This window comes from Lithobates pipiens, unplaced genomic scaffold (assembly GCF_037356315.1).
Source record: "Lithobates pipiens isolate NorthernLeopardFrog02 unplaced genomic scaffold, aLitPip1_a1.2 Scaffold_1, whole genome shotgun sequence".
Taxonomy (NCBI): Eukaryota; Metazoa; Chordata; class Amphibia; order Anura; family Ranidae; genus Lithobates; species Lithobates pipiens.
In genome coordinates, this window is record NW_027507685.1 from 153,473,507 (window position 1) to 153,545,595 (window position 72,089).

At 43.9% G+C, this 72,089-nt stretch overlaps 1 protein-coding gene across 1 annotated transcript; it reads left to right on the top strand.

The window, feature by feature from the left end:
* The first annotated feature begins 6,413 nt into the window (after window positions 1-6,413).
* On the top strand, window positions 6,414-51,017 carry ST6GALNAC4 (ST6 N-acetylgalactosaminide alpha-2,6-sialyltransferase 4). The gene is made up of 6 exons (XM_077478704.1): window positions 6,414-6,624; window positions 10,248-10,282; window positions 11,950-12,099; window positions 13,492-13,901; window positions 16,052-16,159; window positions 42,886-51,017. The coding sequence occupies exons 2-6, from the start codon at window positions 10,271-10,273 to the stop codon at window positions 43,070-43,072; spliced, it is 867 nt and encodes a 288-aa protein (XP_077334830.1). The 5' UTR covers window positions 6,414-6,624; window positions 10,248-10,270; the 3' UTR covers window positions 43,073-51,017.
* Window positions 51,018-72,089: the final 21,072 nt, after the last annotated feature.

The following is a 72,089-nucleotide window of genomic DNA, read 5'->3' on the forward strand; positions in this document are numbered from 1 at the left end:
CTCCCGCTCCTCCGGCATAACAGCCGAGCGGCTTTTAGCTGCTTCGGTTGTTATGGCTGGATAGCCAATCGCCCGCTGGAAAAAACGGTACCGGGAGGATGCCTGCAGGTGCGGGCATCATCCCGGTATACCCCCCGGAAGCCGAGTACGCAGATCTGCGTACGCTCGGCGGGAAGGGGTTAAAATTGTTTTGTATGCTAGAATGTACCAGTGATTAGGATGTAAGTATATGTATTGTACTATCAAATGGCATTACAACAATCTTAGTTGTGATTTTTTTGGCTGATTTCCTTATCTAAATCTTTTAGATATGGTGTTACCCAAAAAAAAAATAATTCTGATGAAGGAGAATACGACTCATCTCTGAAACGTTGTTGGGTTTGGGTTACTCCATTACACATATCCATGATTTTTTGTGTATTGTTATGCATCCTTGATTATTTATATGTTTCTGTGATATTGTAATTATGTATTATTTTGTATAATAAAACATTTTATATATATATATATATATATATATATATATATATATATATATTTTTTTTTTTTTATTTATTTATTTTTTTTTTTTTCTACGTATGTGAATATGGTAGTACCTATAAAGTCCCACTTCTAGGGGGTTTCTCAATTTTTCTATCCTTCTGGGGATGTGGTACACCTTTTATAGCAGATTTATTTCAGATAGCTCTGTTTCATTCGTGTTAATAGCTATGGACACAACAACAGATGGGGAAATACAAAAAGGAGGCAAAAAAAGGGGGATAAAAGAGAGAGGAGGGAAAAGTTGAAAGGTAAAGAGAAATTAAGGGAGGGGAGGGAAGAGAGGAGGGGAGTAAAAAGGAAAGGAGGGGAAGAGAAAGGGGAGGGACTAAGGGAAGAGAGAGGACAGAAAAGATGGAGAAGGAACAAAGAGAGGGAAAAGGTGAAGAGTAGGAGAGAGGGGGGAAGGAGGACATGATGGGGGGGGAGAGGGGGAGGGGGAGAGGGAGAGGAGGGAAAGAAAAGGGAAGGAAAGGAGGGGGAAGGGGAAAAGGGGAAACTAGGGGATGGAGAAGAGGGAAACAGGAGGGGAATGAGGCTATAGCTATAACAAACATGTCCAGTTCATTAAACACTGACCCACCTGTCAATCACGCATTTTCTATGTAGGTACCGGGGGCAATATTTAGGCAGGGAAGGGTGGTACATCCTAAGGATGGAAAATCAGGCTGTGGCAACAGAGCAACAATAGGACTGGAAGTACTCCAGGTAAGGCAGTCGCAGTTAACAATAGTCTGCTGTAACATAGGGATAAAAGGTACATAAGGATTTAGAACATGACAGCCAGGCAAAATAGGTCAAAAGCAGACAGGCTGACAAGAGGATGCAGATACCCATATGCGCAGCATCCAGCCACCACGATGGTGGGGGATGCCGCTAGCAAATGTCACAACTTGAGCACGTTTGGTAGCAGACTTACCACAGCCAGCCACTGTGCCAAAAATTGCCCCCAGTCTCAGCCTTCTGCCTGAGGGCCGCTCTGTGTGCCCTATAAATGTCTCCAACCCGGCCCACGCCAATGACGCCGGCGTCTGGCGTAACCAGGTCCGTCTATCCACAATGCGCATTCGCAGCCAATGCCGCTCACACGTGTGAACAAAAGAGGAGGCAGCAGTAAGCCGTCCCTCAAGGTAGGATGGGAGAGCCTCCCACAGTCTAAGCTGTGGGCATTGCCCCTTCCTGGATAGATGCATGTCCGCCAAGGGGGAAAAAAGAAACCTCACACTGCGTGTTCATCCAGGGATTGTGCAAAGGCAAGGAAAATAGACAATATACTTAGGAGTTACAACGAGGGTTTGGATGTCGAGAGGTAACTGCAAGGCGAATGGAGGAGATGCTTGCACTGGATAATGATACTGTAAGAGTCCAGGGCTTACTACGCATGCATAATGAGGCGTTGCCACAAGAGGAAATCTGTGCCAACTGAGCATGTGCCAAAGACACCTCACTGTGCCAACCCGCACCTGCGCAGAAGACCTGATGGAGAAAGGCAGGAAAGAGGTGGGAAAATGCACAGGAGGCGCACAGGAAGTGACCTCAAACTTCCCTATATAAGCCCAGCCCAAACACTGCCAAATTGCTGGCTTATCTTCAGCCCCCCCTTTTTCTTGTGCTAGTGTGCGATCTGTCTGAAATTGTTGTGACCTGGAAATCTATTTGACTACTCTTGATTGCTGCTTGTCACTGACCTTGGATTTGTACCTAGACCATTCTACTTCTTTGCCCCTTTTGTACTCAGAAGCCAGACTGGAACTGACCCGGCTTGGATCTCGACCAGTCTTCTTCTGATTAACCCTTTTATACTTCGTTGCCAAACTGGACTGGACCTTTGCTTGGATCTCGGAGTAAGACTTGCACGGTGCTCCGCACCCCTGGCACCCATGCCACTTAGTGTCCACCAAGTCTCTGTCTCCAGCTCCAGAGGCTTCAAGGACACGAGGTGCAAGGGAGGCCTCCCCTCTACTTCGGTCTCACCTCAAGCACGTGGCCCTCGTGACACATACCTTTGAGAAGTTCAAATGGTGGGTGTGGCTTGACTTCTATACCTCTACTGCACTTAAAGACATGTTATAATTAATCTATTAGAATACATTCCTAAAAGAAAAAAAAATTCTCTACCTTGTCATTGTCTGACCATGTGGGAGCACAAATCCCTTCTTTTCTACTTTTTGTTCCCTTTTTTAGGCCTCTCTAGGCCTTTATCCATTTCTTTCTCTTCCTAGACCTAGACTATACCTTCCTCGCTCTCCTCTTCCATTATCCATACATGATCTTATACCTTGTCTGATTTATAATTTTATTGCGTAATGCTAATATCAGTGACATGGCTGCTTTTTCTCCCTACAAGTTAACTCTGCAATGTATTTACTTGCTTACATGATACCCACTCTCCTTGTTCACTCAAACAGTGTTATTTGGGTATAACCCATTGTTGTATTGCCTTATGTGATGTAAACGAATAAAAAAAAAAATATTTACCTCTAACAATCAGGGGGAACATAGCCTGTTGTAGCATGTGAGAGGAAAAAAACACGGGGTAGCCAGTAGCTCACTGGGATGTATGGGCTGGGAAGGCTCTGCATGAGAACAAACACAGCATCCATCAAATAGCTGACTCAATTTAATAAGGTATGATCCTGGTAATCAGCCAAGCATACAAAAGGAAAAGGTGAAAAGAGAGCCTCACCTGCAGTAATTACTAAGGACCATGCAGCTTATAGATAAAGGAACTTTATTACTCAAAAAAATCAAATGGTAATACAAAAAACACCAGATACAAATCCCATCACCAGCACCTCAGTAAAAAATTAATAGACAACGTTGTCTGATCAAGATGCAGCTGCATCATAAAAATCCACACACATACATACGTCATCATACCATCCCCGGGGTAATAAAGAACCTGACACGATGGTGAAGTGAAATCACTGTTAGATAAGGAATATTGCCACAGTGTGTATGGTTGAGCAAAAATGGGGGCTCTGGGAGTGCAGCAAGGGGGGGGGGGGGAGAGCAAATTTTTCTCATGGCCACCATGGATATCAACTCCAGACACTTATGTGCCGTATGTAGTGCAAGTATGTACCCCCAAGTCCAACGTTTTCCACAGGAGGGTGAAGCTGATGCAGTAAGGTCATTTATATTTAACACTGTTATGCCGCGTACACGCAATTCGATTTTCCGACAACAAATGTTGGCGGAAAGTCCGACCGTGTGTATGCTGCATTGAACATTTGTTGTCGGAGTTTCCACCAACAAATGTTGGCTAGTAGGTTCTCAAATTTTCCACCAACAAATTTTTGTTTTCGGACTTTCCGATCGTGTGTACACAAGTCCGTCGCACAAAAGTCCACGCATGCTCCGTATCAATGCTCACCAAACACAACATTAGCAGAAGGGGCCCAAAGGGTGGTGCATGACTACAGAACTTCCTTTTTATCGGCTCGCCGTACGTCTTATACGTCACTACATTCGTAATTGTTGGCCAACATTTGTGTGACCGTGTGTATGCAAGACAAGTTGGAGCCAACATCCTTTAAACAAAATTCCATGGTTTTGTTGTCAGAAAGTCCGATTGTGTGTTCGGGGCATTACGGTTTTTATCAGTCCAGCGTATAGCATGGGATATTGTTCTCAGTGTGACCAGTGTTCACTGCAGTACAAAAAGACACAGCCTAGGAGTATAGTGCATGGACCAACAGGTCCGCTCACCCAGCCTGGAAGCATTGTGGACTTGTGTGGATACTGGCTGTAGTTTTCTTGCCTGCACATCCGTTGGATTTGGATCAGGGATGTGGCCATGTTGCCATTCAGGCACTAGGTCAGCGGCGGGTACAGTTTGATGTGATCCTGTCCCGTAACAGTCTAAGTGTCCCTTAGTTAAAATGAATGCTGTGGTACTTGCAGATTCCCGTGAGCGTGTGCGGGCTAGCAATCTGACATTGATGGTGACGTCAGTGCGTCATTCACGTGCTGTCATGACAACCATGTGTGTGTGGATTTTTATGACGCAGCTGCATCTTGATCAGACAGATTGTTTATTTTTTACTGAAGTGCTGGTGATGGGATTTTTATCCGGTGTTTTTTGTATTACCATTTGATATTTTTGTGTAATAAAGTTCCCTTATCTATAAGCTGCATGGTTCCTAGTAATTACTGCAGGTGAGGCTCTCTTTTCACCTTTTCCTTTTGTAAGCATGTGAAGCAACTCCTTCTCCCAGCCTGTTTAATAGATCATATCAGGACCTACAGACTCCAGAAGACTACGCATCTCCTGGTTGGTTCCAGTGCTGCTTGGAGTCTTTGAAGTTCCAACAAAGGCAAGAGGAAATGGTGGCTCTAAGGAATTTGTGAGTAAAACAAGCAAAGCCTCTCACCCAGCGGAGAAGGAACCTGCTCAAGATATATAATGTGAAAGATTTTTGCATTCTGAAAAGAAACCAGAGTATCAAATTAAATTGTATTAGACTCAGAAAATGTCAAGTTCTCACACACCACTATCCTCGGAGGACAACAATAAGGGAGCATCCAGATGCTGTCCCTCCCCCATGTGAATAAGTAAGAAGTACATAGTACCCTATTAATTTTTTTAAATATGTATATATCGTGGAATTATTTATAATAAAGTCATTATTATTTTTCCTAAAAAAACTGTTTTTGTTCCCCTTTGAAGAATCCTTTCTGGGCTGTCGGCCCACTCTTTTTCTCCAAAATATGTTTTTTCTATATACCCTATTAATTTACAAAAAATGTACAAAGGAAAAAAAAGAGACTAACAGTTCTTTACCGGTAGGTGTGTTCAGTGAATTACACCTGTCCATGTGCGCTACTTTACGCAAATAGCTGCATACTGCTACCTTTACCCATTCATGTCTTTGGCTGGCTGTGTGCAGCTCTGGGACATCTGGCACCCAAAAAATATGCAGTGCCTTTATGCTATATGAGCAAAGTAGCCTTAATATAAAAACAAAAAATCCCCACTATGTAACCATTATCAGTCATATGGTACAGCAATGTAGATCCACATCAATCATGATGCCCAATGCACACTGAAAGAAAAAAAAAAAAACGCTGCCTGCCAATACACGTCTGGTCCCGTTACTTCACTCCCGCTGAATAAGAGGTCTTGTGGATGACAGCTAATATATACAAATGGGCTGTGTATCCTGGATGACTTAATTGATCATATAAGGTGGTTATGCTTTTTTGTATGTGGGTGTATTTTACCAACAAAATACAGGAGTCAGATGGGCACTAAGTTTGCCCCAAGTACAACAAATTTTTTCATGACCAAATGGGAGCAGGGTGCTTTTTTAGCAGAGCTTATACTGTTTAAGAAATATATAGATGATATTCTGATGTGTGGAAGGATATTTTTAGCTAAAACATTTTATCATCTGGATTTCAATGTGGAATTTAGTATTAGTTATTTTATTCACCTTTAAAAAGATATGATTTGTTTCTTTGCTATATTTTATTATATGCATTTTTATTATATTATACAACATATTATATGGACAGCTTCATACAAAAATATATATATATATTTTATATTATATATATATATATATATATATATATATATATATATATACATACAATTTTTTTGTGCTAGTAGCACTTATTGTTAAATTGTATTTGACGTATCTATTAAGGGTTAAATTTCCACTAATCTATGGACTGATGTCTGAAGTAAGGGCAGAAGTCCATGCACACCATCATAAATGAGGGCAGAAGTCCATACCCACCATTTGAAATATGGGCAGAAGTCCACGAACACCATTTTAAATGAGGGCAGAGATCCATGCATACCATTAAAATGAGGATTGAGGTCCATGCACATCATTTTAGTTTAAGGAACAGTTATCAGGGTAATGGTACACTAGAACACTGATTAAATAGCAGTATCCGTTAGGTGATCTCTATGCCTTTGATGGCATTGTTTGTAACGTAACACAGAGATGGCTTAGACTGGAAGTGATGTCAATAGCTGGGAGGAGGTGGGAGTAGTCAGCTGGACCTAGTCTCACCAGGGATGTGGTGGTGTTGAATATCTCACGCTGTCTTCCTTTGTGCACTAGACTTGTAAGTGTTTTTTACTTTGTTTTATGAAATCTCCACTACTGCATCACACTATGCTGCTGTTTTTGTCCCTTTTTCCTTCGAGCACTATGACGATGCAAAGAAATTAAAAGGTTTTCATTCAGGCACTTGTCGCATCCCCTGGAAGGGGACCCCACAAATATATGTTCCTTAAGATCCTTCTCCAAAGGTGAGAGTCAGTCTTTCTTCAGGCACCAGATTTAAGAATTGGCACTCTACGTGGAAAGGTGATATACAATGACAACATACGAATAGTAACGTTTCGTGATGGTAGTTTGACCCACTGGAAGAGTGGAGCCCACTGCACTTTTTTCATGAACCGAATTACATTCATTTATAGGATGCATTGCGGAGTTATGTTATTTGGGAGCGATACTGGATGTTTGTGCACATTATATCACAGATAGTTAACAATACTGCTTTTTTATGCACTAGAGGTTGGAATTGGCTTCAGTTATAGGTGGAATTTCTGATTATTGAATCGTAGTTTGTTTTCAGATTCACATACAAACATTGTGGTTGCTAGTCTATATTTCTATATATTCATTTTTTTATTTTGATGCACTTTAGTTCATCTTCAATTGTGGGTAAAGTATACTTTTTTTTTTCAGTGCTGCACTGATTGCACCATGTTTTATTTCTTATTTATCGTATTGCATGTTGGCTGTTTTTTTTTGGGGTGGGGTGGCACAAAAGGATCCCTGAATATCGTAGAACGTCATATATCCTTGGGATCACAGAATTTCTTTATTGGTCACAATTAAAAGGTTGTATGAGAGGCCTCAACAATTACACGTTTCACTCCAAAATGGGCCTTAATCATAGAAGGATCTCTATTTTTATTATATAATGAGAAATCCTTGCGTGTATAGGAGGATGGAGATTCTCAAAAAGTTGCAATATCTATGGTCAGTACAAGCTAACCTATAGCCCTAGGCTGCTTTAAATTCTTTCACTATATCTTTCTTTTATTCCGGAGATCACAGCCACACACCAGTGCAGAGGATTCACAATCTGTGTAGCGAGTTTATATTTTATCTCCAGCAGAAAAACAGTTTGGTCCAAAATAAGAGATTCTGGTATGACATGCAGACTATACAGATGCAGCGATAGCATAGTCCGAGTATAGCCACGTTGCTCCACATTCTAAAACCCCCGGCAGTGCTGATGGTTATTAGGCAGCTGTGCACATACTGTGTATAATGTGCAGAGGGGGGCAGGAAAAGTGTTTCCTGATTCAGGATTAGGATTCCTCCCAACCCTATCAGCACAGTCTGGGGAGGTTTGTGCCAGGGAGGTGTACTGATCTGAATGCTGGGAGATCAGAGTGATGGGGACATGCCCTGTTAACAGAACCAAGCACTGGAGGCAATGTTTGCTATACATCATACCAGGGGTACCTGCAGCTGGGCACAGGGAGGGCAATGTCTATTACAGATCGTGCCAGGAGTGCCCTGATTTGGGATCCAGGCGATGGGAGGGCAGTGTCTTCTATATGATACTAGGCATAACCTTTATCGGGAGCAGGGCATGGAAACATCAATGCCTGGTATAGGTAATGCCAGGGGTGCCCTGATCTGGAAGCCGGGCATGGAAACAATGCCTGCTATGGGTATTGCCAGGGATACAGCAATACCTAGTATAGGTAATGCCTGATCTAGGAGTCGGGCATGGAAACGGCAATGGGGATGCCCTGATCTGGATGCTAGGCATGTAAACAGCAATGCCTAGTACAAGTAATGCCCTGATCTTGGAGCCCAGCATGGAAACAGCAATGCCTGGTATAGGTAATGCCAGGTGTGCCCTGATCTGGGAGCTGGGCATGGAAACAGCAATGCCTGATAGGGGTATTGCCAGGGATATTCCGATCTGGGAATCGGGCCTAGAAACAGCATTGCCTGCTATAGCTCACTCCCCTGTGACTTTCAGAAAGGTTTTCAAATTTGTTTGCATAGTGTACCATGATACTCCATCCTGAAAATCAGGAGTTTTGACCCCCAGAATTTCCACCGATGTATGGTGCTGAACATAGATCTGTTTATTTGCTCTTTAAACTATTACATTTTATTTATTTTTAAGCTTAAAGCTGGCCAACAGATGGATTCAAATTTGGCCGATTCAGCAGGAACCAGACTAATTTTTAATATGTGACAGCATACTCTCGACAGATTGACTTCTGCCAAATGGGACTGTCAGGGGGCACCCATGCGGGCCTGCTCCTGAGTCGCGCTGCTGCATCCATTGAGAGACAGCGGGACTCTGCCCCTGTGTCAAAGCTTTTGATTTACAGCTGCTATGAATCTGTCCAAGTGGTTTTAACCATTCCATTCTCCATCTAATAAGAGGGAGAGGACTTGGAACTTTTAGTCTGGGAAGAAAACACAACCAGCTAGTTCTTTCACAAAGCCCTGCCTACATGCAGGCCTCACCACTGTGCAAACATTTCAAAGCAATTGAAATTAGGCGGCATGGAATAGGTACTACAGTTTACAGAGTGAGATAGATTAGGGAATGTACAGCACAGCATATGGAACAAGGTGGTATGCAATGGGGAATATACAGCATAGTGTATAGAAAGAGGCGTTGTGGAATGGGGAATATACAGCATAGTGTGAAGAATGAGGGGGTGTGGAATGGGGCATATACAGCATAGTGTATAGAATGAGGGAGTGTGGCATGGAGCATATACAGCATAGTGTATAGAATGAGGGGGTGTGGCATGGAGCATATACAGCATAGTGTATAGAGTGGGCCGGTACAGAATAGGGACTGTACAAAGCAATGTACAGAATGTGGCAGTGTGGAATAGTGCGGAACAGGAATTTTGCACAGTGCAGTGTACACAATGAGCTTGGTATGGAAGAGGAAATATACAGGAAAGCATACAGAATGAAACACTCTGGAATCGGAACTATACAGGAAAGCATACAGAATGAAGTGGTATGGAGTAGGGACTGTACAGCACAGTGTACAGACTAAGGCGGTACAACAATTGGGACTGCACAGTGTAGAATACGCAACGAGGTGATATGGAATATGGACTATACAGTGCTGAGTACAGAATGAGGTGGTGTGGAATAGGGAGTGTGCACCACAGTGAACAAACTGAGATGGTAGGAGAATAGGGATTGCACAGAGCAGTGTACTGTGTACACTGCTCTGTGCAATCCGTATTCTTGTACCATCTCAGTTTACTCACATGACGGAATGACGCAAGACATGATGTCAGCAAGAGCAATTTGGCCACAACTACAGTTCGCTGTGGCACGCTATGCACACCACATTACTACTCTCCTTGGGGCACTGAAAGTGTTCAGATTTGGCTTGAAAAAAAGGTGGCAACCCTATAAGACCTCCATGTGAACTTGATTCCTAAAACACATGCAAGCCAAAATATCAATGGACTAAAATAGAAAACAGAAACAGAGGGGAGATGGCACAAAAATGCTAATCATCTTTGAGTTTGTTTTTCTTGGAGTTTGTTCTTTGTTTTTATTTTGCTTTATTTATTTATTTTTTTACAATGCATGGAAATTACCCAAATGATAATTATAAATGCATGTGGAACAATGTAAACTGACCAGTATTTATTTCTACTTTTTCAGGCCCTGGGAATCTAACATGAAACATGAAGATCTTAGTAAGTGTTTTAATATATATATATGTGGCCACCATAGTAAAAACAAAAAAGCCAGAGCTTTCAATCTGAACTCCACTCCGCAGCCATCCCGGAGCTGTGTGAACTGGCTCCATTGGGAGTCGGTCACACTCTCCTGACATGCGAATTGGCTGCGGGGAAACCCACAGCAGATCTGCAATAGTGTGAACCCAGTCTGGGAGTAGTTTATGAAACACAGCTGCTAATTGGCTGTTGCTTGACCACTCCTTTTTGCCATATTGATTAAAGCCAAACTACCGGTATAGTCAAATAGCTAAATACATATATAAGATCTAATATGCAGAAGGAGAGAACAGAATTGGGACTTTAAATGAAGCACGCATCAGTAAGAGAATAAGTCAAGTGACTAAAATATTAATTTTGTATAGTCCATATGTTATACACACATTTTGGGCATCAACCTCTACAATGCTCTGGGCATACAGCCTCCACACAATAAATCATGGACTAATATTTCATAATAGTTTACAATCCAAACATTCACATAAAGCACAAAAAACAGTAAATGCATGTATATACGTTTCTTGCTGTGGTTGAACCCCAAATGGCCAAGATAACCATGGTAACTAAATAATAAATAAATAAATAGATTAAAAATTGCCTAAATAAATTACGAATTGGAGAGGATCATATGAATCTTGAATCTTGATATTCCATGATTGAGATAAATGATAATGGCTAAAGGCTCCGCTCATCAAGAGCATACATCATGGAATAATTCTAAAAAATGTATAAAAAGAAAAAGGATTTAAATTATTAGATAAAAATTGGCAGAGTAGTTTGATTAATATAGTTGATTTGAAGACTAGGCGTTCAACTCACATCTGCATCAGCGGGCCAGTAAAACAGCATCAGGGTTCGCAAAAAGAGCTGTAGTGCATAGCCACCAGGCACCGAGGTGGCCTGCGAGAAAGGTAGCCACCACCATAGGCAGATCTGTTTTACTTACAAATGTGTTTGCATTTCTGCCCACCTACTCATGAGATAGACACAGACCTACTAGATAACACAGCCCATAGAAGGGGACATTTTCAAGATACTGATTAAACCGGCCATAAACCCTTCCAATTCAAACCATGTATGGGCAGGCTGAACGTAGCCAAGTTGATTGATCGGTCAACTTGGGTAGAACCAGACTGCCGGATTTATATCCGCTAGCAATATTCACTGTATTCTCCCTGCAGGAACAGCTTCCATCGCCCTCCTTGAGGGGAGAACACAATGGCTCTGCAGGAGGGATTCGAGCAATCTCCCTTATTGCAACCTATGGTTGTAGAAAAGAAAACTGCTCTGTCCATGGCCGGCCTTAGACACAATTAACATTCTAGATGTTCCCTATAACACAGCAAATATTCACTTTAACCCATTAACACAAATGCTGAAAATGGATTCCTAGCTTAGGTTGGATGCTTCGAAGCTGGTAATGAATGAGAAATTTGAGTTAAATGCCTCAGTACTCTTAGTGAAGGGTTTTCTTTAATGGTAAACTTCATTCAATGTAGTGATAGCACAGAGTAGGTTCAGGAGACTGCTAACGCAGGATGTTGGAGCAGGAGATGCTCGTGTTTGTATGCCCTTGTTCTCAAATAAAGTCTACTTCTTTCTCTGTGATGTCATCTATCCTATAGGCTCGGGTCTGTGCTGCAAGTCTGCTGCTCTGTGCCATCCTTTGGCTGTGCTGGATGAGAGCTAACGTCAAGGAACAAGACGAGAGCCAGCCATCTTATCTACCTCATACATTGCAGCTCTGGGGATACAGCCGACTCCCAGATGGGGAGGTGAGTAAAAAAATGATACGGTTGTTCTCATTTTACCTATGAAAGCCTTGTCTTTACAGCCTTGTCTTTATAGCCTTAGGGCCTGTGTCAATGCCATCAGTTTGAGACACTTTTGAGATCATTCAGAATTAAGTGACAGGTACATTTGGTTCCTGTCCACCTTAAAGTTACTGCTCCTAGAACAGGGGTGCCTCCTCCTTTTTGCATCTTCCATAATATGAGATGTATTAAAAAGCCAGCGCAGAGAGTGGAGACCCGCTGCAGACCAGGGATTATATCCATCGGTGCTAAGAACCTCAAACGTGATTTAAAAAGGATCGATCATTTAAAAAATAAATAAAAATAAAATTCAGCAGCTACAAATACCGTAACTACTGACTTTTAAAAAAAGGACACTTAAAGCGGTTCTTCACCCTAAAGGGGAAGTTCCGCTAATCTGATCCCTCCCCCCCTCCGGTGCCACAATCTGCACCTTTCAGGGGGGAGGGGGGTGCAGTTACCTGGATAATCCAGGTAACTGCACCCACTTGCGGCCAGACCGCCGCAGACCCCCGCAGACGCTCCGCCCCCCCCGTTGTGTTCTGGGAAACACACAGTTCCCAGAGACACAGCGGGGGGCCATAAGAGACGCGCAGCGCGACTCGCGCATGCGCAGTAGGGAACCGGGCAGTGAAGCCGTCATGCTTCACTTCCCGATTCCCTGACAGAGGATGGCGGCGGTGGCAGCAGCGACACGAGCGATCGCTCGTCTTCTGCTGCCGACATCGCTGGAACCTGGGACAGGTAAGTGTGATTTTATTAAAAGTCAGCAGCTGCAATATTAGTAGCTGCTGGCTTTTAATATTTTTTTTTTAGGTGCAACTCCTCTTTAAGTTCCTTTTTTAAAAGTCAACGTCGTCCTCACTCGAGCTATTAGAAGGGGAAGGAATAGAAACAGCGGAACTTCTGTTTTTAATTCAAGTTCTGCTTTAAGGCTGAGTTCAAAGTAAACAACTAAATACATAGATGGAATACATATTTAGGCACCGTTTCATATGCCAAATGATATGTAGATTAGACCACCCTTCTCTAAAAAGCCCTGTTAAACAGCACAGTCAAGTCAGTGACTCACTTTTCTCCAGTGTGGTTAAGCAATACAGATAAGACACCAACCTACCCCTAGCGTGTGAAAAAGAGAACAAGCCCACTGTTCTCTCCTCCTGTCAGCATGTTCAGGGCCAGCACATGTGGATTGCAGCACACTTGATTGGCTGTCACCACTGCCCCCCCTCTCCCAGTATGTGTTTGACCTAACAGAGGATTACAATAGGCTGATACCAAGTCAACATCAGCTACTTACACTGGCTGCATTTAATGATATTGTTAATGAAGCATGCATTTTATTCTCCACAGCCACTGGTCAGGAACCCATGCAAGACATGCGCAGTGGTGTCCAGTTCTGGCCAGATGCTCAGCTCTGGCCTGGGGCCGCAGATAGACCAGGCTGAATGTGTCCTGCGAATGAACACGGCTCCCACTGTTGGGTACGAATCAGACGTGGGCAGCCGAAGCACACTAAGAGTTGTGTCCCACACCAGCGTTCCGCTCCTCCTTCGCAACCAGACCTACTTTTTCCAGCAAGCTCATGAGACCATGTACGTCATCTGGGGTCCTCCTAGGCAGATGGATATTGACCAAGGGATTACCTATCGAGCCTTATTGCAGGCAAAAGGCAGATATCCCGGAGTAAATATCTACATACTTACCCAGAATATGATGATGCACTGTGACCAGATATTTCAGAACGAGACGGGCAAGAACAGGCAAGTGTACACGTTCCCCTTCATCCCCATGAATCCATTTCATCTAGTGCATATTCATTAATTGAAATAGTTTCTTTTGTTTTTTAACTCTATGTAACCAAGCAGCCCTGAAAGCTCTTACATGTGCCATAACGTAGCTAATCACTTCAGAAAGCTGTTTTCTGTTTTTTAGTGGATGTAAACCCAATTCATGAAATTTGAGCCGTGCACATATATCTGCAGTGTTTTCTTATCTCTCTTCAAAGCACTAAGTCCCATAGCTTTCGCCTGCTCGGTTCTTCTGTTATCAGCATGATAACTTCTGACAAGTCCTCCCTCAACTAAGATAAGACCAGGCTGAATTCTGTGTCCGGAGGTTGCTATAAATAGATTAGCAGACAACTAAACTATTCACAGAACAGCTCTGAGAGTCTCTGCCTATGTGGAGTGGGAGCCTGTGTCTTTCCTCCAATCAGCTGTATTGGCTGTATGCCCAGACTTTACACTTAGTGCTGAACAGGAAGAGCAAATCTAACAGGATCTAAACTTTCTAAACAATATATAAAACTGAAGACAGCAGATATACATGCCATGAAAAACTTTTGTAGGGAGATTTGTTTCATCCCTGTTTATCATCTAAGGCTGTTCACTTCACTGGGTATATGTGAGGGTTTACATCCACTTTAAAGCAGAGTACCTCTCCTGTATTATCCTTTCTCCATGAAGCAGCTGCACATGCTCATATTGACTAGGATTCACTGCAAAGCAGGGGGAGCAGCTTTGTTTCATGTAGGATGCAGTCCAGCACAATCTATGCCTGCCAAGCTAGCTATTTAAATAGGAACAGTTTCACATCTAGTTGAAGAGGTAAGAAATGGCAGCTGATGTAATTTTCTCATGATGGGTTTTGTTTAAAACTTTCCAGCAACTTAAAGCAGAACTTTACCCATAGCAACTTGATAGATAATAATGTTCTTTAGCAAGAAACATTCATTCCACATTGATAATTATGTTACCAAAATGAGTGTGTGTCGTAAGTTGCCTCCAGCATTGCTCCTGTTTCTTCTTGCTGGAGGCTGCCATTTTGCTGAAGCCCAGAACCCCTGAACAGCAGTAAATCATAAAGCAAAACAAAACCTATAGATTTAACGGTTTCTAAAAAAAAGTTACATTCCTGAGATGCTGGGATTGCTAACTGTCATGTTTGCTTGTGTCCTCAACCAAACTGTCAAAACATCAAATTGCTGGCTCCATAACTGATCACATGAGCAGCACCATGGCAGTTGCAGATCAGACAGAAGCAGCTTCCTTGTCTGTAAAGGATAGGAGGGTTTAATTCCACTTTAAAGTGGTTGTAAACCTCCACGGGAAACTTGTACCTATAGGTAAGCCTAGAATCTGTGGGAAAAGCATGCAGAAAAACTGGCAGCCGACCGACTCCCGATTAGAGCTCTTAGCCAATGACGAAGAGCGCTAAATGCAGTGTGTTCTGGCTGGGGGGGCCGTCTCCCTGTCAGAACACAACAGCTCAGTGGGGGAGATTGTTGTAGTAATGTCAGTTTGTTAGCACAGCAGCTCCGACTGGAGCTGCTAGGTTTATTCCATTCAATCCAGTGGGTTGAACGAAAAAAATGAATAAATGATAGCATGTAATAGGCTTTAGTTGTACTTAAAGCAGAGTTCCACCCAAAAATGGAACTTCTGCTTTAAGAGAAGGTGAACCCCTGACAAGCCACATTTGGCATGTCATTTTTTTTGGGGTGGGGGAGTAGATACCCTCTTTTCAGAGGGTCCCAGCTCCCACTTCCTTCTGGTGCACCCTCGACGCCAGAAGGAAGCCCTCCTTCTAGGCAATAATCTGGGACACGTCACAGGTCCCAGATGATTGCGCGGGCAGTCACGGCACATGGCGCGGCTCGCACATGCGCAGTGGGTGCCCGGCTGGAAGCTGACGCCACTGAGCGGAGGGGGGGGGGGGGGAACAGGGCTTCAATCCCCCGCATCGCTGGACCCTGGGACAGGTAAGTGTCCGATTATTTAAAGTCAGCAGCTACAGTATTTGTAGCTGCTGACTTATTTTATTGTAAGCGGAACTCCGCTTTAAATTATGCCAATCCCTTTAATGTCCAGCTCAGTGAATGTAAACTATACCTTTCTTCACATTTCTGCAGGGCAATGTCCGGTACCTTTCTGAGCACTGGCTGGTTCACTATGATTCTGGCTATGGAGCTATGTGAGGAGGTCTCTGTCTATGGGATGGTCAGCGAGAACTATTGCAGGTATGGATGGGGTGGAAAATGTCAGACAATGATGGATCAGCCTGCCCATACATGGATGGAATCGCAGCCGATACCTCCTGAACTGACTGAATTTCGATCCATCTGTGGCTGGCTTTAAAGTATAAGAGCAATATTAGAATGCATTCGCTGATGAAGCTATTTGGCAGATGTAACCTTCTACCATTTTCTTTGCTTTTTCCTGTCCTCAGAGTTGTGATCAAAGCCCCAAGCCTTTTAACATTTCCTTTTGTTTGCTTATGCCGTCTTTTCCGGGAACTAAAACAATAACTTCTGGAAGTTGTGGGCTCATAACAATGCACTAAAGGAATCCTTTGCAATAGGGTTGCCACAGGTGCGGTTAGTAAACAGATCAACATAAGGCACAGAGGGATTCTAATTAACACCTTAATTACCAACAAAGTGTGTGTTTGGATTTAAAAGGATAAGGCGGCAACCATACTGTGCAAGCTGGGGAGAGTCTTGGCAACAAAGCATTCCTGAGACACATCTGTAGAAAGCATGCTATGTGAACAATGCAACCTGAAATTCTCAGAACATTTGTTTGTCGTTAAAAAGATTTAGTTTCTTTTTTTAAATTAGATTTTGGAATAAATGGACTTTACTGAATGAAAACTGCATTCACTGCTCCTTTGAATGTTCTTATCACTGCAGTCAAAAGTTCATCTGACCGCAACTAATAATTAGAAAATCTAACAAACATTCTTAGCAGTATTAATTTTGTAGACATAGTTTTTGCCAGCTGTATGTTTTCAGTGATGAAAACTAAACGAAAATAACATTCTAATTATGTCAATTGATGAAAGCTATGACAAAAATCAATTCCAATTTTCATAAAAGAATGAAAACAGAACAAAAACGGGAGGGCGGGACATTTACCCATCTGAACTTCTGCTTTCCTCTGAGTTACGCCTCCCTGTTAATGCCCCAGTCCCCTGACTCTATCAGCAAGCTGCATTCGCTGAGAGACACAAGCTCCAATAAGTCCAGTGTTAATTTAGTCAACGAAAACATTTTCATCAAAGATTTTGTCAGTGGCATTTTTTACAGTGACGAAAACAAAACGAAAAATACAGCACATTTTCGCCCGCTGACGAAACCTATGGCGAAAATCAAATCAATTTTCGTTCGGAATGAAAATCTGAGTCAGGGACGTTTACCATCATGTGCTAACTTCTGTTTTTTTTACGGTGCTCCGCCTGCTTCCATAATCTGCTCCAAGCAAGTGCACTGTGACCAGACGACTTTCAGAGACCTGAGAGTGAGAGAGCAGCACTGTGCATTACAGGCCAGCTAGGCTGAGGCCACCCGAGTCCTGATTCACAAGATGACCGCACCGGCCAGCTGCCCAGAGTAGACAGTGTGTACAGTTGTGTATTACAAATACAGCACAGGATGCCTGAGGCCCCCCCTCAGACCACCGTCCGTCCAAACTGAGCACTGTGTGTGCAACTGCGTATTACAGGCCTCCTTTGACCATTGGCAGTGGCATCCAGGGCAATGTGCATTAAAAGCCATACCCAGACCTTAGACCACCATCCAGCAATGTGCAGCATTACAGGCCTCCTCTGACCACCGTCCAGAGCAGCACTGTGCATTACAGTCCTCCTCAGACCACCGTCCAGAGCACTATGCAGCATTACAGGCATCCTCAGACCACCGTCCAGAGTACTATGCACTATGCAGCATTACAGGCCTCCTCAGACCACCATCCAGAGTACTATGCACTATGCAGCATTACAGGCCTCCTCAGACCACCATCCAGAGCACTATGCAGCATTACAGGCCTCCTCAGACCACCATCCAGAGTACTATGCACTATGCAGCATTACAGGCCTCCTCAGACCACCATCCAGAGCACTTGGCAGCATTACAGGCCTCCTCAGACCACCATCCAGAGTACTATGCACTATGCAGCATTACAGGCCTCCTCAGACCACCATCCAGAGCACTTTGCAGCATTACAGGCCTCCTCAGACCACCATCCAGAGTACTATGCACTATGCAGCATTACAGGCCTCCTCAGACCACCATCCAGAGCACTTTGCAGCATTACAGGCCTCCTCAGACCACCATCCAGAGTACTATGCACTATGCAGCATTACAGGCCTCCTCAGACCACCATCCAGAGCACTATGCAGCATTACAGGCCTCCTCAAACCACCATCCAGAGCACTATGCAGCATTACAGGCCTCCTCAGACCACCATCCAGCATTGTACAGTATTACTGGCCTCCTCAGACCACAAATATTAACATATTATTAGACTTTTTTACTCGAAGACTATATAATGAGTTTGGTAATTTTAGAGAAATGCTTAAATAATGCATCACAATTTAACTAAACACATTCGATTTTAGTTGACTACAATAATTTTATTCAACTAAATTTTAGTAGACTAAAATATGATGACTAAAATTGGACTAAAACAAAAATACCATTTTAGTCCTAAGACTAAAGCTATGTACACACGATAGGATTTTCCAACAACAAAACCGTGGATTTTTTTCTGAAGGATGTTGGCTCAAACTTGTCTTGCATACACACGGTCACACAAATGTTGTCAGAAATTTGAACGTTCCGAACGTCAAAAAGGCAGTGGCTTCCAACAGCTACAATGAGCCAAGAAAAATGAAGTTCAATAGCCAGTCCGGCTCTTCTGCTTGATTCCGAGCATGCGTGTACTTTTGTGTGTCGGAATTGTGTACACACGCTTGGAAAATTTGAGCACCTGCTCCGAAACATTTGTTGTCAGCAATTCCGACAACAAATGTTCTATGGAGCATACACATAGTCGGACTTTCCGACAAGCTCACATCCAACATTTGTTGTCGGAAAATCCTATCATGTGTACAGCCCATAAGACTAAAACTGAATCGAAATTTGCTGCCATAATTAACACTGCATCAATCCTTTCCTATGCAGTTCCACACAATACACTCATTCACACTCTCGATTTGGCGTCTGTGGCCTTTTCTAAATTGGCAGCACAATTTCATCCTCAGCCTAATAGCACTTTAAAGTGGTTGTATGCCTCCCGCTTTGTGATTTTTACCTACAGTTAAGCCTATAATAAGGTAAAATGAATATCCATTTTTTCCAAAAACAAAAAATGCCTGTAAACGAAATGCAGCTAAACGCGATCACAGCTAGTAATCCACATTTAAAAACATGTGTTTAGCAGCGTTTACAAGACACATTTACTAAAGATAACCTCAGGAGACGCTCCCAAATGATTAGAAAGCACTAAAAACAAGTATGTATTAAAGCGGTTTGGTACCTAAAAATTAAACTTCATATTATTAAAATAACAAGATAGAATACTTACCTAAATGAACCCTGAAAAAAAAAAATATTCTTTACTTACCTTTTATTTTAGATGTTTCTGCTGACTTCCGGGTTGTCCTCCCGTGGGAGTAGGCGTGGTTATCGTCCTCGCAATGGTCCCTGGGAAATTTCCCAAGAATCCATGGGGGGACAATGAAATTGCGAAATCTCGTGAGATTTCGTTAGGATGCCGGTCACGTGACGAGGGCGTGTCCGAATTTGCCATTTTTAAAGTGGGCAGGCAGCTGTATCTGCCATTACCACCATTGCACACTGAGCATGTGCGAGATGGAGCGGAGCATGCTGGGAGCCGAGCGTCATCGATATACAGGAAGTAAATGCCTGTGGGCTTCAGACGCCCACACTTAAAATGGAAAATGCCAGAGCACTTTTTTAAAAGTCATCCTGAGGAAAAGAATCGTCGAGCCGGGGGTCAAAAAAACGCCGGACGTGGATGCTAAGCGAAGGTAGCAGTCGCCCACCTGTAACACAGGTAAGAAAAAAAAAAAAAAGAGCGGAATCCCGCTTTAACTATTTCAGCTATTCTATGAGAGAACGCTGTGAGTAGCAGCTGAGAAAAGCTGTGTGCTTGTAGTTAGCCATTATTTTTTGGTTGGTTTGTTAATATGGATCCCATGATGAGCATGTGTGAGGAAATGCTCCTAATGTTGCATTTGCTGAGGCTCCAAAGATGTACAAAATTGCGTGAGAGGACCAGAGTTCGACGCTACTGGACACATCCATTGATGGTTCAACGAATGTCCACAGGATACTTTTCTAATATGTATGTTCAGCTGCGTAATTACCCAGAGAAATTTTTTAATTTTACATGCATGTCAATTTCCACCTTTGATGTTCTCTTGGAAAAGGTTAGACCCCGTCTAGTTCACATAACATGTGAGAGATTGATATAGGGTTACAGGCTGGGGGTAGTAAGAGACAAATGTATGAATCTCATTAGCTAGCTGGAAAACGTTATAACATGTTGGGGTCATAAAGAAATGCAAACAGCCAGACACTTGGGTCTCAAGCTCAATACGGGGGTCATCAGGTTAAATTCTCCATGGTTGAAGGGTGAGTGAAATTCCTATTCAAATTCAGCATCAAGTCATGCAAGTTGTGTATTGTACAGCATAATTGGCTGATGAGGGGAATATCACATGGTATATCAAGCTTGCATACAGTGATAATTGAGTGAGTTTTATGTGTGTTTTCAGCATTTTCCAGGCTTAAAAGTAATAAAAAAAAATTTCCCATTAAAAACGCTACTAGACAAGGGAAGCCCTTGCATACTAGACTGCATGGAGACATGACTGAACCTAAAGTATGATATCAAAATGAGCTTCACGAGCACAAACCCAGAGCCTTAACGTCCGGAGCAGAACGTTAACGGAGCAGAACGGACCTTACCGGAGGCCCTAGATAGGCCGGCGGAGCTCCGGCCGCCCAGCGGGAAAGTCCGAGGCTTCGGCCTGCACGGAGGAGCGGTGGCCATCTTGCTCCACCCGGAGGCCGAGCTCCGGCAGAATTCAAAGCCCAGGGGCATTCGTTACACCCCGGAGTACCGGGGACATCCAGCCCGCCACCTGGGGCCTGAAAATCTTGCTGAGTCTCCAGCAGTTCACCCAGGAGGGTCCTTGTAAGTGACGGCGGCCATCTTGGTGCACCCGGCAGCCTCTCTGTCCTCCGTGGGCTCAATCCGCCCCCATCCACCCTCAAGAGCACCCTGGCCTTATCGCTGGAGACCCCCCAAGGGGTTGTAAAGGGTGCATTTGCTTGTGTAGCACAGTATTTGCAGCCGGGTCCCTGGCTACTGAGACTCTGCGAGGCAGCCATCTTGCTACACCTCCATCTCTTCTGGGCCCCACCCTAGACTCCCTCACCCCCCTCCTGGCCTGGCGGTCTGTTACCATAGATGGGGATACCCTCATGGTTCTGCCCCCCGTTAATGCACGGGCTGCTGTTAGGGCCCCAGAACCCAAGAAAGGCGGCCATCTTGCTTCATCCAGGTGGCTGTATGCACGCATAATCCTGAGCTTCCACTTTTCTATGAGCCTGGATCTCTACATACGCAGCCACAAAAGCAGCCCGAACAGATAAGTGCCCATCTGGGGTCTCCACCCGTTCATCTCCGCAGAAAAACGGATTATGTCTAACTAAGAAATGTCCTGCTGAGCCTGTGACCGCCCGTAGCAGACAGGCTCTACCTCAGCCATTGCATGTCCATGAAAAGCATGTCCACGCACAGCTCTCGATCTAGTGAGTCAGCAGACCTATAACAGGGCACAATACAGTGATACCTGCTCCGCACGTCTCAGTCTGATCCCCGCACTCCCAGAGACAAGATGGCACCTGCACAAAACCCAGGGAAGAGCAAACTTCCTCCTCCTACTCAGCCGGCAACGGACAGCGGCGAGGAATCCGATGACCCCCCGACCCAGCACTCGGACCTTTCCAGAGTAGTGTCCAGATCTGGCACATCTACTGTCCTGCTTCCAGATGCAGGCCCTGGAGCTGTGGCCCCTCCAACGACAGGAGACTTACCTAGATCCGAAGCCTCGACTCTTCTAGCGGCCTTCCGAGTGGAGTTTGAGTCCTGGGCAGTCAAAATGGAGTCCTCACTCCACAGGGACCTTCAGGCCATCCAACAGCGGGCCTCCACTAATCAGACAGCAATCTCTGCCCTAACTGATACTCAATCTGATCATGCAGGCCGCATTATGTCCCTTGAGCTGGCCTCCAAGGACCACCTGCACCGTATTCGTCAACATCAACTGCGCATAGAAGACGGGGAGAATAGGAGCCGCAGGAATAATATACGACTACAAGGCATACCGGAGGCCACGGCGGGTACGGACTTGAAGCCATCTGTCACTGCCATCCTCAACCTAGTCCTGGGGAGAGAAGCCTTGTCCCCTATTGAGATAGACCGGGTGCACAGAGTGGGGGGGCCCAGGAGGGAACACAACGACCGCGCACACGACGTCCTATGCAGGGTTCACTATTTCACCCTGAAAGAAGAAATTATGCGCAAAGCATGGCATTTGGGTCCTGTGGACTTTGACGGTTCAGCTATCCACCTATACCCAGACCTTTCTCGCAACACCCTCCACATGTGCTGAATGGTCCGCCCACTGCTAGACCTGATACGTCAAGCCGGAGCAACCTACACCTGGGGACACCCCTTCAGTATCAAGGTGACCAGGGCCAGGGGTAAGTGGTTATCATATGTTAAAAATGTTTGCTCCCTTCTCGTGAGGTGTCTCACAGACTGATGTCTCCTCTGTGGGGGGGGGGGGACTGGGCCGGCGTGGAGCTATTTGCCCATGCAGTCTGTTGCCCCCCCTCATGGAGGACCCATTGTGTGCTCTGTATTAATGTTTTGTTCTACTGATGTGCCTCAGTGAAGTTTTACATGCCTGTCGTGCTACTGGGCCCACGGCTCAGATTCTCCGCTTTGACCCCTCACCCTCAATAGGCCGGGCACGAATAGTGCCTGTTTCGGTGAATTTTCACATGGTGTCCCATTCTCGTGGACCCTTTAGATTTGCCAGGATCCTTTCTCTAGGTGCCCTCCTTCGTTAGGTTTTTTTTTTCTTTCCTTCTTTCTCTCTTTAATTCTGTACTAAGATACTTTCTGCTACCCTTTAAATTCCCCCTTCTGTTCTCCTCCTCCCCCTCCCCCACCCCTCAGTCTATGCCCTGATTTTCCTATCCTCATTCCACTATGGCCCACACAGTACTATCTCGTCCTCACCTGAAGTGTTGCTCGTACAATGTAAATGGCCTCAATATTGCATCCAAAAGAGGACAAATCTTGTACCAGATGCATAAACAACAGGTCAACGTATTACTGTTACAGGAAACACATTTCCACACAGACTCCACCCCTTCCTGCTCCAACAGGTACTTTAACAGATGGTTCCACAGTACAAACCCCTCTCAAAAAATGAAAGGCGTTTCTATTGCCTTCCACAAAATGTTCCCAATTGCCCTGATAGACCAGCTGTCGGAACCTCAGGGAAGGTATGTGTTCGTTAAAGAGGAAGTAAACCCTGATGGGTTTACTTCCTCTTTTTTTCCCTGCAAAGGTAAAGCATAATGGACTACTATGCATCGCATAGTAGCTCATTATGTGTCACTTACCTGACACAGGAGCCAGCGAAGTCGCCGCTGTCCCCTGTAGTCCGCCGCATCCATGTTGCTTGTGGCATCTCGCAGCTCCGACGAATCACAGCGGCGCAACCGCGATGACGTCACTCCCGCGCATGCGCACGGGAGTCGCGTCTTGCAGCTCCGCCGCTGCCATATGGCGAAGCCGCGATGACGTCACTCCCGCGCATGCGCACGGGAGTCGACAAATTTGGCAAATCCATTCTTGGATTTGCCGCATTTAGTGCGCCTGCGCGCCGCTGTCTACGGCGCATGCGCCGTAGACAGCGGTGCCCATTTTCGGGCAAATATCTCCTAAACCATATAGGTTTAGGAGATATTGGTTGGACCTACAGGTAAGCCTTAATCTAGGCTTACCTATAGGTCCAAGTTGTTTGGAAGGGTTTACTTCCTCTTTAAGATCTCCTTATGGCGCACCAAATTCACTATAGCCAACTTCTACCTACCAAACACTAACCAAATTTCGACTGCTCTACGATACATGAAGATCTTGTCAGAATTCGCAGAGGGTAAACTAATCATGGGCGGGGATTTTAACGCCCCCCCTAGACCCTCTCCTAGACTCATTCACCTCTCGCTCATCCATATCCTAGGCTAAGTTGAGGGCTTTTAAACGGGCTATGTACGACCTCCGTTTAATCGACGTATGGCGGGTACTGTTTCCTACAACTTGTAATTATACCCACTTCTCACAGGTCCATCACTCCTATAGTCGTATCGACTACTTTCTTCTTGACCATAGCTACTTAGATTTGTCACCTGAATGTGAAATAGACTTCATGGTCTGGTCTGACCACTCGCCTATTTATATGACACTGTCTATCCCTTCCACACCAGTGAGGGAATGGACATGGAGGCTGAATGATTATAAAGAGGTATTCCTGCGCCAAGATGGGGGAAAGAAAAAAAATTATATTAATTGGATGGGGTACTGCTGCACTCACTGGAGGGGAATGTCTGAACCCAGGGAGAAAGATTGGTACAAGGATAGTGGTGCTCTGTACAAAAGGGTATATGAATTTACAATAGTTATATACTGTCTAGATATGTAGAGGTAAAATTCCAGTGAAGCCAGTGAAGGTGGCCAAGGTAAGTATAGTATAGGATCCACAGTGTGTATACAGGTAAATAAATAACAGCTAGTAGCACATCTGTATATATCAGATATATAAAGAAAATATCGTAATTAACATATGGTCTCTTTGGTCAATAAGATTGACATACACAATACATACAGGTGAAATGAATTAATAGAAGTTGGTGGTATTTTATAGTGATAACAATGTGTGCCAAAAGCTTAATATATAGGAATAAGAAAAAATAGACAAAAAAATATATAATACAATTTAAAAAAGGCGAAAGAAGTGCAATGGTGCTGAAAGCTTAGTCCAAAAAAGCACATTTAAATAATCGTCTAAGCAGACGGATGAATATCTATATCAAATGTTAATGTAAAAGTGCATACCGTGAAATAAAGTGCTAACTATACAAAATCGCATAAAGTGCAAAAGGGCCGTGTAGCGATTATAACAAAAGTCGCATAAAACTTAGGTGAACTTGGAACCAAAAATCACATACAATATGGGTAAGCTACAGGTGTAAATAAAGTGCTAGGTGTTCATCAATGCAATGAGTGGTAGTTAGAGTGATCCAACGAAGTTCAGTGGGGTGACGTTATTTTCCGTGTGATCCTAGATGGTCAATTTCTGGATGTCCCCTTACCTTACTGCTGTAAGGTTACAACATATATTGAATGTGTCTTTAGGTGTCCCTGGAGACTTTTTTCCTTTATGAATCCTAAAACGGCAATTTCTGTTTGGCGTCCCTCTCTTGTTCTTTATAAGGTACGTGGCCTCTTTAACCACTTCAATACAGGGCACTTTCGCCCCCTTCCTTCCCAGCCCAATTTTCAGCTTTCATCGCTCTCGCACTTTCAGTGACAATTGCGCGGTCATGCTATACTGTACCCAAATTAAATTTTTATCATTTTGTTCGCACAAATAGAGCTTTATTTTGGTGGTATTTATTCACGACTCCGTTTTTTATTTTTTGCGATATAAGCGCAAAAAAAGCGGAAATTTGGAAAAAAAAAACAATATTTTCTTTTTTTTTCTATTTTAAAATAAATCCAATAAAATCTAATTTTGTCATAAATTTAAGCCAAAATGTATTCTGCTACATGTTTTTGGTAAAAAAAATTCCGTTAAGTGTATAATAATTGGTTTGTGTGATCACGGACATATGTACGCAAATGATCATGTACATATGTGTGCAGGTGATCACGTACATGTGTGTGCAGATAATCATTGGGACATGTGATTTTAGTGGGACATATGTGGGGGACATGTTTTTATTATTAGGGACATGTGTTTTTATTATTTGGGGACATGTATGTTTTGGGGACATATGTGGGGACTGTGTTTATACTGTGTGGTGTGTTGTGTGTTTACACTAGACTGGTGATCAGTGAGTAAAAAGCTGTAAAAAACAGCTCATACTCACTGATCATCAGCCGGCTGCAGCGATCTGCTCTCCTCTCCTCAGCAATGACTTCTGTGTGAGGAGAGGAGGAGCCGATTGCCTAACAACCGGCTGTTTGTTTACATCACATGACGGCCATGATTGGACACGGCCATCATGTGATCAGGAGGGCCAATCACAGAGCCCTCCTGCCGATCCGAGATGCGCCGTGTCCGGGTGACAAGAGCACATCGAGATCGCGCCGCTGCGCGGGCACGCGATCCCCCTCCTTCTGAAGGACGTTCCTGAATGTCCTATCAGAAGTAGACGGCTCCCACCCGGCCGTATATGTACATTGGCCGGGTGGGAAGTGGTTAACAGTCACTTTGGGGTATTCGCCATAGGTAGTCTCATGCCAGGTAACATATATGTTGGATTAAAACAAAGAAAGGATGCCCCATAGTGTACTAATTAAGTGCAATATTTATTATGGAGATAAAGCTTAAAATCAGGTACTCACAAACATATGGTATAAGCAGGCAGTGTAAAAACGAGCAGCGAGTTCGACCAACGTCACTTCCGGTAGCGGTATTCCCGACATGTGTTCGTCACGGGTCACGTGACTTCATCAGGGTATCCCCTGATGAAGTCACGTGACCCGTGACGAACACGCGTCGGGAATACCGCTACCAGAAGTGACGTTGGTCGAACTCGCTGCTCGTTTTTACACTGCCTGCTTATACCATATGTTTGTGAGTACCTGATTTTATAGGGGTTGTAAAGGTAAATGTTTTTTCACCTTAATGAATTCTATTCATTAAGGTGAAAAAACATCTGACACTGCCTGCGCCCCCAGCCCCCCCCCCCCCGTTTTACTTACCTCACCCCTCGAAAGTCCTGTGCTCGTCCCTCGTCGTCCTTTCAACCGTTCAGCCTGGCCGCTGATTGGCTGGAGTGGATGGATGGAAAGCAGCGCAGCCATTGGCTCGCGCTGCTGTCAATCACATCCACTGACACGGAGCGCCGGGGGGGCTGGGCCGTGTGATACAGCGAGCGGCTATAGCCGCCGGCTGAATCACGGGAGCGCGCCCGCAGATGCTTCTCACCATGCGAGGGAGCTCGCATGAACGCGAGAAGCATCTGCGGGAGGAAGCAGAGACCGCCGCCGAGGGACCCCAGAAGAGCAGGTTCGGGGCCACTCTGTGCAAAATGAGCTGCACAGTGGAGGTAAGTATTACATGTTTGTTATTTTAAATAAAAAAAAAATCACTTTACAATCCCTTTAAGCTTTATCTCCATAATAAATATTGCACTTAATTACTACACTATGGGGCATCCTTCCTTTATGTTTTAATCCAACATATATGTTACCTGGCATGAGACTACCTATGGCGAATACCCCAAAGTGACTCTTAAAGAGGCCACGTACCTTATAAAGAACAAGAGAGGGATGCCAAACAGGAATTGACGTTTTAGGATCCATAAAGGAAAAAAGTCTCCAGGGACACCTAAAGACACATTCAATATATGCTGTAACCTTACAGCAGTAAGGTAAGGGGACATCCATAAATTGACCATCTAGGATCACACGGAAAATAACGTCACCCCACTGAACTTCGTTGGATCACTCTAACTACCACTCATTGCATTAATGAACACCTAGCCCTTTATTTACACCTGTAGCTTACCCATATTGTATGCGTTTTTGGTTCCAAGTTCACCTAAGTTTTATGCGACTTTTGTCATAATCGCTACACGGCCCTTTTGCACTTTATGCGATTTTGTATAGTTAGCACTTTATTTCACGGTATGCACTTTTACATGGACATTTGATATAGATATTCATCCGTCTGCTTCGACGATTATTTAAATGTGCTTTTTTGGACTCAGCTTTCAGCACCATTGCACTTCTTTCGCCTTTTTTAAATTGCATTATATATTTTTTTATCTATTTTTTCTTATTCCTATATATTAAGCTTTTGGCACACATTTTTATCACTATAAAATACCACCAACTTCTATTAATTAATTTCACCTGTATGTATTGTTGTGTATGTCAATCTTATTGACCAAAGAGACCATATGTTAATTACTATATTTTCTTTATCTGATATATACAGATGTGCTGCTAGCTGTTATTTATTTACCTGTATACACACTGTGGATCCTATACTATACTTACCTTGGCCACCTTTGCTGGCTTCACTGGGATTTTACCTCTACATATCTAGACAGTATATAACTATTGTAGAGGCTGAATGATTCCCTTCTCGCAAACCCTGAGTGTTCCCACAGGGTCTCAGAAACCATCTCTAATTTCTTATCGGATCATGCCTCGGACACCACCTCGCCACCTTTACAATGGGAGGCACTTAAAGCTGTCCTGCGAGGAATCTTCATCCAGGAGGGGACTCGCTTGAAAAACACTCGTTCAGCTGCAATAACTGCAGCAACACAAAAGCTTCGGGACCTTGAGACCCAACATAAACGAGCCCCTACGCTGATGACTCTGACGGAGGTCTCGTTGGCCCGGTCCCAACTCAAGGACCTGTATGAGGCCTCAGCTCATACTTATACGGACAGACTGGCTCTACATCAGTACCGATTCCGAGACAAATGCGGTAGACCATTGGCCCGCACCCTTCACCCAAACACGTCTTCCACTTTCATACCCCATATTTGGGCCCCTTCTGGAGAAATGCTTAACGAGCCCTCCATGATCTCGCAAACATTCAGAGATTTCTACCAAACACTGTACAACCTACCGTCCGACGTCACCTCTAGCCCATCCTGCACCCCTGCACCTGACGGACAGTCTATATCAAGGAAACTGAGCTCCCTAGATTAGATGGTGATACTATAGAAGAGCTAGAGCAAGTAATCACAGCGGACGAGGTAGTAGGGGCGATAGCGGCCACTCCTTCCAGTAAAAGCCCCGGACCTGACGGTTTTACCCCTAAATTCTACAAGACATTTGCTCCTCTACTGACCCCCTTTATGGCTAAGGTGTTTAACTCCCTATCGGAAGGCTCAGCGTTTCCTCCACAAACGCTCAAAGCCCACATTACCATTATACCAAAACCAGACAAAGACCCTACCTTGTGTTCAAATTATAGGCCCATATCGTTAATTGGAGTGGACCTGAAAATATATGCCAAAATATTAGCTACTAGTATTCAACCGCTAGTTAGTTGGCACGAGGCAAGGGATAACACCCTGAAAACACTGCTTCTTACCGACTATGCCCGCACACCGTGAAATCCCTCTATGCCTTTTGACGGTCGATGCCAAGAAAGCATTTGACCAGGTCGATTGGAAATTCCTTCAGATGTCCCTGCAACAGATAGGTCTGGGTCCTAAAATGCTTTCCCGAATTATGTCCCTTTACTCCTCACCTTCCGCCAGAATTCGGGTAAATGGTTCACTGTCTCCTACATTTGCCATTAATAATGGGACACGACAGCGCTGTCCTCTATCCCCCTTCTCTATGTCCTTGTCATGGAACACCTAGCAATAGCCTTACGCAATAACCCCAACATCTCAGGTGTATCGATATGTCCCACTCATTCTAAGCTGGCGCTCTTCGCGGATGACCTGCTATTGTTTGTAACCCAACCCCACATATCATTACCACATATAATGCAGGAAATCGCAAGGTTTGGCATGTTGAGCAATTTTAAAGTAAACCATACTAAATCAGAAATCCTGAACATCTCACTGTCCCAGGAGGTCCTCCACCAGGTCTCCGATAAGTATCCATTTAAAACTGGCTCTACCTCCATCCGCTACCTTGGAATCCAAATACCCAGGGAGAGATCCCAATTATTTTCTCTGAATTATGCACCCCTCCTGCTTAGAACCAAGACTGATCTCTCGAACTACGCAAAAAAAATGCCTATTGTGGCTAGGAAGAGTGAATGCCTTAAAAATGGACGTCCTTCCTCGGTTTCTCTATCTGTTCCAAACAATTCCCATTTCCATACCCTCCTGGTTTTTTAAGAAGCTCCGCCAACTATTCTCCTCCTTTATCTGGGGAGGGGCTCGTCCCCGGATATGCTATGAGACTTTATCGCTCCCCAAGTCTCGTGGTGGAGCAGGAGCTCCAGATGCCTCCATATACTATAGAGCAGCTGTGATTGGGGGTGCAGATAGAGAGCCATATTAACCCAATAGATCTCTGTGCGTTGCCGTGGACGCCTACTGAATTCCTGAAAGGAGAGGAACCCCTGAGCGACCTCACTGTCAGTAAAATTCCATTCTCTTACTGATCAGTCAACTCCAGTCATGTTGATTAGAAGACAGATTTATTACAGATGTACCAGTACAAACGGATGAGGGACCCTTCCAGCAGAAGGTCCACAGCAAAATCACACCAGGAAATATGTACACAGTTATTTTATAGTAGTATTTGGCAACCTGCCATTGCCTAAGGCACACTGGTTACTCATGGTGCATTGCCAGCTTTATTGCCAAATCCAGAGTGTCTTTACAAAGTTTGCTAATTTGGTAATATCTGCTAGTTTCTTAAAGCGGGGTTCGACCCTAAAGTGGAACTTCCGCTGATCGGAACCCTCCCCCCCCTCCGGTGTCACAATTGGCACCTTACAGGCACCTTACAGGGGGGAGGGGATGGAAATACCTGTCAAAGACAGGTATTTACACCCACTTCCGGGCATAGACTCCCATGGGAGTCTATGTCATTTCCTGTCCTGCTGCGCTGTCTGCTGGGACACACACGGGTCCCAGTGACAGCGCGGACAACTCCTGTTGCGCTGCGCGACTCGCGCATTCGCAGTAGGGAACCGGGAAGTGAAGCCGATTCGCTTCACTTCCTGATTCCCTCACCTAGAATGGTGACGGCAGCAGCCGAGAGCCGAGCGATCGATCGGCCTCGGCTGCCGGCATCGCTGGAACCCGGGACAGGTGAGTGTCCATTTATTAAAAGTCAGCAGCTGTAGTATTTATAGCTGCTGGCTTTTAATATTTTTTTTTTTTAGGTGGAATCCCTCTTTAAGTATTGCCCCAGGCCTTGGTCAGGACCCAAGAAACTTGCATAAACAATAAGCCAGCGCCCTTTTAGTTACAAAAAGTACATATAAGGAACAAGGCAAATATCGATATCACCTGTAATTCTTTGCATATTTCTTATAATTCCCTCCTCTGATATCTATATTCGCCTCCTCAATTTATTATTTCAGTGCAGGTCCGTTCCACAACTGGGTTTTCAGACCTTACTTCATTCAGAGGAGTACTCTCATCATCATAGATATCTTCTCCTTGGGGAACTGTGTGGTACATTGTCCTGGTCATGGCTGTCTCAATTGATCTTTGAGAGAGTCCTCGAATACAAGGAATACAACATCCACAAATGACTAAGATGGGTAAAACCACGGTGATAGAGATCAAACATGAGGTGACAAGTCCAGTCCATTTCCCAAACCAACCTTTAAGCCAATTTGTGAATGGATCATTAATACCCGAGTTTTCTGCGAATTCATTCGATAAAGCTGTCAATCCTTCGAGGGCTCTAGTCACGGTTCCTCCAGGAGCTGTATTGTTAGGAATAAAGGTGCAACACATACTGCCAAACATTTTACAGACCCCTCCTCTTTCTGCTAGGATCATATCTAATGCCATCCCATTCTGCCATGCCATCAGAGAGGTAGGGGCTAATTGCTCTGCTAATCCCTTAACTGCATCCCTGGTGTAGTTTACAAACCTTTGCTGGTTATAGTATATATAGTTAATCCAGTCAACATTCTTGTTTACTGTCACCCACCAAAGAAGAGACTCAAATCCAGCTGCCACTTGATTCCTAGCCTTAAACTCGCTCGGCACTCCACGTGGAACCCCAATCTCATCCATGTAGATCTGGGGGTCAAAAGACCCTGCAGGAGAGGTGTCCCTTCTGCTCCTCTGGTGACCCTTCTTCCAAGGAGACTCTGACAGTAAGCGCAGAGGCATTGCCAGCTGTACCAGGGCACAATCCCCTCGGGAATTGGCTGGGATTCTCGCTCTGAGCCTCTTATCTCCGCATAACCACCAGATGTCCGCCCTCTGGGTATTGTGCTCAACCCAGTCGTCACCCTCTCCCTTTACAATTTTGTTAATCCTCTCCATGCAGTAGTCATCTTGTAAAGACCCCAAATCTGTGCCACTCTCATTCCCCGGAAGTGCAAAACAAGTAAAGTTGCCAGGGTATGCCATGACAGCTGGGGGTATCTGAGGTCTCTGAACATGGGGAAACAACAAACTTAACGTGTGACAGGAAGTGTTGGTGTCAGGTTTGTATGTTTTTTGATACAGCTTTAGCATACACCCTAAGCCATCTGGATCTGTATTATTATTTAAGGGAAAGGGCACTGTAGCTAGCTGGGGTCTGGTATTAGCAGTATATTTTAACCATTCATTCTTATCCTGGTATCCTGTTTCTAATATTATAGTTTCTTCCACTGTGAGATTGGTGAATCTCACTGTGGGTCCTAATACCTCTACTGTAAATTGGTCCTCATTAGCTAATTCTTTCTTCTTGTTTGCCTGATTCTTTGGTTTGACTTCAAGGAAGAATTTTCCCAAAGGGTCAGTTCTTGATATCCAAGCTCCTATACGGTATAACCTCTGATCTTCTAGTTTGGGGTCCTTCAGGGAAATCAATAATATATTGCAATTCTTTGGTTCTGTAGGGAGAGTGGGCCGCTTTAGTTATGGCTAATCTATTCTTTAAATCTCCTGCTGCTGGGATCTCATATCCCCAATCCCGGGCTGCAGTTGTCCACATGACTGAATCCCAAGTAGTACACCCGGTAGTTCCAGTCAAGTAGCACACATATTTGTCTGCCCAGGTCAGCTTACCTGCTACCTTATCTCCACAATCTATCTTCTGGCAGAAATCCACCTGTATAGTACTGGTGGTTCCCTCAACAAAGGTGAGGTTCAGTGCTCTTCCTGTCTCTTCCCAATTGATTGGTTCCACTATCCTCCCGTGTCTCCTACCTCCCCGTATAGAGGCCTCACCTAGAGTCACCAATGCTGCCACGAGGAACAAAATCCGTACCATCCTATCTGAAGTGAGGGGGGCCTAAATAGGGCCTTTTCTTCACCAAGGTTGAGACAAGCAGACTTTTATCTGCCTCTCTTTGTAGTTGGACTTTCCCCCTCCTTCAGTCTTTCTGTCCCTACTCTGCCTATGTTTACCTTTTTACAGTGGGGTTGGTGAATCCAGGTAGTCCTTTCAGCAATTCTTACTGCGGTGGGAGTAGTAAGGAGTACTTGATATGGACCATCCCACTTAGGGGAGTGCCAGTGCTTCTTTTTGATCACCTTGATGAGGACCCAGTCTCCGATTTGTACTTTATCTTCTCCTATGGGCTCTCCTCCTGGAATGGAACACACTTGGTTAATTTATTTCTATTTTAATGATCTTAGTATGTATTCTGCTGAGGTTCTCTCCACTTCCTCTGTGTGGGTTTGATTTGGTAATAAAGGTATTTTATAAGGTCTACCATACATCATTTCAAATGGACTCAGCCCCTCCTTAGTGGGGGTGATGTGCATGCTTAAAATAGCTAGTGGGAGACAGTACATCCAATTTTTCCCTGTCTCTGCCATAGCCCCTTTTAGCTTGCTCTTTAATATCCCATTATGTCTTTCTACGCGCCCTGCTGACTGAGGGTGATATGCACAGTGATTCTTTACTTCTATACCCATCACTTCTGTCGAGTGTCTTATGGTCTGATTTACAAAATGTGGACCATTATCACCATAAATATTCACTGGTATCCCAAATCGTGAAATGATATCTTTTAGTAAGGCTTTGGCTACTGTTAAGGTATCAGCACTTCCTGTGGGGAATATCTCTACCCATTTGGTCAATGTATCAATGATTACCAAACAATATTTCTTCCTTTCACATTTGTCTAATTCAATAAAATCCATGCAAATGTGTTGGAATGGATATTGAGGTGTGGGGAACGTCCCTTTCCGTGGTCTTATGCCTCTCTGAGCATTGTGTCTTGCACATATAATGCATTGAGAACAAAAAGTTTTTGAGTAGTTTGTAAAGCCATAGGCTGCTACCACTTTATTTAGTGTCTCACTCATCCCCCTGTTTGACACATGTGTTACTCCATGGGTCAAGAATGCTGCATACTTAAATAAAGTCTTTGACGGGACTGGTTTGTTCTCTGGAGAGATATATATGTCCTCCTGGAGGGTACATCCTTTTGTGACCCAAAGTTGTTTTTCAGATGGGGGTGCACAACGTTGCATATCCTTCAAAATTGTGTGATATAATTGTATATCTTCCTGTTGTACTAAGATTTGTGTAGATTGATTAGCTGCTTGTTTAGCAGCTTTGTCTGCTTTTTTATTCCCCTAACATATTGGGTCTTTGCCTTTTGTATGGGCCTGACATTTACATATCGCCAGCTCCATTGGAAGCTGGATAGCATCAAGTAATCCTAAAATGAAATCAGTATGTGAAATGGGTTTGCCCCCAGAATGACCATTCCCCTGTTTTTCCATTGCTGGGCAAATACATGCACTGTAGAAAATGCGTACTGGCTGTCTGTGTAGATGGTGGCCTTTTTCCCTTCAGCTAGGGTACATGCTCTTGTAAGAGCGATTAATTCTGCTACTTGTGTTGAGTAATGACTAGGCAACATTTCAGCTTCTAGTACCTCTGTTTGTGTGATGACTGCATATCCAGTAGCATTAGTGCCATCAGGATTCTTTCTGCTGGATCCGTCAACAAAAAGTGTCATGTCAGAATGTGGTAATGGGGTGTCTTTAAGGTCACTCGTAGGTAATACCTTCTCAGCAATAGCGGCCGTACAATCATGTTTTTCACCATCTGTTGGTATTGGCAGAAGTGTGGATGGGTTTAAAGTAGTGCACCTTTGGATGGTTATATGTGGTTGTGTCAAAAGCACAGTCATACAGGATAAGTGTCTTGCTGGGCTAAGGTGTGAAATTTTCTCTTGTAGTAATATTACTGATACAGCATGTGGGACCTTTAATACGAGCGGGTGATACAGTACAATGGAGGCTGAAGCCTTAATCGCTTCTGCTGCTGCGACCACTGCCTGCACACATGGGGGAAGTGCTCTTGTCACATTATCAGGTTTAGTGGAGTAATATGCGATTGGTCTTTGTTTACCCCCATGTGTCTGTGTCAGTACTGATGTCATGTGTCCATCTCTTGAATCTACAGTTTGCTCAAACAGTTTCTCATAGTTGGGTAGTCCCAGCACTGAGGTGCTTGTTAATGTTATTTTTAATTCAGTAAAAGCTGTCTCACTTTCTTCATTCCACTGTATGTCATCCTTCTCTGTTCCCTTCATTCCTACCTCTTCCTCTATACCTGCCCCTTCCTCTCCCCCTGTTCTTGGGTGCGGCATCAACAGTATATTCCTCCCCATCATCCTCATTATTGTCACCTTGCAAGAAAACTTTCACTTTCATATTCTTCTTTCCTTTCTCCTTAAGCCACCTTTTATTATGTTTTGCCCATTGTAACGTGTCTAACACTCCAGCTGTTCTATATGTGACCATACTTTTTGTGATATACTCTTTGTGCTCTGGTTTTAATCCAAAAAGTAATCTTCAGCTGTTGCTTATATGCACTATTAACGTCCTCTGATTCCGGTAACCCAGAGTATGATTTGAAAATTTCCCTTAATCTATTTAAATAATCGTTGACGTTTTCCTTATCCTCTTGTGAACTTTTGCCAATCTGTGCGCTGGATGAATCTATTAGTTATTCGTTGGAGAAGATTATTTACTCTCGCATTTAAATCTGCGTGATTTGGAGCAAGAGGGAGTCCCCTATTCCTTGGTGGTCCACTGCACATGGTTCCCAGTCTCCTTTTACTGAGGCCCAATCTGGCCCCAATACACGTCTGATTTCCCGCTCTACCTCCACCCCATTTAATTTATAGCTATCTCGTAGCCCTTGAATATTTTCAACAAATTCTGCTGGACCTAATTTGGGGTGCTTAATATGTTCGGTGGCTTTTTGCACATCACTTTCAGTCCAGGGCCGATATACGGTCATAGTAAGAGGCTGGACTTGTCCATTTATGTTTTGACCTGCCATTGGATTAGGGACCTCAATCAGAGGGCACATATTCTCCTCCTTGTCCTCCCCAGGGTATCTTGTGGGAGCTCTTCGATTTCGAGCTGTTTCCCCCGCCTGTGCCCACCCCTTAGCAATGGCTTCCATTAATGTCTCTATCATGAAACTGTTTAACCTAGGGCTGTCATGGGCTGCTTGTGCAATAGGGGAGGCGCCCAAGCCTTCCTGTGGGGGCTGGTTGGGTCCCTTCTTGGGGGTGGAGGCTTGAAGGGGAAGAGGGTGTGACTGCAGGATGAAGGGGTTAGTTCCAGCCCCCTGCGGCAGGGTGGGATATGTTGGCTGTGGAGGGGGCGGGGCATGATTGGGCGGTGGTTAGTATTATCTTCTCCATCAACCAAAGGCAACTGCATTTGGGATTTATTCCTTTGGTTTGATTTAGCTTTACTTTCTGCTCTACTCTGCACTTGTTGCAACCATTCCTCTGCTACTTGAAGTCCATATCGCTTCTGATCCTATGGTCCAAACATTTTAATTCTATCTACTAAAGCTTGACAACCCCTCACTGTTAGTTTCCCATTAAACCCACAGTCCTTTTCACACTTACAGCAATATTTAACATTCTTTGGACTTTTACCATGCATACATTTCTTATCACCTTCTAATGGTACATTTGGTACACAGCAACAACACAAACAAGCGCAAGAAATACCTTTGCAGAGTCTATTCCCCATGTCTCTCTCTTTTTTTTTCTTTTTTTTTTTACACACACACATACACACGCACACACACAACAAAAAACAAAAAAAAGGTAAGTGCACTAGAAGTCCGTGGGGGGGGGGGGGGGGGGGAGGGGGGGGTGGGTCCAGTTTTATTTTTTAATCACAAATCTGCAGGGACACAGATATATATATATATATATATATATATATATATTACTGCCTTAGCAAACAAATTCCCTACCATTAGCATTTAAGCGGGCCTTTTATCAATTTGTAAACCACCAGACTAGCAACCCTTGGATCATGAACAATAAGAATACAAGAAAAGCAAAAATATCAAGACACTCACACTCAGTAGAGAATCCAAAAAAAAAATCGCTGCAGTAAGGTTAAACATGAGGAAGAAAGACCAAGAGAGTTAGTCTCATGTGTTAACAAATGCAGCAAAAGGAACAGTGCTGGAAATATTGCTCTCGAGAGAAAAAGAGAAAAAGAATCGATCTATGGGGGGGGGGAAGTGTTGCTGAGAAAGTTACTCGCACATTCACTTCCTCTTTTGTCCCAACCATCAAAAACCTGAAATGGCCACCGTGACTCTCTGTAATCTAACCAGAATACTTGTAGTCACTATTCACAACAATTATCAATCATCTTCCGGTACCTTATATTTTTTGTAATCTGTCTCGGACAGCGGGCTACGTCTATTTACCATAGGCAACGTCCCCAAGTGCCTCTGTCTTCGGCCACTGTGTCACCTAGCCACAGTGCCGGCATACTCAATAAATTAAAAAACCCAAATCACCTTGAGTAGAAGAGAAAAGAAAAGATCGGTCTTACCTTTCACAGACGGAGGACTGGATCGAATAAGTCCAGTAGCAGAGTTTAGGTGTGGTTCCGGAACCGACCAGCCTCTTTTTACCACTTAACTTGAGTGGGAGGACCTAGGTCTCGGCGAGAGGGAGTCTGATACTCAGCGATATTTTGGACGGAACCGTTCGATCCACCACCTAATCCTTGTTTCCGGCTCGAAAGGACCATGATGTCAGTAAAATTCCATTCTCTTACTGATCAGTCAACTCTGGTCATGTTGATTAGAAGACAGATTTATTACAGATGTACCAGTACAAACGGATGAGGGATCCTTCCAGCAGAAGGTCCACAGCAAAATCACACCAGGAAATATGTACACAGTTACTTTATAGTAGTATTTGGCAACCTGTCATTGCCTAAGGCACACTGGTGACTCATGGTGCATTGTCAGCTTTATTGCCAAATCCAGAGTGTCTTTACAAAGTTTCCTAATTTGGTAAAATCTGCTAGTTTCTTAAGTATTGCCCCAGGCCTTGATCAGGACCCAAGAAACTTGCATAAACAATAAGCCAGCGCCCTTTTAGCTACAAAAAGTACATATAAGGAACAAGGCAAATATCGATATCACCTGTAATTCTTATCACTCACCCGACAAACCATACAAATATGGACCCGAATGAATTCCTCCAAGACCCTATCTCCCCTGAAGGGACCCATGACTCCTTTGTTTGGGACTCCGGATTTTCCACCGGCCCTAAGGGAAGCAAATTTTGGACCTTGGTGTAAGGAGGACCATAGGTGACTTGCTCAAGTCCTACGCTCAGACCCTTCTCTGACTCAAGACATTCCCCCCGACTCATCTGCTCATACTTCGACGCACTGGTTGCAGAGGCAACAGGTGATATCCTTCGCACCTTCCCATCGTTACCCAATATACTCACTGACTTAACAGACTTGGAGGACATGCTGCTCCAGGCCACCCCTCCTACACATGTAGTCTCTCAAATATATTCTCTTTTGCATACAGCTTATAATCCTGACCTTCCCCCTTACACACAGGCATGGAAGGAAGACCTGGGCCACTCCATCTCACCTGTAGACTGGCAAAAGTGCTTCATACTGACTCATAAAATGTCTCTAGCCTCCAACTCTCAAGAAAAGGGATTTAAGCTGTTGACCCATTGGTACAGGTGCCCTTCTACTTTGCACCGGCTGAACTCGTCGCTTCCGGATACTTGCTGGCGTTGCTTGTCATCTAGGGGAACCTTACTTCACATTTGGTGGGAATGCCCCCCTGTGAACAAGTTCTGGCAAAAGATCCTAGACTTGTACTGCAGACTCATGGCGACCTCAATCACACCCTCTCCTGAGCTAGTTCTACTATCTCTTCTCCCGGGACCACTTAAGTCAATCAAACAGGACGTTCTGCGACACTTTTTGGCGGCCGCTAGAACGGTGTTGCCCAGACATTGGCGGTCGACGGACGTGCCTTCCCTGGGGGATTGGGCAATTGAAGTGGACCGAATTAATAGTTTGGAACAAATGTTGTCATAGGAAACGGGTAGGGAGGAGCAATTTTCCAAGACCTGGACCTCGTGGTCTATGTTTCGATATTCCTCAGAATTTATCTCGTGGGCCACAGAGGATTCTAGCGATACACCTGTGTGACCAGGGTGGAATGTCTATTTATATAACCCTAACGCTCTTTACTGTCCTGACCCCTCTTCCCTTACTCTCTTCCCCCTTTTTTCTCTCCCTTATACATGGGGCAACAACACCTGATTATTTAATTCAAGACCTCCAGTTTCATTAGACCGGGATGGTGGCACATACAGTGCCCCCCCCCCCCCCCCCAAGAGGGGACGTGGACAGAATAGGAACAACAGCCCTAGCCTAACTGTAATGAGTGGGCATCACTCATTGAGAGGATAGTGGTGCGCACATATTTACTTTACCTTATAATAGACACTGTGGGCTTACAGGCTCTTACATCATACTACACAAACCGAACCCCAAGAACTCCTATTAACCTAGAGATGGTTCGACCGCATTGTAGCAGAGTTGGATTTTTCTGTTTATCTGTCTATGTATCACGGTGAAACAAATATGTTGGATTACTATGTACTAATAATACTATGTAATAATAATAAGATTGAATTAAAAACGCTACTAGGCGAAAACACGCCTAAATGCGGATAGCCGCATTTTGTGTTTGAAATGCCTCTAAACACAGCTTCTGAACGCATTTTTTTTGGGTTCCAAAAAAAGCCACTAAACGCAACTGACTAGAAACGACTATAAATGACCCTGTGTACATATACTGATAAGATAACAGAGGAGAGTTCAGGAGCAGTTGAAAAAATAAAAAATAAACGTCCGTTTACCAGCAGCGTACATGAGGCCTTAATGTGGCTTTTCACCTTAATTCATACTATGCAATAAGGTGAAAAACCTTCTGTGCTGCAACTCCCCTCAGACCGCCCCCCTTTTTATTCTTACTGGAGCCCATCCAATGCAGCAATGTGCATGAGTGGCCGAGCAGCTTTATCCGCTGTCTCTCTCCTCATTGGACAGATTAATAGTAGCAGGAGCCATTGGCTCCCGCTGCTGTCAATCAAATCCAGTGATGGGGGGTCCCACTGTATCTGTCAATGGATGTAGCAGTGGGACCCAGGAGCGAGCCTGAATGGGTGCCCCCCAGGGAAAACAGCTTTCTGTGGGGGGCAACCGATGAAGAGGAAGGGCCTGTAGCGCCAACAGGGCACCTAGAATATCAGAACTGCTCTATGCAAAATGACTGCACAAAGCATGTAAGTACAGGCATATCGTGCCCCTGGATGACGTCAAACCTATGACGAAACACGTAAGGCCGAGCGACGCGCTGACATCACTTCTTTATTGGTGTCCCGGAAGATAGGCTTTTTGTATGTGTTTCGACTATGAATACAAATTAAGGTGATTTTATACTACTACAATGTGAATGCAACCAATTTTAAGTCTATTAACACTTCATGACCAGCGCACTGTGCAATGTGCATGAGTGCCCGAGCAGCTTCATCTGCTGTCTCTCTCCTCATTGGACAGATTAATAGTAGCAGGAGCCATTGGCTCCCACTGCTGTCAATCAAATCCAGTGATGGGGGGGTCCCACTGTATCTGTCAATGGATGTAGCAGTGGGACTCAGGAGCGAGCCTGAATGGGTGCCCCCCAGGGAAAACGGCTTTCTGTGGGGGGCAACCGCTGAAGAGGAAGGGCCTGTAGCGCCAACAGGGCACCTAGAATATCAGAACTGCTCTATGCAAAATGACTGCACAAAGCATGTAAGTACAGGCATATCGTGCCCCTGGATGACGTCAAACCTATGACGAAACACGTAAGGCCAAGTGACGCGCTGACATCACTTCTTTATTGGTGTCCCAGAAGATAGGCTTTTTGTATGTGTGTTGACTATGAATACAAATTAAGGTGATTTTATACTACTACAATGTGAGTGCAACCAATTTTAAGTCTATTAACACTTCATGACCAGCGCACGACAATGTACATCCATTTTTTGAAGAGTGATATCTCGGCAACGGCAGCATCTGCTGCCACAACCGATATATCCATCTCTTCAGGCTCTGGTCATGTGTATGATAATGGTGGTCTCTGCGGCGGGTTCACCGCGAGATCACTGTTATCGGCAGTGGGAGAAGTTCCACCCCCCCTCCCGCCGCTCTCCCGCGCCCTCCATCGCTTACCGGATCGGTTGGTAGCGGTGGAGGCAGTCATGACCTGTCTTGTTTGTGGTATGGAGATGAGTGAGGCTAAGATGGCCCCCACCCGTCTATACCATAGCAGGGTGGAAGCGACGTCAAACGTTGCTTCCGCCGATACCTCTTAAAGGCACATTTTTTCAATGTCATTTTTTCAAATGACAATTTTTTTTTTTATTGCATTTAAGTTCAAATATGAGATCTGAGGACTTTTTGACCCCAGATCTCATATTTAAGAGGACCTGTCATGCTTTTTTACTATTACAAGGAATGTTTACATTCCTTGTAATAGGAATAAAAGTGATCCAATGTTTTTAAAACACCCCATACCGACGAGCTCGCACGCAGAAGCAAACGCATATATGAGTAGTACCCGTATGTGAAAACAATAGTCAAACCACACATTTGAGGTATCGCAGCGATCAGTAGAGCGGTCTATCCTTAGACCTCCTCTGTAACGCAAAACATGCAACCTGTAGAATTTTTTAAATGTCGTTTGTGGAGATTTTTGAGGGTAAAAGTTTGACACCATTCCACGAGCGGGCGCAATTTTGAAGCATGGCATGTTGGGTATCAATTTACTCAGCGTAACATTATCTTTTATAATATAAAAAAAAATTGGGCTAATTTTACTGGTGTCTTATTTTTTTTATTAAAAAAGTTAATTTTTTCAAAAAAAAGTGCACTTGTAAGACCACTGCACAAATACAGTGTGCAAAAAAAAAAAAAACGTATTCCAATGACGGCCATTTTTTTCTCTAGGGAGTTAGAAAAAAAACAATATATAATGTTTGGGGGTTCTAAGTAATTTTCTAGCAAAAAAAATTGTTTTAAACATGTAAACATCGAGTCTGAAAAAGAGGCCTGGTCCTTAAAGCGGGGTTCCACCCTAAAGTGGAACTTCCGCTCATCGGAACCCTCCCCCCCTCCAGTGTCACAGTTGGCACCTTTCAGGTCTAAGACAGGTATTTGCGCCCACTTCCGGGCATAGACTCCCACGGGAGCCACAGGCATTTGTGACCTTCTGTAATGAGATCTGGTAAGCAAGCCCTTTAGCCATCAGTGGTGGTGTCAATTCACAAGATCTAAGGTGTTGGCAGATTCATCGGAAGCATTGATTATCTTCAGTGGAATACATATGTTGCTGGACTTTGCACTGGAATATCTGTATTAATATTTTTCTCACAATTTATTTATACTGTTTGAGCTTAATCAGCCTTAGACTATAGCCATTTATCCTTTATGGTATTTATCACGTGGTTCATTTTTATTTTTTTACCGCAGTTTATATATTGTTTCTAAATATAGGCATGTTTGTTATTTTCATATTAAATAAGTGAGGGTTTACAACCCCTTTAAGAAAGGTAATGATTCTGGTGTTCTTGCAGGGATCGCTCACACCCACCGGTGCCTTACCACTACTATGAGAAGGGCAGGCTGGATGAATGTACCACGTATCTGATGCACGAAAGGGCCACAAGAGGAGCGCATCGCTTCATCACAGAAAAAGCCGTCTTCTCCCGATGGGCCCTCAAGAAGCACATCCATTTTTTGCATCCCTCATGGGCAACTTGACGGGGAGACCCCCCTCCCATTGTGTACAGCTCACGTGCAGCCATTTTACCACATGTACATACAATGTTGACATTTTTCTGGTGGTTTGCGCAGTTTGCCAGTCTCTGATGAGACAGAAAAGACAGGTAAATCTCACAATCCTGACACCTCAAGGAAAGAGCCATTCTATATCATGTCCACTTTCATTCATGGCGTTCTGAAGCTGCTTGTCAGGTTTGTTGTTGGACAATGTTTGGTTGAGGAATAGGTCAAGTAAGTGGAAGCACAAACCTGATCACAGGTTTGGCCAAAGGGGCAATCATTTTATTTAACAGTATTATTAAGTGATGTTTGTGCAGCATCTCAGCTTGGTTGGCCAACCTGATTTAGTACTGTATCAGAGCTCAGGCTCCCAGCAAAGTATTCAGCTTCTTTTTTTTTAGCTGGCAGTCCACATGCCAGCTGATTCAGAAAGGCCAAGCAAAGAACAATGGATTTATAAAAAGTTACACTGCAAAAAACACTATAGATTCGCCAATCAGAAATCATATGTCGACTAAATAGTATTAGGTTTTGCATTGTAATCCTTACAGTCCAACTCCAATGAAACTATTTTTAAGTTCCAAATAGAGTTCCAAATAGAGCAGGGGAGGGTTAGACTCCATTCACATGGGTGATTAGAGGCATACAGCGGATTCCTGCAGCAGGAGTTACAGCTATGGTCGTAAAGCCTGTACAAATGAATGATAGGCTGACAGCGGTTGCAGCTCTGTGCATGTAATTGCACAGAAAAATTACCTGTGGTTAGTAACAGTTGATCTCCCCTGGATACAAACTGTCTTTAACCAGAGGAGCTCATCTGTCTTTGAATGCAGATTAGTGTTTCATGTGAAACTACATATGTATAGCTGCAGCCATTCTCAGCCTGTCATTCATTTTTACAGGGTGTAGGATGGCAGCTATTGGCATACACCTGTGATTCTTGCAGCAGCAATCCAATGTATGCCGGAGTTGCTTACGGGAATGGGGCCTTAGGACTCTGAAGTTTTAAAGCTCATCTCGGGGATTTTATAGAAATATATTAAACTGCAACATTTTTTTAATTGGGTCCCAGGAGCTTTCAGCCATAATGTCCTAGTACGACCAGTATATTTGTACATTATGGCAGGCTTACCTGGCTAGTGATCCCTTCCAGCACTGCATCTTCAGCGATCCCATTGGTCAAAGGTTCTGTGATCTTCTCCCGGTCTTCCTTCCAGGTTCCTGAGTGGCTGGCTTCTGTCGGACTGGCTGCTGTACACATGGGCCAAATGTCAGCCAGTTTCTATTGAGCCGGCTGATGCCGCCCGCTATTCGGCCCATGTATACAGCCCTTAAAGTGGTTGTAAAAACTTAAGGTTTTTCACCTGAGCCTGATCCAATCCAGCGATGTGCTCAAGCACAGCAGCTCCAGTCACTGTCGCTCTTTTCATTAGACAAACTGATAGCAGCGGTAGCCATTGGCTCCTACTGCTGTCAATCAAAAGCTGTGACACTGGAGCAGGAGGCAGGGCCGAATCCCACTGTCTGTGTCAATGGATGCAGCAGCAGGACTCGGGAGCGAGCCCACATGGGTCCCTCCATGGAAAGCGGCTTTCCGTGGGGACCCTAGAAGAAGAGGATCAAGGCAAACAATCGCACAGAGCAAGTATAACATGTTTGTTATTTTTATTTAAATAAAAGCGAGTTTACAAACACTTTAAAGCTGGCCGTAGATGGATTGAAATTCAGGCTGGTTCAGCAGGAACCAGATACATTTAGATCCATGTGTGGTCAATCGGCAGGAGTTGATCTAACAATCAATTTCTGCCAAACAGTCTTGTTGCAAATTTTTCTTGATCAGTGGCTGCAGAGGCTGATCAGCATATTCTGACAGTGGAGAGTCCATGCTGTCAGAGTACAATTTCTCAGCAGGGAAGATGCCTCCACTCCCCTCGAATATGTGGATTCAGGAATCAGTTTGGCTGAACAAAAAAAAATAAAAAAATGATCTATGGTCGGCCCTAAACGAAGCTTTTCTATTCCAACACCTTGCATAGCAAATGCCTGTTTTTACGTGAATAGCGAATTGTAGTATTATACTTGTGCTTCCTTGCACTAATTTTGATCTTGCTTGCAACATTTAGCAGGCGTTGCAGTATGCAAAACACTTTCATTTGAATCAATGGAATTGCCAATAATGTGTTTTTAAAGCGGAAGTCCGCCGGGAGTTCCGCCATTTTTATTTTTTTTAAAGCCAGCAGCTACAAATACTGCAGCTGCTGACTTTTACAATAGTGACACTTACCCACCCAGCGCGCCTGCGATGTCGGCACCCGAAGCCGATCTCTCGATCGTCTCTCGGGTGCTGCTGCCGCCGCCATCTTGGGTATGGGAATCAGGAAGTGGAGCCTTTCGGCTTCATTTCCCGGTTCCCTACTGCGCATGCGCGAGTCGCGCTGCGCAATAAGGATGATCCCCGCTGTCTCTGGGATCCGTGTGTTTCCCAGCAGGCAGCGGGGGACTTTCGGAAAGGGGCGTAGATTCTGCAGAAAGGGGCGTACTTTCTGCAGAATCTACGCCGGAAGTGGGTGCAGATACCTGTACTGTACAGGTATCTGCACCCCCCTCCCCCCTGAAAGGTGCCAATTGTGGCGCCGGAGGGGGGGAGGATTCCAATGAGCGGAAGGTCCACTTTAGGGTGGACCTCAGCTTTAATGTTCCTAAGGCTTTTTTAGACGCAAGGCACATGTGTACTGGGGAGGTTTTGGCTGGAGTTGGGCTTCAATAAGGATCATGGCAGACTTCCAATTCTGTTACTGGTGACCATTCACTAACAGCTGAATCTCTGAAATTGAATTTTCATTATCATTATCACTAGCAAGAGGGGATTACATTGGATAATGTAGAATGAATTTTAGTGATTATTTTACTGATGACAGAATTGTCTTTCTGGCATGGGCCACGTTGTATTTTGTATATAAAATCTGTAGAAAAGGTTACTTGGCCTCTTATTGGTCCCTGCTTTTGCCATTCTTACAGGTCCTCTTTTAATTCCATTCAGATAAGCTTTTAAAATTATGACATACTTATCAGTTTATGGAATTAATTTCTATTTCATACAGTGACGTTTTTAAGTCTACTGGCCTTCCGAATTGATGTGAGTTTGGGTGGATGAGTGTGCAATCAATATTACTTAATGAGTGTGTATTTTTTTTAAATATTACTTCCATTTATTTTGTTCAGAAGCACATCCATTCAGGTACTATACGTTTGTCATGTATTATTTATTCAATACAACACAATGTAACACTTGGTCTTGAAGGAGCACTCCCCCAACCAAGGTTTTAGAACCTCGGGAAAAAGTATGAAGGAGCTTACCTCTCTGGTTTATTGTGATGAAATTCTGTGCCAAGTTTTCCCTGCCAGGCCTTCCCCTCCTGTGGTGACTGGCATGGGTCGTTGTCCTCATATGGCCGCTAAGAACAGAATGAACTTGGCAGCTAAGCTTAGAGGAACATCTCAATAAAATTCTGGTAGATTAATTGGCTCCTGCCTAAATCTGCCTTATTATGTGTACGTATATACGTGAATTAGGAACTTAGATCATAGGCTCCTTGAGGCAGGGATGTAAATGCACAATGCTGGTCATTCCCTTTGACTTTGGTCACATAACAGCTGTTATTATATTCCCTGGGTGGAGTTCTCCTTTAAAGCAACTCATCATTATTCATTTTCTCTTGGAAGCAGCTTTTATTTATTTATTTATTTTTTTACTTTTTTTTGGGCACCAGAGCCCTTTTAAGAAAGTCTGTTCATAGGGCAAGGTCATTATTTTTCTTCTTGACTCCACGATTTACTCCTTATCCTTATTACACAGCAGCGGGGCTGGACTAATTCCAGGAGCCATGAAGGCGTGCAACTCAATTTTTTCTGAGAATTGTAAACTATTTTTCTGTAGAAGTGAAACAGGTCAATATTTCATGTTTGTGGATCTAGCAGATAAACCCAACGCTGGCCATTTTCAGGGATGACCTTCAATGGGACAGGTTTAAAATCTTTTCTGACCTTTACCATTTCACCTGGCAATAAGCAGAGTTGGGAGAGTCCAATTTTCTCCTTTCTGTAGGCAGAAATATGAACTCTCAGCCAAGCTAAACATTAACTTTATGCCACATTTTCGTTTGAGGGAAACCCTGATTGTTTATGAGCGTCACACCTCTCAAGTTTTCTGAGTACCTTAAAAGGGATCTTGAGTTTTATATATTACATTTTATTGAATTCTGAAAAAAACACATTTTGATTGACTTTTTTAATTGGTACATTTTAGGTAAAATTAAATGTTGCATAGGAATTCCTTCCTTCTACCTAAAATATGTTAAACGTCGACCCAAATGGCCCAGAGGACAGGGAAAATCCCCCATTCTCTGTCAGCACACATGGCAGTGTCTTTGAAAGTCCATGGCTTGGTCATTAGTTCACTTTATCTATTCTTAACAAGCAGTAAATTTGCTGTAAAACAAGTAATTTCAGACATCTGTCGCTGCAGGCAGTGTGAAGCAATACATCCTTAAATTTCACAGAAGCACTTGCAGGGAAATAAAATGTGCATTTATTATTTTTTGGGATCATGTAAAGCCTTGAACCAGCGATCAGCAGATCATGCAGGTCTCCTGCAGATTCCATCCCATACATCGTACGAGAAAGCCGATACATTCTGACAGGAAGACTCAATGAACTACTACATCGCTCACGGCACTGTGGTAGTTCATTAAAAACTCCAAGCCAACAGCCTCAAAGGTTGCCAAACCTTGTCGTTTTCCATTCATAGAAGAATGTTTTGTTTTGAACTGTGGCAGCAGACACGGGGAGCAGATCCCCGGTCTGCTGTAACATCGGAGAAGGGGGGGGGGGGGACGTTGCATTCATAACATGTTACATTCTAATCTCTAATGTATACATAGGGTAGGGTCTCTACGAGGGCAAGCAGGGGGAGCTGAACTATTGTGATCACTCCATCACTCCAACCACTTCAGTATTTGTGCCGGAATCTTTGAGGATGAGTTGCTAAATGGTGCCTGCAGGCTGCAGCTACAGAGGACTGATTTTAAAATATCATATATTATTTATTAAGAATACTTGAATGTCCGCAGCCTGGCTTCACTTTTAGTTAATGACTTAGCACAGGCTGCCAGTGAGCATAAAGGGAATGCTGGGCTTTCTTATCAGAAAAGCCTAGCATTCTTTGCAAACTGAATTCAGAAGTGTACCACACAATACAATAATAATAACTCAGGTTATAATAAAAAAAAAAAAAAAAAAAAAAAAGGGTATGAAACTTGTGATCCATAAAAACAAAATAACTATAAAAAGTTTCCTTAAACCTGTCTGATTGCTGTTTCTCCTGAGATTTCTCAGCCGGTGGGATCTCTAGGTACCCATGAACATAATTATTATGTCATATCTATGACTATCATTGCTCCTATGGTTTTCTCTTTTTTCTGTGCTTTTCAGTAGTGTCATTTTACAGTATTATCAAAGTTATTTATTACCATTACTCCAAGGTATACTGGTGCATTTCTGTAAGACTGGTTATCATTGGAAGATGAAATACCCTTTAAAGCCATAATATCCAACCAGATCTTTGATCTGGCTGCAAGAAGCCTTTCTGTAGTTGCAATTTGCCAACCCAAATCTCTTCCTCACTATATAAAATAGGGGCTATTTGTAAATATTACTATAATACTATTTCTTAGTATTTATTTGGTTATTACAAGAATTGAGTTGGGGTTTTAAAAAAAAAAATTACACGTATTGCAAATCCCGTAAACCACGCTACTCGCAATCTGAGGTTTTACTGTATAGAGGAAAAAACCCTCCAGAGAATTTAACAGCAATAGATAGGCATGGTCCAGAAGACGTAATGGCCAGGGGGTCCTAGGCAGGTTCCAACAATAACCGGACATTCTCTGGGCCATGCAATATCCATATAGTGCTATAGTATACATCCTTCAAAAAGGGAAGGACCAAGCAGAAACCAAGGGGTAGTTGGGTAGGAGGGTGGTGCAAATGGAAAAGGGGTCACTCACCCAGCAGGTGGAGAAGAAGAGAAAAGCCAGATAAGACTAAGGCTGGGTTCACACCTTTGCAAATTGGATGCAGGTTTTCCACAAATCCAATTCACATAGCAGGAGAATGCGACCGCATAGAAACTGCACAAAAAAATGCTGTGCGTCTTTGCCTCCATTTCAGGGCTGAATTTAGGCAGGTCCTGCCTTACTTTGTCCCTGAAATGGAGAACAGGGACAGAAAGCATTGCTGGGCAATCCATGGCCGGTTTAAGTGTGAACCGAGCCTAAAGGGGGAAACAGGGTCAAGAGGAGAGTCGGGAAGGCATATGACGGCTACGGTGTGCAGATCCTGAGGAGCTTAGAATAGGAGTTGCTGCGGATGCTGGACAGCTGTTCGGTAAGCATCAATGCAATCATGTGCTCTCTCATACCCTGGAAAGGAACTGACGGTTTCTTCCAGGCTTTGGCAATTGTTCTTTTGGCTGGCAGAAACAAGTAGGAAGCAAGCTTCCGCTGGAGAGCAAACAGACCCAGAATAGGACAATGTAATAAGGCAAACTTAGCTTCCTTTGGTATGGGCAGATGGAACAGGGTGAGTCTTCACCTGCTGTTTTAACAGCACATTGGCTTAATGGTTAGCAGTTCTGCCTTGCGGCACTGGGGTCATTGGTTTGAATCCCAACCAGAACACTATCTGCATGGAGTTTGTATGTTCTCCCTGTGTTGCGTAGATTTCCACTGGGTATTTTGCTTTCCCACACCCCCAAGGACATGCTAGTAGATAAATTGGACCAAGTATGTGTATGTATGCATGTGAGATAGAACCTTAGACTGTAAGCTCCTTGAGGGCAGGGATGTGAATATACAGCATGTAAATTGTCAGCACTATATAGATACATCCAATAAATAATTTGTAAATAGGGATGCACCGATATATTGACCGCCGAAAATTATCAGCTGAAATTAGGGTTATTATTGCCGATAATGGGCGAAAATAAATTCATATTCATTTAAATTCATGATATTAATTAAAAGGTAGTATACAATACCATTATATATAAAAATATAACATTTTTGTTAAAAACTGTCCATTTCGGTTTTTGGCCATGTGCATCCTGAATTTTTGGTTTCGGTACCAAAATTTTAATTTCGGTGCACCACTAATTATAAAGAATTGAATGGGTAATGGGAATCCTGGGAAAACAGTACACCAGTTAGCTGACTCTTTACAAATAGCCCACTTACAGTAAAATGCACTGTACACACATTCATTATTCGTATTATCTATAGTATTTTCCCATATTTAGAGTGGCTTTTTGGCACCTTTTATGTTGGTGGTTGGAGATTCCTGTTTTGAAGGGTCAGCTCATCGGGTTCTAGTATTTCAGTTATGGATGGATGCCAGTGGTTTTGGTCACCCAATGGCTTGTATACCTCTGAAACCCCAGTGGTGATGTCCCTTCTCTGGATTTCCCAGCTCGATACTCTGCACCAAGCCATTATGAAGCTAAGCCAGGGAGCTTGGAATTTAGGTAAAAAGACTTTGCTGCATAAGTCCATTAAATCTATAAAATGTAGATCAATGAGCTTGCATCCACATTACCCTGAAATAGCAATGTGGGGGAATACTGTTAGTTTATCTTTTTATAAGTGCATTCACATGCTTTGAGCTATTTTTGTTTTTTTGTTTTATCTGTATCGGTTTCTGTTTAGATAAGAAGTTTTTTAAATATTATTTTTGTATGTGCTTATTGGTCACTCAGATCGCAGTATTAGAGGCGTGATAGAAATGAATGTGCCTTTTTTTACCTGTTGACAATGCAAACATTTTTTGTGCTACTTTTATTTTTAAATAAAACGACTGGATGTTTTAATAATATGCTCCTGATTTCGTTCTATGTAGATTAAGTTGCACAGATATCTTGGGTTACATGTTTTCCAACAGGCCTATTTGAAAGGCAGTCTATTTTCTCCACTGTAGGTGGCGCCTATCCATAGTGGCATTCCAGTTGGAAAGGAAGACAAGAAGATCATGGTTCCTCTATGGTTTCCTGGATCACTGGGGGAGCTATCTGATTGGATGCTACTGCCCCATGTGACTCTAGCAGCCATCTTGGATCAGACAGAGCCTCTTTAAGGCCCTGGCTCCCAGTCTTGGCACACATTTCATGTATGGGTAGTGTAGCAACAGGTCATCTGTCCTACAGGGACAGCGATTAGTAGCAGTGATTAGTGGCAGGGAGAGGTTCCAGACGGGTAGGGAAAGGACATGAACATGCCATTCTTTCTGGAAACCTCCCCATTTGGGTACAGACCGGCCAAGCCGCATTCAAGACAGATGCTGAGACCTGCTTCACTACACACCGCTGTTATATGCTGTGAGTGTTCCTGGTCGGGTGCCATCCCATCGGAATGTTGTGAATTACTGAAATCTGCATTCATACAAGTTCTGTTCTCTGCAATGTGACACTATGGGGTTGATTTACTAAAGTGAAAAAGACATCTGAAAGTGCAGTTTCTCCTGAGCTTTGTAAATGAGCAGAAACTCTGCTGACCTCCATCTTTCAATCACGTGCAAGCAAAAATGCATTTTTATTTTTATTTTCCTTGCATGTGATTGGGTATGCTTTGCAAAGTGAAGCCTTACCTCATTTACTAAGCTCTGGAGCAACTGCACTTTGCACTGCACTATTTGCCTTTAGTAAATCAACCCGTCTATCTATAATGAAAACTTTGACTCTGCACACCTTTCCGCTTTCTATTTTGTTTGCTTTCATTTTCATAGCCCTAACATTAAATAAGTAAAAGTGGTGGCTAAATAGCATAAGAGGGCCTTAAAATGTAAAAAATTATGAAAGGCCAAAAAAAAATTACATCATCTAGAGCAGGGGTGTCCAAACTTTTTTCAAAGAGGGCCAGATTTGATGAACTGAACATGCATGACGGCCGATCATTTTGCCTGACATTCTTTGAACCATTACAATTAAATGCAAATGAACTAATACACTGCCCAACAAGAATTCTCTTGCATTTGTGGCTGTGTGTGTGGTAAAGAGTCTAAGGATGAGCTTGAGCGTGTTATTTGGATATACCGTAACTATTTATTGGCGTATAACATGCACCTTCACTTTAAGAGGGAAGTTTCCGGATTTTTTTTTTAATTTTAAATAAAGAAATGTGAATCAAAATAAGGGTTAGTCCCCATCAATGCAGCCTAATCAGTGCACATCTGCAGCCTCACCATTGCCATCAGTGCAGCCTGATCCATGCCCATCTTCAGCCTTGGAGGGGGGTGGGATGAGAGCCAACAGATTACATACAAGAGAATCTCCTCCTATGATAGACAGAACAGTCATCCAATGCCAGCCCAGGAGAAGGGACTTCCTATTACAGAGGCCGCAAAGTAAACAGAAGATTCTCCTGTATGTAATCGGACGGCGTTCATCCCGCCCCCTCCCTGTCCTCTCCAAGGAACGATACAGTACATATCTTTTGTGGCCAACAAAAGTTATATATATCCAAATTACCAGTGGGGCCATATGAAACCGAAACATGTGCCATGTTTGGACACGGGCCAAGTTTTTTGATTTCCTGAAGTCTTATGCCCCGTACACACGATCGGATTTTTCGACAACAAAACCGTGGATTTTTTTCCCAAGGATGTTGGCTCAAGCTTGTCTTGCATACACATTGTCACACAAATGTTGTCGGAAATTCAGAAAGTCAAGAACGCAGTGACGTAAAACACGTACGACGAGCGGAGAAAAAGGAAGTTCAATAGCTAGTTCAATATCCTTCTGCATGATTCAGAGCATTTGTGAACTTTTGTTCGATGGATTTGTGTACACACTATCTGACATTCCGACAAGTTTTGTTGTCTGAAAATTTGAGAACCTGCTCTCAAACATTTGTGTCAGCAAATGTTCCATGGAGCATACACACGGACAGACTTTCCGACAACAAGCTCACATCGAACAATTCCCATCGGAAATTCCGATTGTGTGTACGCGGCATAACTTTAACGTTAAACTCTGGGCTCAAAACTTTAATATAAATACAATCCTCAATAGCCACAAAGCATACAAGTCTACTTTGGGTGCACCAAATGCCTTGCAAACCCAGATGTTACCCTGTAAAAGTAGCAATGACATCATCACTGTGCCTTACATAACAGTAACATGTGCAGAGAGCAGAGGTGTAGGAGGGGTCCAGTAGGTTCACAAACTACAAGCTGCCTGCAGAAAACTACAGCCAAGACCAGTCACCCTGCACAAGGAGAAAGATCAGCAGTGTCCGGTCTTCTTTACAACATTACACTATGGTCTGTTTCACAAAGGCTTCAGCTTGTATAAGAGTAGTGTGGACAGAAAGCTTTGTTGAAGCATTTAAAGTGTCCTTCGGCTCCAGTGCGTAAATGTTTATATTGTATTTATTACTTATAAAGGGTGATTGTTACATAGCAAATATGCATCCGGTAAAGGCATAAATCCTGATTTCCATTTCCATGTGATCTAGGTCGATGACAAGTAATGCATCAGCATACAAGCCAGGCAACTAGCGTGTTTGAAAGGAGGGGTTCACAAGGGCAGCATTAAAGTATAACTGAAGGCAAAACTTTTTTTTTTTTTTTTAGTTTTGAATAGAGTGGAGAGGGATTAGAACCTCTGCCAAGTATTGTTTGTGGGCCCCGATTAGTCAAAAAGTGACTGGCGCCCATCATTTCATCTCACATTACACTCACCATGCCTGTTAACCCACTCTACAAGGAAGGAGGTCAGCTCTCCCTAAGCCCTTGTACACACGGTCGGAGAATCCGTCAGAATGTGTCCTATCGGACCATGTCGTCGGATAATCCGACTGTGTGTGGTATGCATCAGACTGATTCCGTCCGAATATCCGTCGGACCCAATTTTCCAACATGTTGGAAATATTTCCCGACCAACTGGTTCGATCGGACATACTCCGATCATGTGTAGCGAATTTTGATCGGACCAAGTGCCACGCATGCTCAGATCAAATTCCTACATCAAAGCTATTGGCTACTAGCCTGAATGTAGTCCCATCGTAAAGAAATTACGTCATCACGTTCTGAAAGATCGAATTTTTCGACAACTTAGTCCGACCGTGTGTATGCAACAGTTTCGGACAAAATCCATCATACTAAATCCGACGGACAAAATCCGACAGATTTGGTTGGCAGAATCTCCGACCGTGTGTACAGGGGCTAAGAGCCCTTTCACACTGCAAGCGCGGGGGCGTCAGAGGAAAAGCGCCGCTAAAGCGCCTGAAAAACGCCTCCAGTGTGAAATGGATCTAACTCTTGAGGTCACCATTAGGCTTCTGGAGGCTCGGGACCTTGCTACAGTACGACTGGCCCCAGGCTGTTTTTTTTTTTTCCACAGACTTTCCACCAGTTTGATTGGATCATTAAAGAAGGTGAGTGTATATAGGGAATTCGTGTCTTGCACCTCAAATAGCAGATAATTTAAAAATTATGATTCCAAGTACAGTGAAGACACAGGGACTGTGCAGGACTATTCTTAACTTAAGGAAAACCTGAGACTTGCAAAGCCCAAATTGACTTCATATAAACATAACTAATGTACAGAATGTTTTCAGCTTCCCCATGGGTCCCTAGGAGTCTGGGCCCTGAACAGCCCTCAATTTTGTTCTTTTTGTAAGCTTCCTTTGCTTCTAAGTCCTACTGAATACTTTCCCTGATATGTCACAATATACAGCAACAGTAGATTTTTTTTTAAAAGCTCTACCTATTGTCTTTAACCACTACAATACAGGGCACTTTCGCCCCCTTCCTTCCCAGCCCAATTTTAAGCTTTCATCGCTCTCGCTCTTTCAATGACAATTGCGCGGTCATGCTACACTGTACCCAAATTAAATTTTTATCATTTTGTTCGCAAAAATAGAGCTTTATTTTGATGGTATTTATTCACTATTCCATTTTTTTTTGCGATATAAGCGCAAAAAGAGAGTAAATTTGGAAAAAAAACTATATTTTCTTCTTTATATTTTAAAAGAAATCCAATAAAATCTAATTTTTACGTAAATTTAAGCGAAAATGTATTCTGCTACATGTTTTTGGTAAAAAAAAATTCCGTTAAGTGTATAATAATTGGTTTGTATGATCACGGACATATGTACGCAAATGATCATGTACAGATGTGTGCAGGTGATCACGTACATATGTGTGCAGATAATCATTGGGATATGTGATTTTAGTGAGACATATGTGGGGGACATGTGTTTTTATTATTTGGGGACATGTCTTTTTATTATTTGGGGACATATGTGTTTTGGGGGCATGTGTGGGGACATGTGTGCTTTATACTAGACTGGTGATCAGTGAGTAAAAAGCTGTAAAAACAGCTCATACTCACTGATCAGCAGCCGGCTGCAGCGATCTGCTCTCCTCTCCTCAGCGACAACTTCCGTGTGAGGAGAGGAGAGCCGATGATTGCCTAGAAACCGGCTGTTTGTTTACATCACACAACGGCTGTGATTGGACACTGCCATCATGTGATCAGGAGGGCCAATCACAGTGCCCTACTGCTGATCCGAGATGCGCCGTGTCCGAGTGACACAAGCGCATCGGGATTACGCCGCTGCACGGGCACGCGATCCCCCTCCTTCTGAAGGACGTTCCTGAACGTTCAGTCAGAAGGAGGAGGCTCCCACCCGGCCGTATATATACATTGGCCGGGTGGGAAGTAGTTAAAAAAGCAGCCCCTGAACTCCAGTCCAGTGACTTTGCCTAGGCCAAGATGTCATCAGTCTGCTGCAGGCAGGAGAAGCATTTTCTTAGTCTCCTCTTGCCCACTGATCAGACTGCAATACTGTAACAAAGCATCAAATTGAGAGGATGTAAACTGGGTTGATCTGACTTTTTTGAATACAACCAATCAAGATTTATGTGAGTGTGTTATTCCTAAACCAGTATCTCCAGCCAAGAAGTAGATGATGACCCTGGATGGTGCCTGAACAAAGATGGCTCCATTCTTGTGGAGCGAAAGGTAGATGAAGGCATTGTTAGGGAGAGTTCTGTGATCTCTGTTAGAGGTTACAAATACCTTAAAGTGTTACTAAACCTAAAAACTTTTTTTTGCATTTAAGGACAGCTAAAGGTTCCTCTTTTTTTTTTTTTTTTAAACAAACATGTCATACTTACCTCCTCTGTGCAGTTGGTTTTGCACAGAGTGGCCCTGATCCCCCTCTTCTAGGGTCCCTCAGCGGCGCTCCTGGCTCCCCCTCTTTCTGAGTGTCCTGTTGGAGAGCCACTCTCCCCCGGGGCACTCATGCGGGTGCACTCCCATGTCCTGCTGCTGCATCTATTGGCACAGACGGTAGGACTCGGCCCCAGCCCCGCAGCTCCGACATCATTGGATTTGATTAAAAGAAAGGTGTACCCCTAAATGGGATTTTAAATGGCAACAACGCTACAAGAGATAGATAAAATGCAAATGTTTACTGAAAAATTGATAAAAAAAATCAATCACACATGTGGCGATTAGTATAAAAACAAGTGGACAGAACAAAAACACACAGCTTCTAACAATCATGAATATAAAAATTGTACATATAGGTCTGAATAATTGTCTCCAATATCCGAGAACACTCTCCGGTAACTCCGGTTCAAGCCCTTTCATCATGGATACTTATAAGGAGAATCTATATTCGGTACACAGTAACTGGTGCAGCACCCAAATGCGCAAATTGGTCAGGCAGAGACTGAATCGTCACTGTCGGTAGATGGTGTGGTTGGAGGTCTGGTCTAGCCCCTGTCTCAACCCAGGAAGCCCCACAGAAAAACAGTGTCAGTTGGACTGCATGTGTTGCATGATAGGTTGGTGGCAAAAACTCCAATGATCACAAAGTAATTACCCAGTAAAGGCCAGGTCAGGCATATTCAGAGTCCTTCAGTGCAGAGAGGAAGTGTACTGGGGTATGTGTCCCTCCATCCTATTCAATGTGTGTGTGTATGGAATGCGCCATCCGCCCTGGCAGTGCTTCCTGGTAGGAAGAGAAGCAGCTGTCAGCTGCTTTATTGAAATCTATACAGGGAGATTGGTGCTCGTAACTCCCCCCACCGCCGCACTGATCACCCCTGACTACCAAGGTATCGGATCAAGCATTGGAGCATTTGAACGAGTACAAGTACTTGTGCAAATGCTCGGTATCAGCACCGATACCAATACTAGTATCGGTATTGGTGCAACCTAGTTTAAATCATACCTGATCTTGGAAGCAGGCAGAGAACATTGTGGTTGTGGGCATCTAAAGCCCGCTAGTCTTTATTTCTGGGATTTCGGTGCAGCTGGCTACCCAGCATGCACTTCCCAAATGTCACTGCATGGCACTGATTACATTAATAGGCAATTCCCATGAACTTCTGGGATAGATGACACTAATATACCAGGAGTCCGTGGGAATCGCTTTGTGACATAAGCCTAGGTGGCCAGACCTGAAGGGTTGCAAGAAGTAAACTAAAAAAAGGTATTTTTAAAAATAAATTATAATTTTGGCTATTTACAAAAGCATCGCAGATGGGAATGCTTGCAGGTTAAAAAAATGGGTGGAACTCCACTTTAACATCCAGTCACAGGCTGGTGTGGGTCTAAGACAATCTGGGTTTAGAGGAAGGGGTTAAAATTATGCTAAAGTCTGGGGGGCAGGCAGTCATCAAGTCATATATGAATTCTGTATATTATCAAAGTGCAAATGTGTGGCTGTCTAAAAAGTGAAGTTAGATCAGAAATGGATCAGAAATGGATCTTCACAAAGAAATGGCTTGAAAAGAAAGAATAGAGGGCTATAGGCTGGCCTGTTTTGAATCCCAATTAAATATTGGGGGGGATTTAAAAGGGAAAATTAATGCAAGGAAACCCACAAACATTGAGGAACTGAACATTTGCATGGAGGAATAGTTCAAATTCAATCATCAAAAACTGTGGGCAGTTGTGCAAAGCACTTACAATAAGTAATTTCTCCTAAAAGGGGCAATACTAGTTTCTGAGGCTAAGGGTGTATTTACTTTTCCACAGTACGGTACATCTATTATGTTAACAAAATGATTAAAAAGGCACATTTTCTTTGTGTTTCTATACAAGTATGTTGGCTTTATCTGTAGGCATTGATTGTCTAAATGAAGATCTATTGTTTGCTTGTTCAGATATGTTGAAATAGTTTCCAATTCCAACAATTTCCATGGCAATGTTAGTGTTCTACAGATAAAGATACATTCTTCTCATTACTGTATATCTGATACTTCTTTCACTTGTTTTCATTCTGTAGACCAGAGCTAGGCAAACCCCCCCTCCCCGGCACTCAAAGCCTCTTTTGCTGGCATTCGACTCCCTCCTGATCAGCAGAGCAGCGCAGGGAAGTGTCAGTGAGACACTTAGGCCTCATTCCCACAAGGCGGATCTGCTCAGCTCTGTCCGCCAGCTCAGCAGGAGAACTCTCCGTTGATCTCCGCTGAGCCGGCGGATGGCAGGTCCGTCTCTGCTCACTGTCAGAGCGCCGCAGATTCCTATGGAGGCATCGGACGAAAACGGACAGCATGTCCATTTTCATCAGATCTCATCCGATAGGACGGATGTGAACGTATCTGATATTATTATTTTTTTTATAATATATATTTTTTTTATATTATTTTTCTTTTTGTGGTTGAACTGGATGGACTTTTTTAAACCTGGCTAACTATGTAACTATGCATCGCCATACGTCTGATTTTAGCAGATCAGATCGGATCATGGTAACCACTGACATCCATTGATCCATAGACCTGCATGGAGTGTCCGTTCAGGTCCACCTAAAAAAACTGACAGACGGACCTGTTCATGTGAAAGAGGCCTAATGAATTCCAGTTTCAGAATTCCCCATGCCGCACCTGCACTGAGGGGAAGGCGATGTGCCCTAACACATTGTAGAAGATGGGAAACATTGTTTGGTTCTCTCACTTTGATGTAGCTATGATCGTCAGCTCCTGTGATGGGGAAAAGATTGGATGCAGTTCTGCTGGAGGGGGGGGGGGGGGTGGTCCCCGATTCCAGGAGAAGGAGGACTGTCATTGGCCACTGCTAAAACCAATCACAATCCTGCCAGCCCCATCCACTATCTGGAGGAAAATGATTCGCTTGGTTGCCACTACCAATCTCAGAAAGAAGGGATTTCACTGTGATTCAGAAAACCACAGTCAGGTGACAGTTTGTGGAATTACTGTTGAGTTTCTGGGAACTTTGTTTAAATTATTCCTGAACCTTTACGTCACTTACTACTGAACCATGGCCCTCTGTGTCCTTTTAAGTCATAGCCAATTTTTAAGCGCAATTAAAATCACACCCAACTTTTACTGCGGTGCAGAGCGCCTCACTTTTTATCAGCTGCGAGGGCCCAACTTATGATCCCGCACACAGACCTACTGCTTTCAGAAAATACCCCTGTTCTGAGCTCATCATTGCGCATTTATTCCAGATGCTTGTATGTGACATTACATACATCCCATACATCTCATACATCTCATACAAGCACGTGGGCTGGATGCGAGAGGTGGACCAGCAGGGTGAGTGTGCCAGGACAGGTAGATGTGTCTCATCTCTGCTTCCTTTCACCACTCTGCATATCACGCATATCACAGATGAGCAGGAGGGTACAGTGGTGGGGGAAATGAGCAGGAGGGGTTCAGAGATGAAACAGAAGAGCAGGAGGGTACAGGGGTGGAAGAGATGAGTAGGGGTTCAGCAGTGGGACAGAGGAGCAGGGGGGTACAGAGTTGGGGCAGATGAGAAGGGGGCTAACTTTATCTCCCCGATTTCAGAAACACACAGCCTACTCTGCAAGTGGATGGAATGTCCTCTGTCTCTCCTGGGTAGGAGTAACGTTCTCAAAATGGCCATTCTGCCCAAATTCCTTTACCTTTTTGAAACCTTGCCAGTTACCCTCCCTATGCCACAACTTAGGAATATTCAAAGAGCCTTTACTAAATTCATCTGGGGGAACAAATCACATAGTCGCTCATACAGTAGTTTTTGCCCCTCGTTCCCAGGGTGGCTTGGGGGCACCTGATATGATCAAATACTACTATGCAACTCACCTTTCGGCAACCATCTCCTGGTCATCATCTCTGACTACCAGTAGATGGTCAGAGCTAGAGATGAGCGCTACTAGCCCCGTTCATCCCTGCTCTTTGTTGTGGTCCGATTTATCCTCTTCCATAGCACAACTTAAACACATAAGCCTTGAACCGATGCAGTTTACCTTGTCCATTTGGAAAAAATGTCACAGGAGGTTCTCTCTCTCTTCTCCATGCCCACCCCCTTTTAAACGTTATTTTCAACCCCGACCTGCCGGATAGCCTTTCCTCTGTGAATATGCTCCCATAGTTTAAAGTGGGCATATTTCAACTCCGCCACTTAGTCCACCCGGTGACTCACAAACTATTATCCTTCACGGAGCTCCAAAACAAATATGATATACCAAAACAGCTCTTCTTTTCCTACCTCCAATTTAAACATTATTTCCATTCCATATCATCTACCATGACCCTTGAAAAACCTAATGCATTTGAGATCTTGTGTACTCATGGCCTTCATCAGAAAGGCCTCATATCCTCCATATATAAGATTCTTCACGATTCATCACCACCTACGTTAGATTCTCACCTCTATATGCAGAGATGGGCCAAGATTTTACCTAACCCTTTATCCCTCACACAGTGGCAGGAAATCTGGACTTCTATTTCTAAAGTTTCCAGGTGCGTGGAGCAGAGAGAGACGGCCTATAAGGTTTTGATGTTTTGCTACAAAACCCCTGAAGTGTTGCGTAAATACGACCCCTCACTATCTCGATTGTGCTGGAGATGTCTGCGAGCCATGGGTACACATTATCAAATTTTTTGGGACTGCCCACTAATTACACCTTTCTGGTCCTCGGTTCAATCTCTACTCCAATCAGTATTGGGGACAGATGTCCCATTGAATCCTGCACACTACCTATTGGGTCTTCCAGTCCCGGGTATGTCTAAACATGCTAAGAAACTGATGGCATTTATTTTGCTAGCTGCCAAAAGAGTGATCCCCACCCACTGGTTGTCTCCCACACCACCGATGCAATCACAACTAATTTCGGCCATTGCACATATTCGCAGGATGGAACATATGACAGCCCTGGTCCAAGACTCTCTACCCCGATTTTCTAAGACTTGGGCTGTATGGGATAATTCCCCACTTAACCCAGAATCCTTACATTAACACTTTGCCATATGTTTTCTAGGATGACTGGTTGAGGTTAGGCCTCAGGATTTGTACTTCCTACCTCAGACGACTATCCTCTTTTCTTTTTTTTATTTTCTTTTATTATGCAGTTACTGTATTCAGATCCATGGTGTTCCCTCCCCCCCTTTTTCTTTTTCGCCCTTATTGTTATCTATATGTGCCTTAATAACTTGAAACTCTCACGAGGCTGACTCCTGTGTCAAGTCAGTAATGACAACATTGTCTGTTTGTACCAGATGCGTACTCTTCATGTTTTGCAAAAAAATTTCAATAAAAATACATAAAAAAAAAAGAAAGGAGGTGTATTGGTAGGACAGATGAGCAGGGGGGTACAGTGGTGGGGCAGATGAGCAGGGGGGTACAGTGGTGGGGCAGATGTGCAGGGTGGTACAGTGGTGGGGCAGATGTGCAGGGGGTTATAGTGATGGGGAAGATGTGCAGGGGGGGTTACAGTGGTGGGGCAGATGAGCAAGGGCAGGTTACAGTAGTGGGGCAGATGAGCGTGGTAGTACAGTGGTGGGGCAGATGAGCATGGTAGTACAGTGATGAGGCAGATATGCAGGGGGTTACAGTGACGGGGCAGATGTGCAGGGGGTTACAGTGGTGGTACAGATGAGCAGGGGAGGTACAGAAGTGAAACAGATGTGCAGGGGGGACAGTGATCTGAGGTGTGGAGTTGCAGGAATTGGGGCTGATCTGAGGCATGAGAGTGCAGGATGTTAATGTCTCACTAGTAAAGTAGTTTACAGCATTTACTTTATAAAAAATCCTTTTCGTGATTGAGTGTGTGAAGTTGAATTTTTTTGTTCGGCACGCTCAATTTCTTCTAAAACATTTTTCCGCGCACACTGCTCAAAAGGTTGACTATCCCTGCAGTAGAATGTTTTGACAACTGGGAAAAAAATGAAATGCCATTTATACCCACCAGGTGGCAGTGCAGGTCCTCTGCATTAAATGCTATATAAAAGTAGTTTCCAGCCTTATTACATAATGTAAAATAGTAGCTCTAATGCTTGCTATCCAAAAAAACCCTAAGGTGCGTTCCTTTGTGTGGCTGTTCTCTAAAACAGGAACATTTTCTCTACTGACACCTAAATGTATGCAAACATTTTTAAGTACCTTTTTTTTTTTTTTTCAGTTTCCTGCCAAACAGCAGTTTATAATGGGGCTAATATGCCACATTTGCGAACCAAGCATTTGGCTTGCAATTGCAGGGTGGCCCATTAACTTTAATGGCCTAGTTTGACTGCCAGTTCCACCTATCAACTTTGGTATGTCATGTTACATTTGCAGCGGCCTTAACATTAAGCATAAGGGCTACTACACGGGAGCAGCCTACTCTAACTGTTATTTAGTCTTCAGGTGGGTGGTTGTGGGGTGGTAAAACAGCGGCTCAGCCATTTCTTTTTACCCACCCCTAGGCCTCCCATGGAAAAGAGGCCTAATAATGTATAGCCAGGACAAAGCACACTTACTGTGTTATACCAGATTGCAAACCCAAGTGGCCTCAATGCTTAATAATGTATTTTATGTACATGCATTGGATCATACACTGCTAGCTGTCATCAATAGGCTTGATCACTCACAGTGATCATAACGCACAGAGCATTGAAATCATTACCAAACTATAGCATGGTGACTGGCATTCCAAGGTCATCAACAAAGACTCCATTGCTTTCCACATGACAGCTCTCCATTAAACCTTTCATTGCTGACCTCCTGAAAATGCAAACTGCCTGGCTGCCTCTGACTGTAAATACTTTGAGACACTAACCTGGAACAAGTGGTGGTCTTGAGCTCCTCCCACTGTAGATGTCAGATGCAACGGCTGCCGGGTTTTTCTGCACTTCTCACCCAGAGGCGCTGCGAAAAGCCTTCTGAATGTTGCTGATCAACCTGAAATCAAGTAAACCAGAGTCAGCCATTAGCACAGATGCAGAGTTGGAGGAGAGGACAGAGTAGGAGCGAGGAACCTACAGTTTCTGGTGCACACTGATGGGGGTGGGGGAATTTATTACAGGGCAATTACACAGATCCAGCAGCAGCCTGCTAATCAGACAATAAAGAAGCAGCAACACACTGATAAGTCAACACTCTGCTCTCTCCTTCTGTCAGCATGTCTGTATGCAGAAAGGGCCAATTGTCTACTAGTGCTGCTTCTCCCACTTTTGGATTGAGTGCTGCTGTGCATGACAGGAGGCAAATATAAAGACAAATTCAGCTTCTAATACTAGCTGTCTGTAGAACTTGACTTTAAGAAAAAAATACATTTTTGTTCTGGAAATATATTTTTCCTGTGGCAGAATGATACTGTGTTCTCCATACCCCGCTTTAGGATTAAAGGATTATGTGCCCAAAATAGCATTTTCATCTGAGGAATGCTGCCTCATATTTTGGAAACAAGCTACATTTCTCAAGAAGAAGACAAGTTAAAGGCTAAAACCGCCTCATCCCCTGCTTAATGACCAGGTCATTTTTTTTGCAATTTGGGACGCTGTACCCAAACAAAAGCTTTCTTTTGGTGGTATTTGATCACCTTTGCGGTTTTATTTTTTGCGCTATAAACAAAAAAAAAGCAACAATTTTGAAAAAAAAACTATATTTTGTACATTTTGCTATAATAAATATCCCCATTTATTTATTTTTTTAAACTTTTTTTGTCAGTTTAGGCCGATATGTAAGGGATTTATAGCATTTTTATTATTATTTATTTTTTTACTAGTAATGGCAGCGATCTGAGATTTTTATCGGGACTACGTCATTATGGCAGACTCATCGGACACTTTTGACACATTTTTGGGACCACTGGCAATTATACAGCAATCAGTGCTATAAAAATGCACCGATTACTGTAAAAATGTCACTGGCAGGGAAAGTTGTTAACACTAGGGAGCGATCAAGGGGTTAACTGTGTTCCCTATGTGTGTTCTAACTGAAGAGGGGATGGAACTGTCTAGGGAAGATGACAGATTGCTGTTCATACTTTGTATGAACAAACGATCAGTCTCTTATCCCCTCAGAGAACCGTGATCTGTGTGCTTACATAAACAGATCCTAGTTCTCTCTGTGTCACGAGCGATCACAGGAGCCCGGCGGGTGCCCCTATTGGCCACAGGGGAATGCAAGGTAACATAACGTCGTTTCGCCTAGCCGTGCCATTCTACGTAAAACTGTGGCGGCTGGTCAGCAAGTGGGTAGAACTTGACTTTAACCACTTTCAGACCAGACCATTTTGCTGGTCAATGACCAGAGGTCTTTTTACAATTTGGCACTGCTCTGATTTAACTGGTAATTGCGCGGTCATGCAATGTTGTACCCAAACAAAATTTGCGTCCTTTTTTTCCCACAAATAGAGCTTTCTTTTAAAGGTATTTGACTGACTCTGCGATTTTAATTTTTTGCGATATAAACGTAAAAAGACCGCAAATTTTGAAAAAAAAAGATATTTTCTACTTTTTGTTATTAGAAAAATCCAATAAACTCAATTTTAGTCATACATTTAGGCCAAAATGTATTCAGCCACATGTCTTTGGTAAAAAAAAAAGTCAATAACTGTATATTTATTGGTTTGCGCAAAAGTTGTCACATCTACAAACTAAGGTACGTTTTCTGGAATTTACGCAGCTTTTAGTTTATGACTGCCTATCTCATTTCTTGAGGTGCTTAAATGGCAGGGCAGTACAAAACCCCCCCAAATGACCCCATTTTGGAAAGTAGACACCCTAAGGAAATTGATAAGTGGCATGTTGAGCCCATTGAATATTTTATTTTTTTGCCTCAAGCGATTGAATAATGACAAAAAAATAATTTTTTTTTTTTTTTACACAAAGTTGTCACTAAATGATATATTGCTCACACATGCCATGGTTATATGTGGAATTGTACCCCAAAATACATTATGCTGCTTCTCCTGAGTACGGGGATACCACATGTGGTCGACTTTTTGGAAGCCTAGCCGCGTACGGGGCCCCGAAAGCCAAGCACCGCCTTCAGGATTTCTAAGGGCGTACATTTGTAATTTCACTCCTCACTACCTATCACAGTTTTGAAGGCCATAAAATGCCAATATGGCACAAAACCCCCACAAATGACCCCATTTTAGAAAGTAGACACCCCAAGCTATTTGCTGAGAGGCATGTTGAGTCCATGGAATATTTTATATTTGGCACAAGTTGCGGGAAAATTACAAACTTTTATTTTTTTTTCACAAAGTTGTCACTAAATGATATATTGCTCACACATGCTATGGGCATATGTGAAATGACACCCCAAAATAAGTTCTGCTGCTTCTCCTGAGTACGGGGATACCACATATGTGGGACTTTTTGGGAGCCTAGCCGCGTACGGGGCCCCGAAATCCAAGCACCGCCTTCAGGCTTTCTAAGGGCGTACATTTTTGACTTCACTACTCACTACCCATTACAGTTTTGAAGGCCATAAAATGCCAAGATGGCACAAAACCCCCACAAATGACCCCATTTTAGAAAGTAGACACCCCAAGCTATTTGCTGAGAGGCATGTTGAGTCCATGGAATATTTTATATTTTGCCACAAGTTGCGGGAAAATTACAAACTTTTTTATTTTATTTTATTTTTTCACAAAGTTGTCACTAAATGATATATTGCTCACGCATGCCATGGGCATATGTGAAATGACACTCCAAAATAAATTCTGCTGCTTCTCCTGAGTACGGGGATACCACATATGTGGGACTTTTTGGGAGCCTAGCCGCGTACGGGGCCCCGAAAACCAAGCACCGCCTTCAGGCTTTATAAGGGCGTTACAGTTTTGAAGGCCATAAAATGCCAAGATGGCACAAACCCCCCCCCCCCCCCAAATGACCCCATTTTGGAAAGTAGACACCCCTAAATTTAGGGGTACACTAGTGAGACTAGGTAATAAATGGCGGGTGCCCTGAAACTATAAAAAAATAACTAACCAACCAGCGTCACCTGTAACAGTTATATGGTGAACCTAAATACCTACCTGCCTAACTAGCGTCACCTGTGACACTAATACAGCGATCAGAAAAACGATCGCTTATTAGGCTGGGTTCACACTGGAGCGATGCGGGAACGCCACGAATCCGCGGCGGGTTCCCGCATCGCATGCCTCCCGGCGGCAGTTCACACTGCCCTATGCAAACTGCTGGGAGTGTCAGTGAAATGTTAATGACACTCCCAGATCAGTTCGCATATCGCAGTGCGATCTGCAAACTCGGACCGCATGGTGTGAACACCCATGCAATCCGATTCTGCTGCGGACCAAAAAAAGGGTCCCGTGCGAGTTTGCGGCGGGTGCAACGCGAATTCAGCCATACTATCTGTATGGCTGAACTCGAATCGCACAGAGATCGGATGTGATTTGCACTGCAGTGCGGTGCGAATCACATCCGTTCTCATAAACCGCTGCAATGTGAACCCAGCCTTAGTGACACTGGCGACGGGGGGTGATCACGGGGTTAAACCTTTATTGGGGGGTTAGGGGGGTACCTTAGAACTAAAGGGGGCTAACCCTAACTGCCCTAACAGTTATTACAGTCACAAATGACACCCGCCGGGTGATCAGGGGGTTAAACCTTTATTAGGTAATAAATGGCGGGTGCCCTGAAACTATAAAAAAATAACTAACCAACCAGCGTCACCTGTAACAGGGTCCCTGTCGCTATAAAAAGCTGCGGCGAACCTAAATACCTACCTGCCTAACTAGCGTCACCTGTGACACTAATACAGCGATCAGAAAAACGATCGCTTATTAGGCTGGGTTCACACTGGAGCGATGCGGGAACGCCACGAATCCGCGGCGGGTTCCCGCATCGCATGCCTCCCGGCGGCAGTTCACACTGCCCTATGCGAACTGCTGGGAGTGTCAGTGAAATGTTAATGACACCCCCAGATCAGTTCGCATATCGCAGTGCGATCTGCAAACTCGGATCGCATGGTGTGAACACCCATGCAATCCGATTCTGCTGCGGACCAAAAAAAGGGTCCCGTGCGAATTTGCGGCGGGTGCGGTGCGAATTCAGCCATACTATCTGTATGGCTGAACTCGAATCGCACAGAGATCGGATGTGATTTGCACTGCAGTGCGGTGCGAATCACATCCGTTCTCATAAACCGCTGCAATGTGAACCCAGCCTTAGTGACACTGGCGACGGGGGGTGATCATGGGGTTAAACCTTTATTGGGGGGGTTAGGGGGGTACATTAGAACTAAAGGGGGCTAACCCTAACTGCCCTAACAGTTATTACAGTCACAAATGACACCAATGCAAAAAAAATTAAAAATGCAATTGGTGTCACTGTGACTGGGGGGGGCAGGGGTAATTGGGGGGGTGATCGGGGGGTGAAGGGGGGGTGTGAGTGTGCCTGGCATGTTCTACTGTGTAGTGTCGTGTTGGTGCAACTCACCAATCCTCTCTCCTCGGTGCCGGAACGAAAAATACCGACACGGAGGAGAGATTACATCACTTCCTCTGCCTGTGTTTACATTACAGGAGAGGAAGTGATGCAATGCTTCACTTCCATTCGTCAGGAGCGATCGCGAGGGAGTGGCCATGAATGAATGGCCGCCCCCTCATCCCGGATCGCTCCTGCACGGATACCGACCGCCGCTGGCACCGGGGGGGGGGGCCCGGTCGGGCCCCCCACCCGCGGGAAGGCAGGGACGTACAGGTACGCCCATATGCCTGCCCGTGCCATTCTGTCGACGTATATCTTCGTGCGGCGGTCGGCAAGTGGTTAAAGGAAAAATACATTTTTGTTCTGGAAATGTCATATTTCTTCCTGTGGCAGAACAATACTGTGTTCTCCATATCCCGCTTGAGGATTAAAGGATTATGTGCCCAAAATAGCATTTTCATCTGAGTAATGCTACTTCATATTTTGGGTACAACAAGCTACATTTCTCAAGAAGACGCGTTAAAGGCTCAAGACACAAGCCGCACAAATTAACGTGACCTAGGACAGAATTATCCGCTTTAGTAAGGAAATTAGTGATTCCTTGTCATACACAATTATTGGAGCAAATGTAGGATTTTGAAGAATATTTATAAAAAGGCAGACTATAACAGGAAGCATATAATAGGTACCACTGTGTTACCAATAGGTGTGCCACTAAGTTCACAAAGCAGAACATATATTTATGTAATAAAAATATAATGTAAAAAAATATTTTTACTGACAATACAAAATCCCTATAATCTCAATACTAAAACAGGGTCCAGCTTGTTCTTAGAAAGACAGTCTTGCCTAGATATTTAGGAGTACACTTACACTGTACACATACCTGAGCACCCTAAAGCCCAACAAAAGCCTTGTGTTTTTTTACTTGTCATAGGACAGATTAGGCCTCTTTCACACTGACGTCCCGTTCAGGCCCGCCTGTCAGTTTTTCAGGCGGACCTGAACGGGTGCTCCATAGAGCTCTATGGAGCGTCGGATGTCAGCGGTGACATGTCCGCTGACATCCGACCCGCTCCGATCCGAAAAAGTGTAACAGAGGAAAAAGCTATTTTTCCATCCGTCTGCGGATCGGATGACGACGGGCACTGCGGTCCGTCGTCATCCGATCTCCCATAGGGGAGAGCGGCGCTGTGACAGGTCCGTCCCTGCGCAGTGTGCAGAGACGGAGCTGTCATCTCCCTGCTCAGCGGGGATCGGCGGAGTGATCCCCGCTGAGCAAACGGTTATCCACGGGGCGGATCAGAACTGATCCGCCCCGTGTGAAAGGACCCTAAAGGTTGTTGTATACCTATTGCAGTCAGCTTTGTTTGTTTTTTATACTATGTATGTGTTGGTGTTGGCATCACACTGGAGAGGCAGACCTTAACCACTTGACCACTGGGCACTTAAACCCCCTTCCTAACTAGACCAATTTTCAGCTTTCGGTGCTGTCACATTTTGAATGACAATTACTCAGCCGTGCAACACAGTGTTATGACCTATATGACATTTTTGTCCTTTTTTTTCCCACAAATAGATCTTTCTTTTGGTGGTATTTAATCACCACTGTGGTTTTTATTTTTTACGCTATAAAAGAAAAAAGACCAAAAATTCTGTAAAAAAAATTAATTTCTCCTTAATTTCTGTTATAAAATTTAGCAAATTAGTGATTTTTCTTCATAAATTTTTGCCAAAATGTATACCACTACATATCTTTGGTAAAAATAACCCAAATCGTTGGATATTATTTGGTCTTTGTGAAAGTTATAGAGTCCACAAGCTATGGTGCCAATATCTGAAAATTGATCACACCTTAAGTACTGATGGCCCATCTCATTTCTTGAGACTCTAACATGCCAGAAAAGTACAAATACCCCCAAAATTACCCCTTTGTGGAAAGAAGACATTCCAAGGTATTTATAAAGATGCATGTTGAGGTTTTTGAAGTTGTAATTTTTTTCAATGTTTTACATTTTTTACTGGTTACATGTTTAGAGTTACAGAGGAGGTCTAGGGCCAAAATTATTGCTCTCGCTCTAACGTTCGCAGTAATACCTCACATGTGTGGTTTGAAAACAGTTTTCAAGTCACCAGATGCTGGACCAAGGAGAATGGGCACTGCATCCGGAGGTGTTCAGGCTACTGTGCCTGTGGTGGGGCACACCAGACGTGGATCTCCTGGCCTCCCGTCTCAATTGGAAGGTGCAGACATTTGTATCCAGGACAAGAGATCCTTGGGCAGACGCGTCAGGCGCGCTAGTGGCTCCGTGGAGTCAGTACTGACTGATCTACGCCTTTCCTCTGTTAAATCTACTAACATGTTTGCTCCACAGGGTATGGCAGAGTATCGCCAAGTATTAAAGAGTATGGTAGGGTATTGCAGAGTACGGAAGAGTATGGCAAGGTATTGCAGAGAATTGGCAGGGTATGGCAGGTTATTGCACAGTATTGACAGGGTATTGCAGAGTATGAGAGAGTAATGGCAGAGTAATGGCAGAGCATGGATGGATCCATGGAAGTGACTGCAATTGCCACAGAGCATCGCTGTGGGCACTACACATCCAGCCCACATCGCTGCTGTCATCCGATCTCTCCCCTTTACTGTACAGAGAGGGGAGGGATGATCGCCGGTTTGTTTACAAGCGATCGCTCCATCATTTGATGGAGCGATCACGTGGTAAATGGCCGCGATCAGCCTGTGGACCCTGCGGTCACGGAAATTCTCGGGTGTGCTCCCCAGGGGGCGCACAAAACCCAGGATTCTGGGAGAACGTCACTGTACGCCCTCCCAGAGTTATCCAACCACCCTGTGGCCGTCATTTGGCTATGTGCCGATTGGGAACTGGTTAAAGGGAAAAACTGTAATGGTAACACCAGACCCCCTCCATGTGATGGTACTGACCAATCAGAATCCATCTGGTCTGTCCTGGAAGCACAGGACAGAGAGGAGAGAGCCGCGACCAGTAGAGCGGCTGTGGGAGCCCTAAAAGCTGCGGATTGCTGGTGGTAGGCACAGTAGATGCTTCTTCGTGATGAGGGCGCCATAGAAGACTCCTACTCTTCCCTTTCTCAAACCCCTCATTTACCTCAATCGACTACTGTTAAAAGACCTGAGTTGACTCTTAAAAAATTTTGATTACGTTCCCGTAAGTTCCCTGACCTTATGACATGTCCTGCTATTTGGGCTTTCCTCCAAGCCACCATTAAGGGCCTTAAAAGGCAACAATGGTATAAAGTTATTCCTAACCTGGACCATCGACAGTCGCAGGCACTTAGATCTTTACAAAGACATACAGACCTGGTTGTTAAACCATCTGATAAAGGTGGAAATATTGTCCTCATGACACATAACCAATATCAAACTATGTGCATGACTATTCTTAACAACCGTACTTGGTATCAACCAATTGATCAATCTGTTACTATGTTATTCCATCAGGAGCTCTGTGCCCTTTGCACTGAAGCCCATGCTTTGGGCCTCATTGACAAGGACACCTTAGAGTTCCTGGTCCCTAAATTCCCTATTGTCCCCACCTTTTATGCCCTCCCCAAAACACATAAAAACTTGCAATTTCCCCCAGGCAGACCAATTGTCTCAGGGATGGGTTCATTAACAGACAGCGCTAGTAAGCTAGTGGATGCCTGTTTGATGCCCCATGTCCAAAGCCTACCTTCCTACATTAAAGATAACACAGATTTGTTACAACACTTGGATGGGATCCAGATCCCTCCGGACGCCCTCCTCGTGGCAATAGATATCGAGGCTCTATACTCGAGTATCCCCCACGAGTCGGGCGTCCGGATGACTGGATCTTTCCTAGACGAACAGGACATGACTACATGGTCCTTCAATAAATTTATTTTGTCTCTTTTGGAATATATCCTTATTCAACAGCCAATATTATTTACAGACCCAAGGCATCGCTATGGGCACCTTGTGTGCACCGGCATATGCGAACCTATATTTGGGTGGTTGGGAGAGACAGGTCCACTCTTGTGATCGACTGCCCCCTTCCTGGAGGATACACTTTTATGGCACCGTTATTTGGATGACCTATTCTTGGTCTGGACGGGGACAAAGGAAAGATTACTACAATTTATACAGGAATTGGGCAACAATGATCTTAACTTAAAGTTCACATTTAATTTTGATCATGAGCAAATATCCTTTTTGGATTCACTTATTATAAAACGCCCTGATGGTACTCTTTATACAGAC

Coding starts and splice junctions, on each gene's coding strand:
- ST6GALNAC4 (XM_077478704.1), top strand. Junction 13,902..16,051: donor AACGAGACGGGCAAGAACAG/GCAAGTGTACAC, acceptor ACATTTCTGCAG/GGCAATGTCCGGTACCTTTC. Junction 16,160..42,885: donor GTCAGCGAGAACTATTGCAG/GTATGGATGGGG, acceptor GTGTTCTTGCAG/GGATCGCTCACACCCACCGG.